This window comes from Lutra lutra, chromosome 2 (genome assembly GCF_902655055.1).
Source record: "Lutra lutra chromosome 2, mLutLut1.2, whole genome shotgun sequence".
Lineage (NCBI taxonomy): Eukaryota > Metazoa > Chordata > Mammalia > Carnivora > Mustelidae > Lutra > Lutra lutra.
The window spans coordinates 198,953,072-199,025,160 of NC_062279.1; the positions used below are offsets into that span (position 1 = coordinate 198,953,072).

The window sequence follows — 72,089 nt, forward strand, 5'->3', positions numbered from 1 at the left end:
TGTTATGTCTAACAAACTCCCATCTCTACTAACACCTGAAAGGATCATTCATATGCCTCAAGTCTTAACGAAGGATTTTGTTCCAATAAGTAATAACTCCTCAACTGACCCCTCAAAGTCAGTATCAGTAGCATCTGAGACAGGGATTGAATACCTTGACTTCATTCATGGAAATGATATTTCAGAAAATCAGGATATTAAAATTCAAAAAGATCTTCAGCCCCACCTCTTAGGCTCAAATATTCCTTCTACCAATTCAGTAGCTCTTACCAGGAATTCCACAGAGGATGAGGCTGAATCCATACCCACTGCAGAGAGAGACACTGTTAACATTTCTGAAATCAACACAGATGCTCAACCTCCGGGTACAATGATGAAAGTGCTCTTGCCCATAGAAATAAGCCCCTTCCCTTCTGAAATTAAAAAAATGGCTGAACTCTCTGCTGAAGAACACAAAGCTGCTAAATTTGATCTAAATCACATTACAAATGCAACAGTTCTCATTCCAGTTTTGGAAAACACACTTCCCTCAATCCCTGAGCCCAATGCTCTCTCCAAGACCAGTAACAAGGAGGAGAAACACAATATTTCCAAAGCAGGCAATTTTGTTTCAGGAGATTCAAGGATGCTGAAAGATAATCCTTTCTTTGGTAAATTTAATATTTCTGCTAGACCTCAAGCTCCTCCCAATTTAAAAAGAATCCTTTCAGCTGATTCCACTGTGTCTCTGGAAAAGACTTCAAAGCCTAAATATAAAAACTCTGCCCCTCCTGAAGAAGATGCAGGCACAGAAGGTTTGCTTTCTAATGCTCCCACTGGATCTGACATGCTACTACAGAAATCAGTTCTTTCTCCTCACTTCACAATGCCTGTGAGTTCATCTAACTATTCTAAACTTGACCCAGTTGTCAAAATGAAGAAAGATACCACAACGAACACTTTTAATAATAGTCCATTTGAAGAAAGAAATACTCCATCACACAAAACCATCATTTCACCTAGTACCAATACTTCAACAAAAGGCATGGTGAACACTATTTTTAATAAAAGATTTGCACACAGACATTCTCTTAGGAAAGATATAATCACTGAATATGAAATAGTTCCAATTACAGAAAACATTTCAGACATTACATTAGATGGTGAAAATATTTCAAATATTGAGGATGTAATAAGCACTGTGCCTGACAACAGAGCTCTTGAGTATGCTACAAATGAGTATGTCCTAGAACCACAAGAAGAAAAACACAATACTATTATTAACAAAACTACTCTCATTTATGACCCCAAAATAGTTGGGTCTCATCGATTCTACTCCAGTGCTGATACCTCTGAACATTTATCTCGAGGAAGCCCAACTGAGATTAAAACTGAAGAAATACTGCAAAATTTGGTACCTAGAAAGGAGCATGCCAATTCTGACCTTGATGCTACTATTCTCAGAAGTTCCACTGACAACTCAAACTCTCAAGCTCCCAGACCTGTGACTCATCCCCTAACTCACAGAAGTGAGAGTATTCACAAGTTCCTAGGGAAAGCAACCTTGAAAGGGGATAATTTACAAGGAGATGACACCATCAATATTTTCCCTGAAGACAAAATTATGGAATACACCCTTGTTCCAGACCCAGAAATAACAGTACCCACAGCAGATGGAAGGATTTTCCCAGAAGAACCCACACATCCCATTGTTACCACCTCCCCATTAAAAAATAAGAATCAATTCTTCAAAAAAGTCATTTCATCTGCCATATATAACACTGATGCCCAAGGTAAAGCAGAAAATATCTTATTATCCCAAGCAGATAATATTAAAGGTGAAACTAATGTCACAGAGACACAACACTCATGGGAAAGCATTAATCCTTTGGCTGAGTTCACTGTCATCCCTACGGACAAACTTTCTTTCATCAATGAAGATACTGAAATTTTAAACGAAAGGGCTTCAATCTCTTCCTTACCTATGAATTCAGTCGACCCTCAGGATGAAACTACCACTCCCTCCACTGAGAGTAGTTATGAAAGAGATGATTCTATGCTTCCAGAAGACAGTATTAGGTCCAAGGGATTTCTACTTCTACAAATCCCAAAAAAGGCCATTTTTATTCCTAATGTCTCAGCTGAAAATCTTGAAATCTCTGACCCAGTGACAAATAGCTCCTTGGCTAATTCTTCAACTGCTTTGTCAAACACGTTTAAGACAATGATTGAATATCCTAATTCTGTTAATGACAGTGATAGTCCCATTAAAAATAAAACGGACCTCAAGCCTTACTCCTCAACAAAACTTCCCATTGTTTCTACTACTTTTTCAGACAATCCCACAAATAATGAGTTTGAGTCACTGTCCTCAGCAAATAGAGAAACTACTGATGGCTCTAAAACAGGTAAAATATATTCCAAACATCAGAGAAAAATTATGAAAGTCTTTTTTCCTATAAAGGTCTCTCAACAGAGGGTCCCTGAAGAAAGAAAAATAGCTAACTTTTCTGATCAAGAAGATCCAGCTGCTAAATCTGATTTAAGTCACACTACAAATGCAACCATTCTCAGAAATGCACACATTCTCAATCCAGCTACGGAGAAAATCCTTCCCTCAATAACTGAGCTTAATACTCTGTACAAGACTGACAACAATGTGGAAGGGAAAGTACACATTTCTAAAGCAGACCATTTTTTTCTAAAAGATGCAAGCGCATTGAAAGATAATACTTTCACTGTTAAATCCGATGTTGCTTCTACTAAACCTCAAGTGCTCCCCAATTTAAAAGGAGTCTTCTCAGTTGGTTCCGCATTAACACTTCCAGAAGCATCTAGGTCTAATGATCAAAGCTCTTCTGTTGTTGCTGCTGGAGAAAGGAATATCACAAACACTCCCACTGGGACATATGGCCTGCCACCATGGAATTCCACTCTTCCCCCTTCTGAGTCCACAACATTCATGAGTTCATCCAAGTATTCTGAACTTGATCCTGGTATCAAAAAGAAAAAAGACACCACAACAAAGACTAATAATAATAATCTACCTGGAGAAAGGAATACTCCATCTGACAATACCATTATTTCACCTACTATCATTCTTTCAAAAAAAGGCATGAAAAACCCTATTAATACTACTAATAATAATACATTTGGAGATGAAACTTTTATAGGAAAAGATATATCCACTGAAATAGTTCCTTTTACAGATGACATTTCAGAAGAGGCCCATGACACCATTTTGGCAGGGGAAAATATTCCAAGCGATGAGAATATAGTAACTATTATACCTGATAACAGTGCCCTTGACTATGTTGCAGATAACTATGTTTTTGAACTAGTGAGGGAAAGAAATGGTGCCCTGAGGAGAAAGACCACACTCAGTAATGACTCTAATGTATTTAAGTCTCATTCACTCCATTCCAGCGCTGCAGTCTCTGAAAATGCATCCCAAGGATCTCCAACTGATATCAAAATGACCAAAAAACACCAGAGCTTTTTTCCCAAAGACAAAAATCTTGATTCTGATGATGATGATACTGTTCTCAAAAGTTCTTCTGTCAATTTTAATACTAAGGTTCCCAGATCCATGGTTTATTCTCTAACTGATTCAAGTTGGATTTATTTACCTGAATTTCTAGATGAAACAACTGTAGAAAATAGCTCTCCAGTTGGTGATAAGACCATCATTATACTCCCTGAAGGCAAAAGAATGGAGTCGCCGTTTGTTCCAGACCCAGAACTAATGATGAGAATGGGAGAGAGCAAGATATTCACAACTGAGTCCACTGATTCTGCTGTGACCACATACCCTATAGAATATAAAGACCAATTCAACAGGAAGGGTGTCTCATTTGCTTTATATAATCATGATGCCCCAAATGAATCAAAAACTACCATCTCAGCCAAATTCAATCCAAATAAACATAAACCAAACTTGGCAGATATGCCCCATTCACAGAACAACATTATTCCTTCGGCTGAGTTCAATGTCGTTCCTGATGATGATCTTCCCTTCATTGGTAAAAATACTGGGAAAGCAAAGAGAGTTCCAATCTTTTCTTCATCTATGAATAAGGCAGCCAGCACTGTGGCTGATTCCATTGTTCTTTCCACGGACGGTAGTTATGAAGGAGGTGATTCAATGTTACCTGGAGAAGATAATAAATCTAGGAGATTCTCATCTCTATTAACATCTGCCACACTTATTCCTAATTCCTTGCCTGAAAATCCTGAAACCTCTGACCTAATAAAAGATAAATCCTTACCTGAATCTGTAAAAAGTAAATCAGAAATGTTAGAAAGAACAACTGAATATGCTGATGCCAGTAATGGAGGTGATGTTTCAGAGAGACAGGTCATAATAAGTCAAGCTGACATTACTTCCTATCCATTGGTCCCAAATATTTCTCCAACTGGATTGATCCCTTTTCCAGATCGTACCACAGATAGTGAAGTTGACTCATTTTTCTCTCTGAATAGAGATACTCCTAAGAATTATAAAACTAAGACTGACAAAATATATTTCAATTCTCAAAGAGCAATGATGAAAGACTTATCCCTTAGAGAAGACTCTCAAGAGAGTGTCTATGAAAGAAGGAAAATAGCTAATCTTTTTGATCAAGAAGATCCAGCTGCTAAATTGGAATTACATAATTTTACAAATACAACAGTTTTCATCCCAGCTATAAGGAAAATCCTTCCATCAGGAACTGAGCCCAATCCCTTCTCTAAGGGAGGCAGCAATATGGAAAATTCTTTCACTGTTAACTTTAATGCTACTTCTTACAAACCTCAAATACCTCCCAATTTAAAAGGACTCTTTTTAGCTGATTCCGCATTAACTCTTGCAGAAGATGTTAGGCCTACCTCTCATGATAAAGTCACTACTAACACAGGAGGATCCATCCCAAATACTCCAACTAGACTACACAGTCTACAATGGAGGTCAACTTTTTCTCCTTCTGATTTCACAACATCCACGGGGACTTCCAAATATTCTGAACTTGTTCCAGTTACTAGCATGGGAAAAGATACGACCAAAGAGATTGATTATAACATTCTACATGAGAAAACAATTATTCCATCTGATAAAGCTATCATTTCACCTATTACTACCTCGGAAAAAGATATGGCCAGTACTTTACAAGGGAAAGGTCTTACGAAGAGCGGGACAGCAGGTGAATATAGAATCACTAATTTTATAGAAGACATTTCAGGAAGGGTGGATGACATTTCTTCTGCAGGCAAAATCACTCCAGCATATTTGGACCATACAACCATGACCTCTGATGACAGTGGTTCTGAATATGTCTCAGATATGCATGCCTTTGAATTAGAAGATAGAGCAAATAATTCCGTGATAAAAATTGGTACACTCATATATGCCCCTAAGACACATGTGTCTCATGCACCATATACCACAGTTGCTGCTTCTGACAGTCTATCTAAAACAGTATCTCCAGTGTTCAAAGCTAAAGAAAATTACCATCCTATGATTCCTAGACAGGAAAACAGCACTAACATTGAAGTGACTGCTCTCAATAATTCCAATCCCAATGTGAATACCAAAGCTCACAGACCAATAATTGTTCTAATTAATGCAAGTAAAAATTTTCCTTCTAGTTTTTCTGACAAAACATCTGCAGGAAAAAGCACCATAAATGGTGATGATGACACCATAATTCCTTCTGGCTTTGACTTAGAAAATAAAGTAACTGAGTATTCCCTTTCTCCAGACATAAAACCTGTAGTTGACAGCAAGACATTCACAACTGATACTACTAGTCATGCTTTTAAAAATAGTGATAATTTTCTCAGGAGAAACACTTCACCTACCACGTATAAGACATTTGCACTCAGGAGACCAGATGCTACCACATCCAGTATATCTGATTTTACTGAAGATCAAACAGGTATAGCTACAGTATCTGATTCAAGGTTTAGTAATTTTCCTTTAGCTCAGCTTTCCAGTGAAGACATCTCCAATGTGAAAGAAAACACAGGAGATGCAATGAACACACATCTTACTTTCTTTCATACTTTGAAAAAGATGTCTACCAACATGCCATATGCTCCTGCTATTACTACTAACAACAAAAATAACATTGGTCATTACAGTCTTCCATCATCAGATAGTGTCAGGTCTCTAAGACTTGCATCTGTGGAACTACCTGAAATTCTCATCCTAACCTCTAAATATCCTACTAAAGAAACTGCAGCCCCCAAACTTATAAAAGGCACAAACATACATTACCCAATAGTTTTAGTATCAGCAGCATCAGAACCTGTGTCTATACACTCATCTTACTTTAATAAAGGCATTGCCTCAGAAGGACAAAACACTAGAAGTCAAAGAGTCCCAAAGGCTTTCCCTTTGGTTTATACTGCTCTCCAAGCCGATTCCACAGGTTCTTCAGACAATATGGCTGATATCAATGTGAACCCAACCACTACTACTGTCACCAAGAGCAAAATTTTTGATATTGATGTCTTTGATGATCAAAATTCAGAACCCAAGAAAACCACCACCAAGTTTTCTACTCTTTTTCCTAATGAATACAGTACACCAAATTTCTATTACACAAGGGAAATAACTAAAGCTTCTGCAGTGAAAGACACAGCTGAAGCGAATCACCTCACAGATGTAAATAGAGTAACAGGAAATGATGCAGTTATTCAGGTGGAAATGAACTCTCTAAAAGATGCTGACCTAAAGCCTTATCTTATGAATAAAAATGTCATTGCTGATAATAAATCGGGGAATAAGGATGATGACATTGTCCCCATAGCAGCTTACTCAAGCTTTCACAAGCCAAAGAACTCCCTCCCAGATGGGTATGCTCCTCAGGAAACTTACTTCACTACCAGGAACTCAAACTTGCTCACAGAAGTTATCGACATTATTCCTACTGATGAAAAATCTTTATCTAACACCGAGATCATTTCCATGGTAGTGGAAAATTCTTAGTTGGAATTTAATTAGCCAATTTCAGAGCAACAAATACTGCAATTCAAACTTCAGAAAGCACAAATGATACACAAGAATCCACTGTCAAGATAAAAAATATATATATTATCTAGGTCTCGAGAAATTTTCTATTGTGCCACAAGCTAACAGGAAACACTTTCTGTTGTGTCACAAACTTAACAGGAAACACTTTCCTTAGGGTTGATATTCTTCAGTCACATATAGAAACAATTATTCTAAAGGATATCCCTGAGAAGCCTACAAACAACAAAGCAAATATGAGTGTCATAACTGAGCCTGCTATATGCCATCTTCCTTGGAAACAAAAAAGTAGTGACACTACAGGCCAATGTATCTTTCAATTACAATTTCCTTACCGTAGACCCAACATTCCAATCACTGGTGGGGAAGAGGACAAAAATTTGGATGTTGCTATAATCAGATCTCAAGATGTAACTGCTCTCTCACCTCCCTCCCTATTTCTGAAGCTGGGAATTCTCTCATGAATGAAGATATTGAACCTGAAACTTCCTCAGCGAATATATTCCAATAGTGATTATAATCACTGCATCTAGGATTAATAACTCTATTTTCTCTAATAAATAAATAAATATAATTTGAAGATATATAGAGTCTAAAGGAAGAATTCTAGTGTCCATAGGAGGCACCACTTATCTTAACTGATTCTTTTAAAATTGCACATGACATTTCATCTGATAAATTTCAAGATACTCTCCAAACAAAGACAGTCTTAAGGGTGGGCATCACTACAACATCAGCATTTTTAAAGTCTGTATCTGAGGATCTTCTAGTCAAGTATCCCTGAAAATAATAAGTCATCAAATAACCTTCTGAGGCCTTACTGAGAAGTCTCCGTTTGTAACAGCTTCCCCTTTTTAACTTAAAAAAAAAAAAAAAAAATTTTTTTTCATCGTGGATCTGAAGAAATTGCTACTTAAACGTAAACTTGATGCCTGAGAAAAGACAGTTTCCATTAGTGTAACAGACACTACAACAATAAAATAAAGAACTATTTACATAAAATGAAACTCGCCTATAGAAGCTGATCCTCTGTCCTTAAGTCAGCTAATATCTCAGGTGGTAGTGATCTGTTGGTCAAGTAAGACTCTCCTGTGTTCTCTGCAGCAAACAACTCATTTCATCCTCAAAATTCCAGCAGTCCCACTAGGATTTTCACCATATTTTTCCTGTTCTTTGATGGATAATATACACTCTCAAGGTGAGGTGTCCTTTTTAAGGTCAATGGTTTTAAGAAGAAAAAAAAAGATAATGGTAATATTATCCTCTATAGGAAAGAAAAGACTTAACTATGCTATAATCAATGTGATCCTACCTCAAAGTTATATTAGCAGAAACAGAGTTTGGTGCAAGCCCAACAGTAATCCTTGAAATTAAAGACTATTTGACAAATTATTATCTATGAAGACGGTATTGTATCATGTAACATTTCTTTTTTTTTTATTCAGTATTTTTTATTTATTCATTTGAGAGAAACAGAGAGGGGAGCATGAGCTGGACAGGGACAGAGGAAGAGGGAGAAGCAGGCTCCCCACTGAGCAGGGAGCCCAAGGTGGGCTTCGATCCCAGGGTCCTGGGATCACGACCTGGGCCAAAGGCAGACAGTTAACTGACTGAGCTACCCAGGCACCCCTCACCTGACATTTCTAATCAGGAATTAAATGTACATAAAAATGAATATTTTGCTCCTTATTCTAATTCGATTCAATATAACATACACCAAGTACTCCAAGCTGACTTCTAGCAATTAATACAGCTAACACTTCCAACTTTTTTTCCCTTTTTGTACACAAAAAGAATCCCTCCCACCAAATGACACCAAGTCTTCTGTTTATACCATGCCTTACCCTGAATTTAAGGCTCACAAACTCTAGGTAATGAGAAAAAAAACAAAGAGGTTAAAAAACCTCCCATTGAGTGCTCGCTTCAGCAGCACATATACTAAAAAAAACCTCCCATTGAGTTAGGGAACCCAGAGAATGGCTTGACCTTGTGATTTCCTTTACTGCCCCTGGAAATGAATTAGAAATAAAGAACCTGGGCTTGTCACTAATTTAAGGTTTTCCTCCTTGTCCCTGATACTGACACCATTTTCATGTCAATAATGACTTTGGGACCCTCATAATGACATCTCCTTGAAGCAAAAACATTTCTGGAGAAGCTGTCTGTATCTTTAAAATGAAAAATGCCCATCTTAAACCTATCATAATTCTACAGAGAATGGTGATTTAGCTATACCAGGTCAATCAATCAAGAAACGACACTAAACTTGGAGGTGGAGTCCATATCTAATGAAGAAAAGCATTTGCCCTTGGGATGGAAACTACTGCTCTGGCTGATTCTTCTGCCCATTTTCAGATATAGTTGTGTCTGAGTATGAAAATTCTCTTCCTTCTATTGACACTGGCAAACATTAACACCAGGTTATAATCTCCTTTCATCTAAGTAGCTAAACATTAAGAATGATAACAAAATTATGATGGCTGGTATAACTAATATCATTACAGAAAACACTCCCCCTTAAATTGAGGATATAATTCTTATGGCTAATACAGTTATTCCATACTTCAATTTTGTTTCTGGGTGAATTCTGACATACAATGCCAACTCCCTGGCATTAGGTTGAACTAACATTCTCTACAAAAAAATATTCCTAAAGAAATTAAATCTACAAAACCTGACACTCTCATTGTTAAGCATGTTAACTCAAGAAAAAGTAAGAATTGCAATGAAGAGGAAAACTACAAAAACCCTAAATGGCCAGTGACTTATTTATTATCCTTACTGAAAAAGTGAGAATTCACTCTCCGACGAAGGGAACTGAAATCCCTGCTACCTAATTACCTTCTGCAGCTACCTTCACTGCCCAAGCTGCCATTGTTTTTTAGCCATTTAAATACCATAAATCTCAAGAGAAGACCCTTCACCTCAAAAAGACATTGTTAACTTGAAAGACAGACAGGTTGAAGCTAATGCTGATAATGCTGGAGTTTTCCCCACTGACCCTAAACCCACGAAGTACCTGGCTGACTCTGCTATATCTACTTCAAATGACACAAGCCCCATAAGGGAAGGTAGCTCTGTTATAAAGAAAAACATGATAAATCCAGCTGTGAATATTGATTTCATAATCAGAGAGGATTCTATTCTCTTTTCATCTAATATCAGTACTCTTGAAACTAGATGCCCAATCAGAGCACAGAAACAACCTCCAAGGAGAGCCACTGCCATTGGCCCTATGGTTGATGCAACAATCACCATGATGACCAATGCTTCAATCACTATAATGAACATCACTCTCCTGCCTAGGGATACCACTGGGCCCAGGGAAAGACCTGTGAGCGTGCATGGTGCCATTTTGCCCCATGGCTGAAGATGGTTTGCCAAAAATTTATTCTCATCCTCCAACAGAAAGCAGTAAAACAACAACTGAAGCAACCATTTTCTTTGGGGCTGACAACACTATTCCTAAATCAGAAACAACCATTACTTCAGAAGGAGACCACATCACTTCAGTAAACGACTATACACTAGGAAGTGATCTTTCAACAACAGACAACAAGCTTACATCTCCAAAGGAAAAAGTAAAATCAGAAGATGATGTTGAGTCCCAGATTATTAAGTCATCAGCCGATCTGGAGAAAGGAGTTACTACTATGACAGGCACGACAAACTCCACAGCCAATGACTCTATAACTGAAAATTTAATCCTAGTGAAAACTGGTAATCTTTCACCACCAGCTGCTACTGTTTCTTTAATAGATTTCTCCACCAACACAGCAAAAGAAGATATTCTCTTGGATACCACCGACCCAGGGAATGAAGATGTCTCAATAACTTCTGAAGTCTCTGGCACGTTAAAGGACGGTACCACCAGCATCGCAGACACTTCCACCCTTCTAGTTAAGAAAGATGAACCTGATGTTAACAATTATAATTCCTCGGTTAAATACAATGTCACTGCTGATGAGGCCATCCAGATCACCAACTCATCTACCCCTGAGGTTGAACTCTCTCCTGTTACTGAAAAAAACTTCACTATTCCAGACATAATTGCCCTTACAGAAGAGAAAATAACTGAAATTGACTTAAGTCTTCCGGTGGATGACCCCAGTGCTGTGCCCAAACTAACAGACTCCGATGAGGAAAAGTTCATCACTGTGTTTGAACTCACTACCACTGTGGAAAGAGACAAAGATAACCCAGAAGATATTCTGCTGACCGATGAAGAGTCTATGGATGAAGTCAATGTTTGGATGGAGAAAGGTAGCACAAATGAAGCAGAGAACCATCCCGTTTTGCTCACTGCTGTTGAATCCAGATATGACTTTGTAGTCCCGACATCAGTAGCTACACACCTCACAGAAAACCCATCTACTATGCCAAAAGATCTGTCTGAAAATAATACAGTGGAATCTGTAACTAAGGACAGTGAGCCACTTTCAGAAACTACCCCTGATCCAGATACCCTAAACAATGAGGAAGATGCTTTTACAAATGAAATGGGTGTCTTTAAGCTACTGAAAGAAGAACCAGATGAGTTCCTGATTTGAAAGCAGCAAAACAGATGCCACATAGAATTGAGCAACAGCCTAGAAAGCTAGTCTTAACATCTAAGAAGTTTGTCCGGCAAGCAAAAATCTTAATAAAGTAAAGAATATGAGCATTTAAGGCAAGTATTAGACTCAGAAAAATACAGAAGCTTAACAACAGAGGTCATGCAGTAGAATGTATTTACAGAAACTTGAAAACTCAGCATACAAGAGTTCCTCTAGTATCAAAAGTGTAATTCAATTATAATCCAATTATTTACCTTAATATAAAATCTTTAATCCCAGCTTTCAGGGATATGTAGAGAGAGAGAGCAATAAAGAAATCTCACTTCCTGCTACATTTAATGATTATGTCATTTTAATTAACCCTCGATAGTATATTTTAGTGTGGTTGAAGAGAATTAAATTAACATATCTCAAAAAAGAACTGTAGTATTAAAAGTTCTAAAATCCTAATTCTAAACAGATTTTTTCAGGCAACCAATAGTTCTCTTCTATTAAAAACTATATTTGTAATCCTCTTTCTATTTGCAATAGAATTAAGGCTATTCAGTTCAGTAATTGTTTAGCACCCACATGTAAAAAAATGTAAGAAATATTATAGACTTCCTGGCTCATGTTGGAGGCAAACTAAGGCAAAGTGATATTTTATCTGTAAATCTGTCAAAAACAATATTGTGTACAAACATATGAATCAATTTTTTTTTCTGTAAAATGTCTTTCCTGAATTTTTGTCAATTTTTTTTCAGGTCTTAAGCACTGGTATCGCACTCTTCTTATGCTTTTGGTTAGCAATTCAAGACATGTATCTTCAATCTTTTCTGACACAGACTTTAAAATGGGTCTGTTTTCATTTTGCTGATTTTTCTTCAATAAATCTTTTGACAGCAACTGATTTACTGTGTGTAAATGTGTTTGATATTCTAGTATAGAATTCTTAAATTAGATGAAATATAAGTACAGTTGACCCTTGAGCAACATAGGGATAAGAAGCAATGATCCCCTACCAGTCAAAAATCCACCTGTAACTTTTGAGTCCCCCAAAACTAAGCCATTAATAACCTACTATTGACTGGAATCCTTATCAATAATATAGTCAATTAACACATACTTTATAAATTTGTTATATGCTATAGTCATATAATAAAGAGAAAAGAAAATGTTATTTAAAAAATCGTATGTAAAAGAAAATACATTTACAGTACTGTACCATAAAAAATCCACATATAAGTGGACCTGTGCAATTCAAACTTGTCAACTGTAAAATTAAAATCCATTGTTTAATAAATAACTTAGCCTTGGACATCAAGAACAGAATTATTCTGCAGAGACTTATAATTTTATCACATTAAAAAGAAAAAAACAAAGCCAAAACATTGGGTAAAATACTAAATGGTACATTTGGGGTGAGTGGAGGGGAGGGATGTACACCGTTAGATAGACTATAGACTAAATAATTACAGTAGCATGTTAAAACACAGAAACATTTTATCATACAGATTTAGTATATGGTAAAGTGAACTTCAAAACCATGAGATATGATGGGTATTTGAGGAAAAATTAAGCTACAGTATTAAGACCAAACTCTAAAATAAATTCTACATGGATCAGAGACTTAAATATAAAACCAAACAAAAGCACAGAAGGAAACACATTGTATATTTATCCAAGTGCAGTTGAGAAATCTAAGCACATAAGAAATGACAAAAAGGAGATTCACAGATATGACACCATGAATAGGTAAAATTCTGTACAAAAGAAAATTAACATAAAATTAAAAAGCAAACCATAACTTGAGAAAAATAATTGCAGTATATGTGGCAGTGAAAGGATTACTATCTCAGTCTATGAAGAGCTCCTAGAGCGAAACTTTTTTTTAAGAGAAAGCATTTTAAATGGGTAGAAGAAATAAACAGATAATTCATAAAATACAAATTGCCAATAAACACATAAAAAGTCAATGATAATAATATTCAAAGAAAATGAAATTATTAGATTTTTCTTTTTTAGCCATTTGACAATTAAAATGATCATTTTAAATATTCACTGTTAGCTAATGCAAATATCTCTACCTTTTCTTGGAGGCAATGTGGAAAAACACGCAATAAGCATTAAAAATATTTGAAGTTTTCAGCCTATTTTGCAACCAAGAATTTTCTAAAGAATTAGAGATCATGAAAGTAGCTAACAATTAGTACAGGTCTTCTTGTGTTCACATTTAGAATAACATTTGTTTTTCATGAACAATGAAAGTCCTATAAGGAAGTCCTATAAGGAAGAATAATATTATACCCTTTTACAGATTAAAAAACCAAGTCAGGAAATCTACATTAACATGCCCAAACCTCATAGTTACTATGTAGTAAAGACAGCTTCAAACCAGGCAGTCTTCCTGCAGAGCTCATGCTCTCCTAATCACTATACTTTACTGGCTCTCACAGTTTTACAGAAGGAAAAAAAGGTATTACCAAAGGCATTCATGTGGTTTTTTTATGTTTATAAAAGAGCAACACTAGGGACACCTGGGTGGCTCAGTTGGTTGGGCCGCTGCCTTCGGCTCAGGTCATGATCCCAGCGTCCTGGGATCGAGTCCCACATTGGGCTTCTTGCTCAGCGGGAGCCTGCTTCTCTGTCTGCCTCTGCCTGCCACTCTGTCTGCTCATGCTCACTCTGACAAATAAATAAATAAATAAAATCTTTAAAAAAAAAAAGAGCAACACTAAAAGTAATCTATAATTCTAATGACATCGAATTGGTTATATTTCTGTATATCCATACAAAGTAACAGTATGCATTTTTTAAAATGGTCTATAAAAGAGAATTCATTCATCCATTCATCCATTCATCCATTCATGTCCACACTCAATGTAGGACTTGAACTCACCACCCTGAAATCAAGAGTCACGTGCTCTACATGAGCCAGCCGGGTTCCCCAAAGAAAATTTAATCACATAGGGGAAAATAGGGAAAATCACACTAAACTTCTAAGTGAAATTTACACAGTGATATTGTAAGGGCCTATTTAGCAGAGCAGCTCCCTCCTGACCCTGACCCTCCCCCTTCAGGGAACTTACTTAAAAACAAGTCCGGGGAAACCAGTCCCAGGTAACAAAACCCAAATACTAGGGTGGGTCAGGTCAGATAGAGATAACCGAGCTGGGATGCAGGGATGAGTCGGGCCAGGTGAAGACATCCAATCAGTAAAGCGCTCATACTGTCTCCCTAGCTACCAAGGAGTGTGGGCCCCGCCTTTTGGGTGCCAATTCTGACCAAGGTGATAGGCTAGTTCCAATAGCTACTATGGGGTGAATTGTAGTTCAGTTGGCCACCTGTGTGGGGCCTAGCATGACTGCAGCTTTCTCTGTGTGTTACAATCTCATTGGCCACCTTTGTGTGGCCAGGCCCAACCACATGGCCTTTGCTCTATAAAAGTTAGTCTGTAAGGCAGGGAGGAGTCATCGCCCTCTCTGTAAGGCGCGTCCCCGACCAGTTGGTTTGATGGTTGGTTTGATTCTTGATGCTTGGCGCAAAATAAAGCTTTGCTTGACCTTCACTTTGTATCAGTCTCGCTCCTTTGATCATGGACCCATTGTTGGGGGACCCAACAATATGTATGACATACACATAAATAGGTAGATACATATAACAATACCTTAGCAGTGATTATCTCTAAGAAGGAAATGCAGGTGATATTCATTCTCTCTGTTTTCATTTATCTGTAAATGCATAAAATCCAGGATATAAAGTGTAAACCAAGGGGCTAAAAGATTATCAACATTAACAAGGAGAAAATTGGAGAGCCAACCTATATCTTCCTACATCTAATAAAAATATTAGCTAGTATTTATTATTTCCTTTATGTCAGACACTAAGTATTTTATTCAGTTTTCAGTTATAAAATATTTATTATGTACCTATCACATTCCAAGCACCTCAGAAGCCTCGTGAGGACACTATAGTGAGAACCAAATGATGCAGCCTCTGCCATCACGGAAATTAATCCACTGGGAAAGATAAATATTAAACAAATTCAAATAATCACACACAAAACAATGCCAACTACAGATTGTGATGTATCTTACAAACAAAAATAATAAGAGATTATAGCTGCAGTTTTCACACAAATTTAAATCCAGGGAAGTTGTCTCTGAGAAAGTGAGATTTAAGCTAAAGATCTAAAAATGTGAAGAGATTAGGACACAATATGCCCTAAGCCCTGAGACTAGAAATGGCCCAAGTTTCTCAAGGAAATGAACAGACTATTGTTGTGCCTGAGTTTTCATGACCGAGAGACCACAAAGGAGCCAAGCACCGATGCAATCACACGAGGGTTTATTTGACAAGCTTAAGCTTGGGCCCAAGTATACCCAATGCAGCGGAGTAGGGACTTGGACCCCGAGCTTTGTTAAGGCAGGGGTATTTATGGGTTCCTGTTACTAAAGCAGGGTGGGGATTCCTGGAAACAAAGCAGGATGGGGGTTACTAAAGCAGGGTGGGGGAAAGTTCGGCCCTTGGGCACAGGGGTCTGAGATGGCCGCCGGAGCTAAGATGGCTGTACTTATGCTAAAGCTAAGCCTGAGGTGGGATGGCCTTGATTTTCTCAGCCTCCACATTTCCCCCTGAACAATTTTGACCCTTAAATCTTTAAGGTTGTTGGAGGTGGAAGGTCTCACCTTCTGTAACTTCTTCCTGCTGAGTAGGGGCGTAGAGTTGTCCCTACCTACTCAGGTCAACATTGATCAGTTGGGGAATGTATAGGCGAGTTATGAAAGACAGAGGCAGCTGAGTCCAGGGGTTTAAATCAATCATTAAAGGAGAGAGGGACTGTTTAAAGTGCTAACCTGAGTAGGTCAGAACCCAAGAAATATTTTGTGATAATCTGGAACATCAAAATGGCTGCACTTATGTCAGGGCTAGACTCGAGATGGGTCCAGCCTTGTTTTTCTTGGCCTCCACACTATGTGATGGAGCATGTCATCAGTTGAAAAATAACTCAGGTTGAAACTAAAAAAGTAGGTAAGAAAAAAAATCATGTGGTGCTTGTTGAAAGCTTTTAAAAGGTTTTAAAAATTTTGCCCTCAAAACAACCTTAGTACTGAGATAGGTAGCAGGCTGAATAGCATTATCATTTTATAAGCTGCAACCATAGTTTCTTTCAGGGACTTTGTTTAGAAAATAGTGTGATCTTCCCCTTTGACTGAGAGATACAAGGCCCTGAGACGTGAACTAGACTAAAACAATGAAAGCAATTAAAAAGATAATGTGCTTGGGGCCCCTGGGTGGCTCAGTCCATTAAGCACCGCCTTTGGCTCATGTCAGGATGGGAGGGGGTGGTGCTGGAATAGAGCACACATCCAGCTCCCTGTTCAGTGGGGAGTCTGCTTCTCCCTCTCCCTCTACCTCTCCCCCTCTTGTGCTCTCTCTCTTGCTTGCTTTCTCTCTCTCAAGTAAATAAAATTAAAAAAAAAAAAAAATATATATATATATATATATATGTATGTATCTATTAACATAAGATAATGGGTAATTTACAGATAAGTCTAGACAATGATAGGAGAAACACAACTCGTTGACAACTGGCTCGAGTCCAGAAAGAAGAGTCCCCAGTATTGTATGTTAACTATACTTCAATTAAAAAACAAAATAAAATATAATAAAAACATGACTAGTGAGATTATTGGTGGCCAGTGGACATCAGACTTTTCAAAGAATGGATGCCTAATAATCAATTTTAAATTGTGCAACTTCATAATAAAGTTTCTCCTTTATTTCATTAAACTCTGAAATTTCATTAAACATATAAAAGAAACAAGGTCTTTAATATGCGATTCCTGAGGAAAGAAATTGGTGGACCTGAGGAGAAACAGCTAAGACACTGGATTAAGGAATGCATGTGAAACAGTCTAATCCCAAATATACGAAATAGCGTTGACCCTAGAAAGGAGTGTGGGGCATACAGTTGGGGAACATTTGGGCTAGTCTTATTTTACTGATGACCAAAGTAAAAACTGAGAAAAGCCACTGGACCAAGATAACCAAGCCAGTAAGTGGCAAAGCTTAGCTCTCTAGATCTGCATGACTCTAAATCCCAAGTTCAGAGTCACACAGCTTTGTGTGAATTGTTCAACAATGAATCATTCTCAATTTATCACCCTCCTCCTTTCTCTATTTCCACTCACGCTCCCTTCTTTAAGTCTGCCTGCAATCCTATAACATGCAATCCACCTCTGTCCTTCTTTCATAAAGGGCTAATTATGCAGAAATGTCCTCATCTTTCTTCTCCAGCCCTTTACTGGCTCCTTAATGTCTTTAAGATAAAGTCCAAACTCTTCTGCAAGGCATACAAGCGTCTCCGTGCTTTTTCCTCTGCCCACCTTTTTCCTCAACCCACCTTCACTTCTGCCCTCCCTTCACACACTACACTCTATCTACACAAGGTACTAAATGGATACTCCCTGAGAGCCGGGATCCAGGACTGACTACTGAATTAAAAGAGTACCTAGTAGATAGGGAAAACTCAGTAAACGTTTATAAATGAAGAAATGAGAGGAATTAAAGTTTCATTAATGTGAGTGACATCTGTTTTTGACCTAGCTTCTAAGCCCTGCCTGTCATAAAATTTTCTTTGTAATACACGCTGATTTTCTTTGTTTTGCAACTCTTTCCCTTTCACACATGTTGGAGATAGACCACACCCCCAACTCCAGGAACAAGCTAATTATTCCGTGTCCAATACAGCTTGCCACAGTCATTCAAGGATAAGCACATAAACCAAACAGAGCAAAGAGGACATTTTGTGGAAAATCAGCTTTCAGAAGAAACATGGGTCTGGAAACATTTAGTGCAAGGAGCTTCTGGAGCCATCTAGGGATCGCAAGGAGGCACACTGCTAAAAATAAAACCAACACCGAAGAAATACAAGGCAAGAAATATAAAGAACGGAGTTCTAGTCACATGATATATCAAGCCTTCACAGAACAAGCCTGGTCTGCTTATGTACCTGAGATAATACATTTTCCATTCTCGTTAAATGAGTTTGGGTTGAGATTTCTGTTGGTTAAAACTGAAGTATCCTCATAACTAAGAACCCAAACAGTCTCAAGCCCCTGCATCTTTTTTCATCATACTCTCTGTCCCTAGAATTCTCTGCAGTATCACATGCACTTCTTAACCATCCTTCAAGACTCACCTCAACTGTTACCTTCTCTAACCACCCCTTCTCTAACTCACCATACATAATCTTTAGTAATATCACTTATAATACTTCACTATATTTGATAAAAGATACTCCTGAGCCACAAGATAATCCTATCCATAGTTTCCTCTGACACAAGCTACTTCTGTCCAAAGTTCCTCTCCGCCTTAGTGTAACACCTGTTCATAATCCATACTGTAACTCTTAACCACAGCTATCCCTACCCTGTGACATAAACCTCTCTTCCATGTTTTAAGGAATCCTTGATCCAGTTTGAGAGTGAAAGAACCAATTATAAAATGAAAGGACCCCTGACCACAAAGAAAGACCATCTTCCTAAAGAGATGCTGTACATAAGGATGCATTAAAGAACATGTGTAACTTCAAGGTACCAAGAAGACTAGGGAATTGGGCCAGTATGTGTGTAATATGTGTGCTTGCCCAATTCTTCCTGTTGCAGACTAGAAACAAATAAATGATACGTGAATTAAATCTTGAGTCTGCAGTCTATTTCCACAACACTATTGGTATGTTCTTTTGCATTCTTCACATACACTTCAAAGATAACAGAAATCTAAAAGTGGCATTCCCCTTCCCTCAAGTTTCTCTTCTAATATTCTCTATCTTAAGCAAAAGACACCATCTGCACATCTGTCCAAGTCAGAAACGGGGACTCTTCTTTCTCGTCCCTCTCTCTCATTCCCCACGTGCAACAGAAACAGAGTTTTCACCTCTGGGCCCTCAGGAATTCACTTGCCTCCATTCTTACAAGTCTACCTTATCCCACGTTTTATCAAGCAAAACTAACATGTAATAGCACAAATTGATTATGCCACTTCCATACCTAAAATGCTCCATACACAAAATGCTCCAGTGACTTCCCACCAACAAGAGTCCAAAATAGTCTAAAATCACTTTGCTATTTATCAGGTTCTCCACAACCAGGACATTGTTAATCTATGCAGCCTTATGATACGCTACTTTCAACTTCTGCTCTTAAATCTTGGTTTCTTTAGAGCATCAAACTAAATCTTGTCACAGGATCACTGAAAACACTATACTCTTCCTGAGACATTCTCAAAATCCCCTAAATGTTATTTCCTCCAAGCATGTAAGTTTCTATATTCTCCCATCATGTTGCCTCATGGTACAAAATACCTTGCTTTACGTAACACACATAATTTTTCAAGTTGCTTGTTGAGTTCCTAGGAAGGCTGTAACATATCACCACACACGAGATGGCTTAAAAAAAATTTATTCTCCCACAGTTCTGAAGGTTAGAAGTCTGAAATTAAGGTGTCAGAAAGGCCATTGCTCTCTGACAGCTCAAGGAGAGGATCTTTTCTTCCTTCTTTCAGCTTCTGGTGGTTGCTAGCAATCCCTGACTCTCTTTGGCTTCAGACACATCACTACAATTTCTACCTCCCTTATCACACGATATTCTCTTGTGTGTCTCCATGTTCAAATGTCTCCCCACTTATAAGGATACCCTTATGATCCCAGTCATAGGATTAAGAACCTTAATCCAAATATGACTGTCTCTTAACTTGGTTACATTTGCAAAGACTCCATGTCTAAATAAGGTCATGTTCTTAGGTGCTGGGAGTTAGGAGCCCAACATATTTGGGGGCAGGGAAAAGACACAATTCAACATACAGTGCCTGCTTAAAGTTTCTCTTCCTTATTGTATGTTTGATAAATAAGAAGATCACATAATTTATCATCAAAACCAAAATACTTTTGAGCAAAAAGAACGCAGTATTAATAATGACCCCACAACAGACATAAACTAGAGTGTCTTGAGTAAACAGAGCTCATCATCCCATCCTAATTAAATGAAAGAGTGAAAGGTGATTTCACTTATTAGGCTATGAACACTCTCAGATGAAAGATAGTATGACTTGGATACTTAGAGATAAATATGAGTTTACCAGGACAAGAGGGATCACTGGCTTTCAAACTGAGGGAAGGAAGGGCAAGGGCAAAAATCCAGAAGCATAAAAATAGAGTTGACCCTTGAACAACACAGCTTTTAACTGCATAGGTTCACTTACATGTGTATTTTTTTTTTGTAAATACAGCACAGTACTGTAAATGTATTTTCTCTTCCTTATGATTTCCTTAACATTTTCTTTGCTCTAGCTTACTTTAAGAATATGCTATATAGGGGCACCTAGGTGGCACAGTGGGTTAAAGCCTCTGCCTTCGGCTCGGGTCATGATCCCAGGGTCCTGGGATCGAGCCCCGAATCGGGCTCTCTGCTCAGCAGGGAGCCTGCTTCCTCCTCTCTCTCTCTCTCTGCCTGCCTCTCTGCTTACTTGTGATCTCTGCCTGTCAAATAAATAATAAAATCTTTAAAAAAAAAAAGAATATGCTATATAATACATATAACATAAAAAATAAGTGTTAATTGACTGTTTATCAGTAAGACTTCACCAGCAGGCTATTAGCAGTTAAGTTTTGGGGGAATAAAAAGTTCTACATGGATTTTTGTGTGGGGTGCGGGCATCCCAACCCCCACATTGTTCAAGGGTCAACTGTACTTGATGTGCCCAATAATACTGAAATAAGTTTACGGCAAAGAGAATCTGAGAGAGAATGGTTAATAGATACACCAAGTTGTGACTGATATTACAGCCTCACAAAAGCAAAAATAATCAAAATGTGTCAGACTATTATGTATCAGTCAGGATTCCCCAGAGAAACAGAACCAACGATGGATGGATGGATGGATGGATGGATGGATGGAGATAGATAACATTTTAAGAAATTGGCTCATTAATTGTGTATACTAGCAAGTTCAGAACCCAAAGCACCAATTAGTAGGTTAGAAATTCAGGTTAAGAGCTGATGTTGCAATCCTGAGTTCAAAATCCACAAGGCAAGACTTCAGGCTGGAAACTCAGACAGTGTTCTCTGTTTCCGTCTCTAGGGAGAATTCTTTCTTTTTTAGGAAACTTCAGTCTTCGCTCCTTAGTTAATTAAATGAAGCTCAACCACATTATGGAAGGTAATCTGCTTAAAGTCAACTGCTCATAAATGTTAATCACATCTATAAAATACCTTTACAGCAACATCTGGACTAGCATTTGACATAGAACTAGGCATCAGAACCAAGGCAAGTTAACATAAAATTAACCATCACATCATGTGTTAGCAACTTCGAGTTAAAATTTCACGTAACAGTGCACCTGGGTAGCTCAGTCAGTTGTTTCTGACTCTTAGTTTCAGCTCAGGTCATGATCTCCAGGTCATGGAAGATTGAACCACTTGGGACTCTACTCAGTGTGAAGTCTGCTTCAGATTCTTTCTCCCTCTCCCTCTGCCCCTTCTCCACTCATGCTCACACACATACTCACTCTCTCCTAAATTAATAAAATCTTTAAAAAAAAATTCACATTATAGCTCATATTTCCTAAGCTAATTTCACAAGAATTCGTGGCCTTTAAACATTTTTTATTTATATGAGAAAGAGAGAGAGAGAGAGTGAAAGAACAAGAGTGAGAGCACAAGCAGGGGGAACAGCAGCGGGAGAGGGAGAAACAGACTCCATGCTGAGTAGGGAGCCTAATGCAGAGCTCGATCCCAGGACCCTGAAATCATGACCTGAGCCAAAGGCAGATGCTCTACTGACTGAGTCACCCAGGCCCGAATTCATGGGTTTTTTTTTTTTTTTTTTTTTTTTTTTTTTTTTTTTTTTTTTTTTTTGCAGGAGATGAGCTAAAAAAAGGGTTTCAGGGTAAAATGTATTGTGGAAATGTTGGAGTTACTATGAGAATATATATATGAAGTGTTCATGGAGCTCCAGTAAACATCTCTAGGAACTAGTGCTCTATGTAACACAGTTTGGGGAATGCTGTTGTATAAAATGGGAGGCATCAAAAGTTTTACATTAATTGTGCTTTAGAATGATTATTTTGGTGGAAAAGTAAAGGTTGGACTGGGGATGTAAAGGAAGCAAGAAGCAGAGAGACAAGAAAGTAGAGTAGAAATCAGTAAGAATAATTGTCAATATCAATTATCAATATGAGTGTATTCCATTTGTATGGAGTGTATTAACCAGAATGATAATCAAATGAGTACAGATTTACCAGTTGATCAAGACATAAAAATGCCTAAGATAGTTCTCTGTCTACAGCCTAATCACTCTAATAATTAATCAAAAATTTTCCCAACAGAAGTCAAACATACTTAAAAATATTTAGTACAAACATACTTGAAAATTTTAACAAATAAAAGAATAAAGGCTGTGAAGATAAACAAATCTGGGTTAAAATACTGGTTCTTCAAACTATAAGCTAGCTATTTGCTCAAGTCTCAGTCTCTTCATGTACAAAATTATAATATATGTAAAAGCACACAGATCTAGGTGTTCATCTTGATTTGGATTTTAGGTTGCCCTCACTGTAATGAGTTATCCTAGAAACCAAAACAATATGTGAACAAACTGAAAAACCAATAATCGAGAGACACTGTGTCCAGTGGCCTCAAATTCACCTTTAAGAGAAAAAGTCTAGAGGTTCTCATTTGATCTTCAATTCATCACTGGGTCAATTAACGCCAAGAAGACATATCATTGTTAACTGCTAACTTAAAAGAAAAGCATTACAAATCCCATTATCCACCAGTAGACCTTCCTTGTGTAAGTACATGATGTTTACCTATCCTTCTGGTGATGGAAGGACATTTTCAGGGAAGTAAAACGTACATCAAAGTAAATGACAAATTACTACAACACTCACATTTTGTATTATGCAGTGATCGGTATGTTTCTTCTGAACAAGATAATTGCTGTGGTACCTAATATATCTTACTTGACAATTTAATTACAGAATTATTAGTCTTGATGTTGGCACATTAAGTGGTGTCAAAATGGTCCACTAGCTACCTTTTTCTCATTTTTATATCCAGAAAGACAAGAAAAGAATATAATGCTTGCAGCTGCCCTCCAACGACTAATGTTTAAAGTTGAGTTCATTTTTAATTAATTTTAATTTTAATTTTAATGTTTAAAGTTGAGTTCATTTATAATTTCTAAAAACTAACTTTTAGGAATGAAGTATTTTATCTTAAAAAGCTAAAGATGGACACAAAAGAAGCTTCTATCTTCAAATACCTTCTGCCAACTCAGAATCCACAAAACTATCTAACAGCAGTAAGGTAAATAAATATAAACAGCACTCTTAATTATGAAAGCGTTCACAGACCTAGGGCTTATAGTCAAGTTTCAATAATTACTGCTTTGATACTAAAATGTCAAGTTACGTAAGAAAACATCCGAAATAAAGGAAAGAAACTGGCTCAGAGTATTATCTTTAAATTATAAAGAATAAGCATTCAGTTCTTCTGGTGCACAGTTAATTAGCCATGATGTTTCTGAGAGAAATGAAAAGGAAAAATGTCAACTTCTGAAGATTAGAACACTCCATTTTTTGCTTCAGGAAACAGTTTGGATTAGCTCAGAAGCAAATGCTAAAATAATAATAATGATAATATTTTGCTTAGCAATAGGAACAAAATAGAAAGGATAAAGACAAGGGGGAAAAAATTCCTTTATAAGGCACGAATCACCTGCACTTTCTCCAAGCTTCCAGACTTCAGAACCTGAGGTAAGGCTGACATTGCTGGACAAGCAGAAAGAGGATCCCTTGTTATTGTATCTTTTCTAAATTTTTGAAGACTTAAATTAATTTTCCTTAGACTTTGATTATATCTAGTAATTTCTAACTACTATAATCACCATAGGATCTTCAGTTTCTAATTAGTGTAATTATCATGAGATCTCAAACTGTTTTCCACACAATTCCAACAGACAATGCCTTTGAAAGAATATATCATAATAGAAAATAAATGGAAATGCTTTAATAAACTCATTAATCTTTAAGTTCTATCCACTTATATATTACTAAAATGTTAGCAATTTCAGTAAATATAGTAATAATAAAAATAGCTTGTCCTCTGGAATCCCGGTTTTAAAGTGGTCCCCTTTTAGATATGAACCCATATTTTAGTTTTGTACATATAAAAATTAAAGTGTTTTCAGCGGGAAGAACATATATTTAAATAAGTTGTGTAAGAACTGATTTTTTAAAAATCTTTATTACTTGAAATGTTTCCATTCCATTTATCTCTTCTATTACAAAGGGAAGGGCATATAAATATCTAAATGTGCTTTATATTTTGCTTGAGATTGCAACCATTTCACATATGAGGAAACATTTATTAATCTGGTTTTCTATTCCTCTTCTAGGGAGTATTGGGATGTGACAGTTTTGTCAAATAAATTAATCGTTCCATTTTAAAGGCAGAACCTGGGCCTCAGATAGGCTAAATTATGTGACCAGGGTTTGGCAACTGAAGCTCAACTCCAGTGACTATTAATCCAGTGTTCTTTCCTTTCAAATCAAAAGAAGATGCCCTAATAAATAAAATCATTGTAAAAAGACAGTAATTCTCCATGAGTTATGTTATAGCTATCGTGTTTTTAAAGATTAAAAAAACAGTCACGTTTGAACCTGAGATTTTGTAAGTAGAAATAATCAGCCATTAATTCCTCTACTTAGCTACTTTTCTTCTTTGGGAGAGGAATCAGATAAATGGATAGTAACTAAACAATAATTCATTACTGAAGTATGACATATGAATGCAAACTTATGAAGAAAGGATAATGTTATAACAGCCTTCAAAGAACTGCAATTGGAGAGGTTTGGGTTTGGGTTGTTTATTTTACATTTCCTTTAAATACGAGATCATACCAAAATAAAAAGTTTAACAGAAATTTCAAATTTCTAACAGTTACTCAGATAATAAAAGTAAGACTAATGACAAGATTAATAAAAAATATCTGAAATTTCTACCTATCGCATTTTTAAGTTAACATCTAAAATGTTTTGTCTGAAGTCTTAAGTGGGTAAGGGCAAAATCAGAGCCAGAAGACTATTGTAATGGCAATTTCTCAGTGTCTTTTCTGTGTTTAAATTATAAACTCAACAAAAAACCATAAAATTTTATTAACAGAAAATCCACATGTAAATTAAACCATCATATCACACTATTTTATCTTTCACTTACATTTTCCTGTCTTGTCTATTTGGGTAATTTACATACAGTATAGTATTTAAACTTTTCACTTGTGTTATCTGGATAATTAACATTATAGTATGGTAGTTAAACTTTTCACTTATCATTATAACAAGTATTTTTTTTATTTCTATCAAGTCTTCATGATTATCAGTATCTGTATTTTTTTAACTTATAACACTAAAATGGTTTAAAATTTTTTTTCTCCTAATTAATTTATCAAAGATAATTCTCAAGACAGGTTCTTTGCATTAAAGGTATAAACATTTTCATCTTTTGCATGTTGTCAGACTGTTTTTCAAAAAAATTATTTCAATTAACAGAACCAATGGTTGTATGCAAGGATATCAACCTCGCCATCTTGATCATAATTTGGTTACATCTTCTCAAATAACTCTTCAGTAATTGTAAAATAGCAGCTCAAAAAAGAAGTTCTTTATGTTTTCTTAACCATTAATGGGACAAGGACTAACTTTTGCCCACATCTTTGCCTACTACATGTATTACCACTGGAGTTCATTATTTATAATGTTTGCACATTTAGGTTGGACTATTCTTTTAAGTTTGAAAATTTTTTTATATCATAGATATAATATATGCCATAGATGTGCCTTAACATGCATGAATGCTTTTCCTTTGGTTAAAATTTAGCAAAAACAAAATATTTCTTTTATTCTCCCACCAACAACAAGGCATCATCTTTTGCTGTCTACTTCCAGAAGACATTAAGGTATTAAAATGAAGGCTCTCGTTTTGATTGCTGTCATCTTGACTTTCACTGCTTACTTCTTGGTAAATATCAAATATCTTTACCTATGTCTATTTTCTTACTTAGTTCTTTTTTTTTTTAAGATTTTATTTATTTATTTGTTAGAGAGAGAGAGAGAGAGAGAGCATGAGCACAGGCAGACAGAGTGGTAGGCAGAGGCAGAGGGAGAAGCAGGCTCCCCGCTGAGCAAGGAGCCCGATGTGGGACTTGATCCCAGGACGCTGGAATCATGACCTGAGCCGAAGGCAGCCGCTTAACCAACTGAGCCACCCAGGCTCTTACTTAGTTCTTAATCATAAAATTTATTGTCTTAGGTCAACACAGCTTTATACCACACAACCTTTGTTTAATTTTATTTTTGCCTAAGACCTTAACTTTCTTTATGATCTTTTGTTGACCCTAGGATACACTCAACATTTTTTTCCACGTTTGTAGTCTTTAGAATTCCCACATGTGAAAGTAAGATATTATAGTGTTATGAGTTTAAATTGTGTATTCTGATTCCACCTCTGCAATAACATTCTTGAACAGCATTTAGTCGTTGGTAAGCTCCCTGAAAAGAAAGATGTGTGAAGAAAACTGAATATAGGAAACACTATAAAAAAGATTTTTAACCATATACGGGATTTTACATGGATCAAAAAAATCAAGAAATTCTAGACATGATATATAACTTTTCAAGCAAGAGCATGTGCTTACTAACCTCTTAAGATTTTTAGATTTGTTCACCTAAAGCTCACACCTTAGTTACATTATCTAAAGGGTAGGTTACATTATCTAACACCTATTGCTCTAAATTTAATCCAGTATTATTTCATGAACAACCAATGTGTTATGAACACTGCTAACACAAGTGCCTCTTCCTTGTTCTTCCATGCTAAAACGTAGCAAGGGGGAATTTCCATCCAGTGAAAAACCCTATGCCAGAGCTCTGTGAATTACCCATTTTTCTCTCCCCAAATCACAGGCTGGTTTTTCCTCATATCAAGTCATAAAGACACTGGTTCCTCAGTGGTCCCCTGGGTTGGCACCTGAGTAAATGATAGTTACTATGATAAAAGGAGCCACGTCTTCTACTACCTATAAACTGGTTAGCAACATACTCATGAGAATGTAGAGGGACAGGAACACTTTTGTCTAATGACCTCCAGAAAAACCAATTATCTTTATTTTATGAACTGTGTGCTTAAAATGTTATAAGGTCCCTCACATTTAACAATGACACTCAAAATTCTATAACTGTATTCCATTCTATCACCTAACCTGACCAGATATATTACCCTCAAACAACTTACAATCAGTATTCTCAAATGCCATATATGTTCTGGGTCTAATTTTTTAAAATATACTTCTATTCTCCATTTCCATTTTAGGCAGCTGATGCACATAAGCAAAAAAGCTCCAGGGTAAGTTTTTATATTTCTAGTTATCTTTTTATATTTTCATTCACAATGACAAAAGTTAGTTGTGTCTAAAGAATTGATAAGGTACAGTTTCTTTTATTCCTAACCTAAGAAAATGTTGAGAGTCCCTCAGTGGGAATAGTTCTGTGAACACCAAAACCTTGCCTCAACTGCCAACCTCTTTGATACATATGAATCTTCAATGGAAATAAGGCAACTTGGCATATAAAAGCAATTTTACCTAGCCTTCAGTACCAAAAACTATCTACACTATCTACATTTGCTTGTTCAGTATAAATATCTTTCTCTTTATAAATATTAATGGCCCTTTAATAAGGAACATTTCTTATGATCCTACAAAATTCAAAAAAGTAGTTTCTTTTCTCAAAATCAATGGTTTTCAATGGAAAAAAAAAGAAAATTCAGAATCATCTGGAAAGACTTTTCAAAATCACAAATCCCTGTTTCCACTCTCTGCCATTTTTAATTCTCATAATCCTCACTCCATGTCATAATGGAGGTGGGTGGCACAGCAGGGGGTGATAACTAAAATACTGTCACATCATCCCATTACATCTCCTACTCTCTCTTTTTCCCATACCAAGTACTCTCAATGAATCCTTAAAAACAAAACATTCTCCTGCTTCTAAAGCTGGGTAGACAGTGGAATAAACAATGTCTAGGTCTAGTGACCCAAATTGTGCTGATATTTAGAAGGAAAAAAAATTCTAAACCTACCTTGAAAGTTCATGGCAATTTTAGCAACTTATTTGTTCTTCATCATAAACTCAGGTATATGACTATTTCTTAGAATTGATTCACTCTGAAAACAAATATTTCACGAAGAGGCAGAAGGAATGTCATATTTAGAATCCTAAGAATTAGTTTCTGCCAGTGAAGACAAAATGAGAAGCAAGGCCCTAAATGGAAATCCTAAGGGAATGTCATGTTAAAAGTCCATATAACCAGAGACAATTAAAATAGTCCATGGCTTTGTTGTAATGAGGCTTTCACTGAGTACGTATGCACTGACCAATCTAAGGTTCTTCTAGCCTTTAATGTCTATGAGTTGGTACAAATGAGTCAACCATGTAGGTTCACAAAATATTCAATCAATCTCATATTCTGGGTCTACAAAAACAGCAATGCAAAGCTTCTGTAGTTTCCTTTTACTCTCTATTTAGAATAGTAAAATTCTGAAATATTAGTAAAATAGCATTATGCTCTTTTCCAGGATAAAAATTAGAACAGCATGCCCCAACAGGCTCTCCATGAAACACTAGTATAAATAAATGCTATCCACACACATACTCACATGCACTCTTTCATGGTGAAGTAAGTTTGGGAAATATTGCATACCCCCTGGATTTGCTAAATATTCATAGCATATTATATCAATAACTCTAATAAATCCTATAGTAAAAAAACATTTACTTCACTTAAATGTTTTCCACAGTTATTACTTAGGGAATGAAGTAAGAATATTTACACAAATATAACTGATAAAATATTTTTAAAGCCTGAGTTCAGGCTAGTTTATGCATCCCACCTGTATAAAACAACTGTGTTTTGCATTCTCTCTTAAGTCTGGTGAAAGTTCCGAAGAGCATTTTAAAGCATTTAAACAATTAAAGTCTAAGCTGTTGAGAGGATTTGCTGCAAAATTTGGACTAGGTCCTGGAAGACCAGGTGCTCACTTCGGTCATCATGAAGTCCCCGGAGGCCACCAACTCCATCCCCACCCCCATCATCCCCAATCCCCACATGGACCATCACCCAGACCTACATCACCACCTGAGAACATCGTCCATCCTACTTCTCAAGCATTATCAGCTCCTTCTAGTGCTCCTCCAACCGTAATTTACACCACTGCCGCTAATGCTGCCACCACCGCTGCTAATGCCGCAGCCACCACGGCCCCTGATGCCGCAGCCACCACCGCCGCTGCTGCCGCAGCCACCACCGCCCCTGATGCCGCAGCCACCACAGCCGCTGCTGCCGCAGCCACCACAGCCGCCGCTGCTGCCACCACCATGGCTTCCCCTGCCTTGGCCCAAAACACTGCAGGTGCTGTACCCAGCACTACGGCTTCCAGTGCCCAACAACCTGAAAACATCACCAGCGCCCCTGCGGCTGGCACCACCCCTGCCCCAACAGCCGACACCACTGCTGTCAACCTTCAGCAAGAGCAACAGTAAATTCCACAACTGTCCAAAATTACAGATGTACCAAACCGCAAGAAGACAGAGGCAGACCAAGGTAAACAATACTTTCCAAAATATTTTCTAACTAAATGAGTAACTGTAAGACATGTAGAAATAAGAACAGGGTGTTTTGTTTTATTTTTCCCATCCAAAAAAAAAGTTTCTGACTCTGCCATATGAGTTAGAAACTCTTAATCCTTTTTTATTTCAAAACTAAATTTGGGGGGTGCCTGGGTGGCTCAGTTGGTTAAGGGACCAACTCTTTCTTTTAAAAGATTTTATTTACTTATTTGACAGAGAGTCAGGGAAAGCCGGCGAGCACAAGCAGGGGACAGGCAGAACAGCAGAGGCAGGAGGAGAAGCAGGCTCCCCGCTAAGCAAAGAGCCTGACGCTGGGCTTGATCCCAGGACTTGATCCCAGGGCACTGGGACCACGACCTTAGCCAAAGGCAGATGCTTAGCCAACTAAGACACTCAGGCACCCCACGACCATCTCCTGATGCTGGCTCAGGTCATGATCTCAGGATCCTGACACCCACATGGGGCTCAGTGCTCGGCATGGGGCCTGCTTAAGTTTCTCTCTCTCCCTCTCCCTCTGCCTCCCCCCTCACCCCACCTTTCTCTCTCTCTCTCTCCTTTCTAAAAAACAAAAACAAAAAACAAACAAAAAAACTAAAAGCTAAATTTGGTCTTCTTGAGTTGATAGGTTGTATCTATAAACCTACTGCTAGCAGATTCCTACCAAAGAGAGAAACTGTTTTTTAAAAGTGTTTAAAAAGTTTAAACAGTTAAAAAGTGAAACAGTTCACTAATGTGGAGCGCCTGGGTGCCTCAGTCATTAAGTGTCGGTGGCCTTTGGCTCAGGTAATGATCCCGGAGTCCTGCCCTTGGGCTCCCTGCTCAGCAGGGAGCCTGCTTCTCCCTCTCCCACTCCCTCTGCTTGTGTTCCCTCTCTCACTGTCTCTCTGTCAAATAAATAAATAAAATCTTCAAAAAAAAAAAAAAAAGTCCACTAATGTGTATGTATTTGGCCTTCTGCTCCCAATGCTAAAATGGTTATTTCCCTGAAATAATCACTTACAATTAGCGCCTTAGTAAATAAAAGTTAATTTATACTTCGGTAAATTCCACAAAGTGTGCATTTGACATAGAGGAATGCTCTCCCCTCCTTCTTTCAGGACCTACCAACTTTAATAAGGCGAAAAAGGATAAAACATGTAACTAAAACATGTAATTAATGTAACTAATGAATCACTGAACACTATATCAAAAACTAATGATGTACTATATGTTGGCTAACTGAACATAATAAAAAAACATTTTAGCAAATACTACTAAGAATTGAAAATAAAAATCTAAACTAAATCACAACCCATAGAACTCTCTTCCATACTAACTGAAGCATACACATCATTATATAACATGATCCCTAAAAAACATCGAAAAAATTGGAGAATACCACATATTGCTCCTATTCCTAATATAGGTACTCCTAACTACAAAGATAAATGAGAATTATCCCAATTATAGAACATAAAAAGATACCAACTGCAGAACACTTAGAATAGTTCCAGTGCTGTTACTGCACTGAATAGTCCTTGTACTGACTCCCATTTAATACTCATAGCATCCTTGTAAAGCTGATTATCACTGGCTCCCTTTTAAAGAGGAGGAAACTGAAGCTGTGAGAATTTACAAGACTTTCCGAAGACAACAAAGTATAAATGGCAGACTAGTCTTCAAACTCAGATGCATCTAACTCGAAGTCCCAGCTTCTCATGTTTTTCCCAGCATTCAAACATTTTAAAACTGGATAGAGCTAGAGAGTATTATGCTAACTGAAATAAGTCAGTCAGAGATAGACAAATACCATATGATTTCACTCATATGTAGACAAAAGAAGGGGGAAAAAAGGAAAGAGAGAGGCAAACCAAGAAACAGACTCTTCACTATAGAGAACAAACTGATGGCTACCCCAGGCAGTGGTGGTGGAGGGATGGTTAAACAGGTGATGAGGGGTAAGGAGTGGACTTGTGATAAGCACTGGGTGTTTTGTGGAAGTGCTGAACTACCAAACTGTAGGCCTAAAACTAATATTACACTGTGCATTAGCTAACTGGAATTTAAATAAAAATTTTTTAAAAATTGAAGAAGAAAGAGCTTATATACTTTTAATGAATGGCTCATGGTATTTTGTTTTGTTTTTACAGATCCTGAAAAACTGAATATTGATATATTATGATCACCTTCTCTCACCGTTTCAATTTTAACAAAAATACAGGAGAAGATACAAAAATAAAGGGATGTGGGTTCTTAGTGCTTCTTCTTCAGTTTTGTTATACTGTACAAACTTCCAAAGATAACCTGATTTATGCATTTGATCACATGTGTGTTGGTTTCCTCTTCATTTCTTGGTTGAGTGGCAGGAATATTACTGGCACCTTCATTCTTTTAGATGGTTCTATAACACACAAAGTATGTGTCCAGAGAAAAAATGTAAATATTTCACAGGCCAAAAAAAAAAATTGTTTGAAGTCCCTCTATATAACATCATGTTAAAATATTACAAAGTTTAGAAATGGCTTTTCTTTCTGACATAAAATACCAGTGCATTTAGACATAACAAAGTAATTACATGTAAATAATTTGTAAAAACTATAATTTATAAATATAAACTATGATAAAAGTTATAAAGAAATGATACAAAAGTAATCCTATTTTCAAAGAGATCATAGTCTAGTAGGACATATTTTCCAGAAGCATAGAAAGAATAAGCTAAATTTCTATAAAACCTATAGAGATCTACAGATATTCTTTTTCTGAATATTTCAAACAGTATTCCTTCATCTAAAGAGGTTATTTTCTCTAGAGATTGTCCAACTGACATTTTGTACCATTCCATGAATCACTTCACCCAAAATATATTAAATAATTTCTAGTTGATAAATTAATTCATCCAAGTGATTTAGTAAAATTTACCTAGATCTAGGTCAGGGAACAGAAGAATATAAATATAAACTCAATCACTTAGTCCTCAAAGGTTCAAGTGGCAAAGATAGAAAAAAGGCAAATAACTAAATTGCATAAGGAATCTATAGTAAATACTATATCCAAAGGCACAAACAATAATGAGCAAACAGGAGAGGAGATATTTATTCCCCTTTGGGAAGAGCGAACATTTATAGAAAACCTATTGTGGATAAGCTATTATAGGAGACAGATAATCACAAAGTCTTGGTATGAAGGTTAATTCGAAGTGACTTGAGTGACCTGAAGTGATTTTAGTAGCTAAGGACACACAACCCAGTCCTGAAGAAGTAGGAAGCAAAGGTTAAGATGGTAATTAACTGTGATGAAGTCCATACAGAAATGATCCCCAAAAACGTTGTACTGAATCTCACTGAGGAGACTTTTTTTTTTAAGATTTCATGGAAGACATGAAAATCATGAAGGAATGATTTCAACAGGCAGGAAAAAAGAAGAAGCCTCAAGGCTAGATAAAAACACGGCAAATGCATGAAGGCAAGAGAGCAAATAGCATTCACATCCAAACGCCCAAACATTTACTAAGTGAACATAATACGCCAGGCTTACGGTTCTGGGAATTCAAAAATGGATAAAATACATAACACACTGTCAGGATGTTCCTAGTCCCACTAATCAGACATTGGCCGTGAATACAGGACACATCTAGAAACACAGATATCAGAATGGTAAATTATCATATTATCAAGGAGCAAGATTAGGAGTTTGGATTAATTCTAAAGAAAAGAGAGAAATAGGGGTGCCTGGCAGCTCCCCAGGTTAAGTGCCCTACCCGTGGCTGCTTGGTTTTGGTTCAGGTCATGATCTCAGGTCCCTCTCTCTCTCTTTCTCTAATAAATATAATTAAATCTTTTTTAAAAATAAAGAGAATTAATAAAGGTTTCGACACAAAATACTACTATAGAAAATATCTTATAAATAATAAAAAACATTTGATTTCTTACATGTGCCAAACTCTGTTCTAAAAGCTAACATAAAATACCATAACCCTATAAAATAATAATATTGACACACCAGAGATAGGGAAACTGAGGCACATAGAGGTTAATCAACTACCCAAAGACACAGAGTAGGTAAATGAAGAGCAGGCATTCAAACTTAACTAGCCTAGCCCACTCTCTGAACTTCTCCTGCCAAAAATGTCTAGGACATCGAAAATGAAGAAACAAATTAGGAATCTATTGTAATGAGCCAGTCAGCTTTGTGTTCTGTTTATCCTGGAGTCGTATAAGGAAAAGTTTCATTCAACTAGGATTGCACAAACTCCACATTAATGTCATTCATAGTGTCTTTATCATCAGCAATAGCTTAGAGCACATTTTTTTAATTCATTTTTTTAATTTTTTAATAAACATATAATGTATTTTTATCCCCAGGGGTACAGGTATGTAAATCGCCAGGTTTACTTCACAGCACTCACCATAGCACATACCCTCTCCAATGTCCATAACCCCACTCCCATCTCCGGGCCCCCCTCCCCCCAGCAACCCTCAGTTTGTTTTGTGAGATTAAGAGTCGCTTAAGCACATTTCTTTTTTTTTAATATTTTGTTTATTTATTTGATAGAGAAATCACAAGCAGGCAGAGCAGTAGGCAGAGAGAGGGGGAAGCAGGCTCCCTGCTTAGCAGAGAGCCCGATTCGGGGCTCGATCCCAGGACTCTGGGATCATGACCTGAGCTGAAAGCAGAGGCTTAACGCACTGAGCCACCCAGGCGCCCCAGCACATTTCTTTTTAATCACAATTTCCCCTATATTTTTATTATTGTACAATGAAAACAAGAGAGAAAGGAGGAGGAGAAGTGAGAGGGAGCAGAACTGGAGGGAGAAAAGCAGAAGAAAGAGGAGGAGCACTAAAGGTAGAATCATAAGAGAAACCCATACTTAAATCAGAAGAAAGCAAGCAAGAACAGTAGATAGAAAAGGAGCAATTAGAGGTGAGAGAACTAAAAGACTTTTCATAAAAGCCAAAAGTAGAAAAACATTTCAGAATGCTTAAACACTTCTTTAAAAAGAAGAAGAAAAAATGAGAAGTACAAGAAGCTCATGAACAAGATGTTTAGAAACGAGTCTCAATATTGTCCAAATTATAAAAAAGTTAAAAGGTGAAAAGTGGGTGGAGTTATTCTTAGAAAAAAATGTATCATAAACCTTAAGTGGTGACTGTGGAAGCAGCTGAAACTTCAGAAGTGTTCCTGTTCTCTGGGCTGTTGAACGCAAAGGCCCAGTAGGAACAGGATCCCATCACCCGGGGAGGATGGGGTGGGGGGGCAGGGTGTAGATTATGAGCAATGAAAGAAAGTAACCCTCAACTCCCCTTCCTGCCTCAGGGGATTATTAGCACAAACATCCTGCTCTTTCCTTATCCCCTGCCTCTTGCTGGAGTAGGGGAGGGTGCAGGCCTGCTTTCTGGCATCAAGATAATTGCCATCTCTTTGTATTCCTTCCTCATGCTCTGATACATCTGTCCTTGCTTTTCTGGTTAAAAATGATAATAATAATAAATAAATTAAAAAAATAAAAGCTATGTGCAGAATTCAGCTGCTGCTACTTTCCCTTGTAGAGGCAGCCCTGCAGGGCCACTCAGATTGGTGTCTGAGAGCTTTATTTCTGCATCTAACTACAAAGTGAGTAAGCAACAAAAGAGGCTTTGCATTAAAGAGACCAAAAGAGAGAGGCAGATGGCTCGAAAAAGTAACCCAGTCAAAAGCATAATTCTGTGTTACAAAAGATGAATTGGGAATTATATCCAGTTGAAAATGAGAAATTGAATGTTTAATTTTTAAAAGGTGATAATAAAATATCCCAGAGAAAGCAGAAGGAATCAGGCTTTCTAAGAAAACTGCTTCTTTACAAGAAACAAATGGGTCTCTCCTAAGTGGAAGCTAGTGATCTTTCCTCCACCCTCAATCACAAGGAAATAAGGTGGATTTATCATTCTCTTGGCTGCGACTTCCCAACTGTGGCAGGTGGTACTAATGTCCCTAATAATTTATTTCCACTTTCCTTACAAAAAGAGGATTTTACATTTCCATTCATTGCCATAAGGGTTGCAAGGCAGTCCCTCCCCGCCCCCCCCCCCACCCCTTGCAGAATATACCTCCCTATCTCATTGCCAGGCTTGGCACTATGACCTGCGCTGGCTGCTGAAATGTGAACTCAAGTCATGGTAGGCAGATTAAAGGCAGGAATTCTATCACACCTGCTCTTGTGCTGTTTTCCTTTCTACTATAAGAGCTGTGTGTCCTAAATAGAGACTGCTTCTTCAACCTGGTCCTGGAATGAGAAGATACACATAGTGGAGTGGCAGACAGATCCTGCCAACAGTTGCCAACATGTGACATGAAGGAAGTATTTGTTTTTGTTAGACATTATGATTTGATGGTTGTTGTTATTGCAGTAAAGTCAACTTGCACAAAGACCATTACTCTCAATCTTCTAAAAACTATTCCCAATTAAATGAAGCCTGTGCCATTTAACTGGTCCTCCTCCTTCCTTCTTCATTGTTGTATCAATCAAGCTCTCAGTCAACATTCTCACTCTCTGCAGAAATTAGGATTCACAATGTTTACCCCCAGCGCCACCACAGTTCTGGGAAATGTCACAGTCCACAATGAGCATCCATTAAAATCCAGATTACTCCATTCTTTAATCTCATTTCTTTTTTTTTAACTCTTCATCTTGAATGATCTTTATTTCTCTTCAGTTACACAAGTAATCTGGACCTTCCTGTCATCACACAGATACACCCACCCATAAAGTTATATATCAAGACATACTTGATCAAAATATCTTTGATCAAAACTTCCCATTCTCCCAAATATTGCACTTAGTTATTCTCACTATAACAACTGTTTAAACTCTTTTAATTCTCCAGTTTCTGGACCATTTACCATCTCCCTAGAATCCCCTCTTCAACCTTGTTTCATATCCAACATAGATTTTTATAGCCTATCAATTCAAACACTAGCTTACAAATATCTTCAACTTTTTAAAAGCTTTTTTCTAATAGTTCATAAATCTGATAAAAATCCCAATCTCTGATTAACAGAAATAATTACTTTCTCTGCATATAAACAAAATCTACCTAATGCTGTTGAGGAAAAATATGCAACTTTAGATAGAGACAATACTAAAATTTGAGGTCTCTAAATTCAAAGTGGCCCTCACATCTGCCTGGTAATCCTACTATGTTTCCCTAGTTTTCCTCTTCAATTCCCATTTTATCTATTGCAAATATCCTCCATATAACAAACCTATAGACTCAAACCCATCTCACTTGCAGTTGAAATATTTCTGACATTTCTTACTCATTTCTTTCATGGCAGAAGTTCCATCCACTGTTACCTCTTCAGAGTTCCCTAGAAGCCCTGTTTTTCCTATTTGCCCATTCTACTATTATATCCTCTAACCTGGGTGCAGTATTAACTACATACAAACCATTCTCCTTTTCATTGTCTTGACTCACACGTCTCTAATGTCCTGAAATAACCTTCCAATTATCTGCACATGTCTTAGTCAAGTTTAACCTCTTGGCTAAATTGCCAACTTCCACCTATAATTTTACCTAATTCATGGGCATTATCCTTCACACTATTCTCTCCTTCACTCTAATACCAGTCCATCAAAAGGACCTGTTGATTTTATCCTGTCAAAATCTCTTGATTCTGTCCATTTCTCTAAAGTCTCACTGTGACATCCTTAGGCCATCCGGACTATAGCAGCTTTCTAGAAAGTCCTTCTTCCTCCAGTTTCACATCCCACTTTCCACTCTCCATATAGTTCTAATGCCTAGAATAGGCAAAATCAGAATTACCTGTTAAAGAACTAAACCTGCTGAAATCAGGAGTTACTCCTCATCTAGAATAATGGTTCTCTACTGCGAGTGATTTTGGGCCCCAAGAGGACATCCAGCATTGTCTAGAACATTTTTAGTCATTACAGCTGGGAGAACACCATAGGCATCCACAGAGTAGAATCCAGGGATGGACAATACAGTCCCCCTCAAGAAAGAATTATCTGGCCCAAAATGTCAAGTGTCTATATTGAGAAACTCTATTGTAGACTACACCCAATTTTAGATTCTTTAAAATTAGAAATTGAAGAAGAAAGTTGGGGACATCAAGAGTGTTTATTGAATTAACAGCTCCAATTTTTCACAATTCTCTTTATACAAGGACAATGGTTGTACCCTCTTGCACTGTCTCCAGGCTCCACCATTAGCATATTTTGGGCATTAGGATAACATTGCTATCAGTCAAATCTGAAAACACATTTACACATTTCTGTTTTTTCTTCTGAATTCCTCACATCACTATGAGAACATATGCAGATTACCTGAGGGATAAGAAAGACAGGCAAAATATAGCTGAGCTGTCCTAGATAGAGCCATCCTAGACCCATCAGCCCTAACCAACTTACCAGCTGAACACAGACACATAAGCAAGCCCAGACAAGATCAATAAAACTTAGCTAGACCAGGGAAACTTCCAAGAAAACATGTAGACTTATAAGCAATATTAAATAGCTGCTGTGTTAACCCAACAAGTTTCAAAGTGGTTTGTTACACAGATATAGTTTACTGATATACCAAGAGCCCTAAAAATCAATCTCTATCTGTGGGTCCCATTCTCCCCTAACCAAGAACCTAAACTAGATACTGCCTAGGTTGAGAGTTCAATCTTCTCTGTCATTCTAATAATTGAGTCCTGAGAGAGGTCCTCAAATATTTCTGCCTTTCCACCTGGAGGAGAGTGAAGTATCTTTACTCAGTGGGAGGGGGGCCTTCAGGCCTTTATATCTAATTATTAAAAGCCTTTCCTTATCTTTTTCAAAGTATCAGCTGCTCCCAATAACAGCCTCCAGTTAAAATGGAATTGTCTACTTCCAGCCTTTAGTTGGGATTCTATTGGAGTAATGTTGCTCACAGTTTACTTTATGAAACATCTGTGCTGGAATTATCTATGGTTATCTACTAACACGGCAGTTTCCTGGGATCCACCCCAAACCTAATGTATCAGAACCTCACCCACTGGGTCCCTTTATGTTACTGGGGGTGTCACTGTATTTTTAGTTATCACCACCTTCCAGACGCTTATTATGCACATCAAGATTGAGAACAAATTTGTGAGACCCTGAAGATATCCAGAAGGAGATTAATGGGAAAGCTACTGAAACTGGCCCTCAAAGAGCTAACACAATGTCTTCAAAGGTCATGTTTTTATCAAATTTGCAAGAGCAAGACACTTAAATTATCATTGGTTAACACTGCCTTCTCTTACTATTCCAAACTGTCCTTGGGCACACCTACCTCATAACAGGTGGACTTTAAATGGCTCATTAGCATGAAATTTTATATCCACATTTCCTCCTATAAGCTGATCCTGGAGTGGCAGCAGGTGTTTTATAATTGTAATTTTGTATTATTTTTCTTACAGTCAGTTTTTAAAATTATATAAGTTATAAGCCCCTTAAGACCTACATCTGCCTATAGTGTAAACAATTAAATTTTATTATTTTACAAAGGAAAAAAATAAACCCCTGAACTTTTCCAAGGTTCATTGATGGCAAAATTAATTCTGGAACTGAGGTCTTTTGAATTTTTCATCTCAGAAAACAAGACATCATTTTCCCCCAAAATAGGAAGTTGTTATTTAAGGGATTTGTACTAGTTTTTATACTATGACATGTATAATCTTCACCATGTTTTAAAGACTTTTATTTTTAGAGTCCTTAATTATTTTGTAAGTAACAAACTCTTACCAGTAGACTATGAATAATTATTTTTTTGGAATAAATCTTATTAAACAAGCCTGATATGGCCTTGATACTAACTCTGCTCCTTTCTGAGATTCTTTCTCCATTTGAAAACCAGGATGTTGGGGTGCATGGGTTGCTGAGTCCGTTGAACATCTGACTCTTGATTTTGGCTCACGTCATCATCTCAGGCTCATGAGACTGAGCCCCATGTCAGGTTCCACACTGGGTATGGAGCCTGCTTGAGATGCTCTCCCTCACCCCACTCCCTCCCCACTTGCTCACTCTAATTCCAAATAAAAATAAATAAATCTTTTAAAAATTCAGGATGTTGGGGCACCTGGGTGGCTTAGTTGTTAAGCAGCTGCCTTTAGCTCAGGTCATGATCCAAACATCCTAGGTTTGAGCCCCGCATTGGGTTCTCAGCTCAGAGGGAAGCCTGCTTCTCCCTCTCCACTACCCCTGCTCGTACTCTCTCTCTCTCTCTCTTTCTCTCTATCAAATAAGTAAAATCTTAAAAAAAAAAAAAAATTCAGGGTGTTAATTTTTTCCTATGTCTTAAACTTATTTTGCATATAAAGTGAGAAAATAAATATAACATGATTTATTAACTAATGAATGTATTATAGTTTAAAATTTGTAAAGTATTAGTTCTAATTTACAAAGAAAACTTATATATAACCACACTTAAAAAAAAAAAGAAAATATGAAAAAGGAAATATTTCTTGAAAATTAGTATGAAGCCAGGAGAGATCTTGTAGGGGAACAAAAGTTGTCTGATTACATGATTACAGTAAACACCTTAGCAAAATTCCAATTAAAGGGCAATTGTATATTTACAGTCATACACTGAAAAAATTCTAGTTAAACTGTGAAAATCACTTTCACATTTTCTATAGAATAATATGCTTCCTTCTTGAAAATGAATGAGAAATTTTCTCATGGCATGAGTAGGAAGAAAAGGTACTTCTCTTAAGCAATTATTGTGATTTTAGTTCATAACATTGGGAATGTTTTATCTGATTGAATTTTTTTTAACTCTGGCTGCTTGAAAGCTCAGAGAAAAATCTGTAACCAGCTTCCAGAAAGGTGTGTAACTCTCTGGGTCTGATGCAGCATCTAAGCTGTACAAGTCAGTTACAGCTTTTCCTCAATCTGCAAGTCCTATTATTAATCCCACATCATTGTGCTAGACTTCTTCAATTTAATAGAATGAGTTCTCTCAGGGCCCAATGGCATCATTAACTAATCCTACACAACAAATACCTCCACACAAATTCTTTAAACAATCTGTAAGTTCAAAAGTATGATTCATATTTAAAGTATTGTTAACTCAATAGCCAAATCATCTACTTCTAACTAATCTAAAAGAAATGTTCATATGCTTCCCACGAGTGCATAGAAAGAGTTATTACTAGGACTTCAAAACAGGACAGCAAACTTCAAATATGTTGCTGTATAACTGAGTTTAGTTCTGCTAAATCTAATTACATCAGGAAAATATTTTCCACCTGTCACGTAAGTCTCTGCACTACCAACAGTGTAACTCCACTGTCACCAGAAACTCTGGCTTTTTTAGGTACCATTCTAGAAAGTATTCATTCAGGGGCATTTAAAGCCATGAACTAAAGATTAACTTGAGTGACTGTTTCTATTTTTTCACTCAGATTGTCTTTCAATTTTGCCAATGTTTATACTAAGTCCTACAGAGCCAATGATCTGTTACAATGCACGTCACACCTGGATTCAAAAGATTTGGCTGTTAAATATGTTGGCATCCAAACAAGAAAGAAGAGATACCCACCTTTTCACTAACTGAATTATTGTCAGACAAGAAAGTAGTTTATTGAGCTTTCCATGTTAATTTAGAGAAAAATCATCTTCACTATTTGGGCATATAATTGTTCAGCAACTAATCAGGGCCTAAGATTAGCAAACCAGTAATACATTTTATAACACATGATGTCATTAGAATTTTTGAAACAATGAAATTGCCACAAAGCCAATGAAATTAAGTCCAGGAATTTAAAATGAAGATCAACTCTTAAAGTGGGGCATCTTTGTTCCTACACCACCTATGACTCCCAAAAGATTTTTAAAACACTAAACATTTAAATATGCTGTGACTTTAACAACTAGCATTATGTCTGACACCCACTACATAGTCAATAAATGCTGAATGACTAAATGAATTAACTGAACTCTGTGATAAGAAAATTAAAATATTCACATTTTACAATCGAAGGAACTAAGGCACAGTGAGGTGAAATAACTTGTCTAAAATTATCCGGCAAATAAATGTAGGTCTTGGGCTTCGAAGTAAATGAATGACCTGACTATAAATTCACTTGATTAATCTCTGCAGCATGCCATAACATATAATGTTAGTTAAGTTAATGAAGGTTATTTCTATTTGGGAGGCAACATGGAATACTGGTTAACCCGGTATTCAGACCTTGAAGTGAGCAGAGGTAGGTGTAATAGCATCCATGTGTAAAACAAAGATGATAATATAACTCATTCATTCGGGGCCACCTGGGTGGCTCAGTTGGTTAAGCCTCTGCCTTTGGCTCAGGTCATGATCCCAGAACCCTGAGATCCAGCCCCAGTTGGACTCTCTCCTCAGTGGGAAGTCTGCTTCTCCCTCTGCCTCTGCCTCTGCTCCCCCTTGTGCTGTCTCTCTCTCTCTCAAAATAAATAAATAAAATCTTTAAAAAAAGAACTCATTTTATCCTGCCACATGCTATATGTTAAAGGTTTAATAAATAATAGTTATATTATTAAACAATTTGTAAAAGCAGAAATTATATTATCTAGAAAACAAATTTTTTTCTTCAAAGCCTGGATTTATGAAAAATATAAAGGCTTTCACTTTGGAAAACAGTGTGGAGATTCCTTAAGAAATTAAAAATAGAGCTACCCTATGACCTGCAATTGTACTACTGGGTATTTACCCCAAAGATACAGATGCAGTGAAAAGAAGGGCCATCTGTACCCCAATGTTTATAGCAGTAATGGCGACAGTCACCAAACCGTGGAAAGAACCAAGATGCCCTTCAACGGATCAATGGATAAAGAAGATATAGTCCATGTATACAATGGAGTATTATGCCTCCATCAGAAAGGATGAATACCCAATTTTTCTATCAACATGGACAGGACTGGAGGAGATTATGCTCAGTGAAATAAGTCTAAAGCAGAAAGAGTCAGCTATCATATGGTTTCATTTACTTGTGGAGCATAAGGAATAACACAGAGGACATTGGGTGAAGGAGAGAAGTGAGTTGGGGGAAATCATAGAGGGAGAGGAACCATGAGAGACTGTGGACTCTGAGAAACAAACTGAGGTGTTTGGAGGGGAGGGGTGTGGGATGTTGGGAGGACCTGGTACTGGGTATTAAGGAGGGCACATATTGCATGGAGGACTGAATGTGGTACATAAACAATGAATCTTGGAACACTGAAAAAAATTAAATTTAATTTAAAAAATATATAAATATATAAAGGCTTCATATGGATAACCATCTCAGAGTAAAACTATCTCTGTATAATTTTCCCATAATCAAAAACTTTATGTATAACCATGTTTTTAATTAATTTCTCAAGTTCATAACAAGCACTAATGTGACTTTTTTTTTTTTAAGATTTTATTTATTTATTTGACAGAGAGAGAGAGAGATCACAAGTAGGCAGGGAGGCAGGCAGAGAGAGAGGGGGAAGCAGGCTCCCGGCTGAACAGAGAGCCCAATGCGGGGCCTGATCCCAGGACCCTGAGACCATGACCTGAGCAGAGGCTTAACCCACTGAGCCACCCAGGCACCCCTAATGTGACTTTTTAAAACACAATCACAGACTAATATTTTAGTTCTTCATTAGTAAAAGGAAACACCCTAAAAAAATGTCCATTTAAGGATCTCTCAAAAAAATATCTTGACATAATTACAGACACAGAGAATTAGAATATAGTTAAGGTTGAAAAACTGCATGAATCTTGACTATTGTCCTTCCACCACTACTTTTCTTGCTATTTTCAAATCTCAGATCAAATCTTAACCCAAAAATTCATTTTTCTCATCTTTCAAAAACATTTATTAAACCAAGCCAATGGTATATAAATGGAAGAAAGAATATATAGGACCAGATATGTAGAAGTGCCCAAGTATAAAACAATAATGCAATTTCATTATTTCAGTTGAAAGAAAAATAGAAACATGAAACCCATGTTAGCACAGTGGTCCAAATAGTCAAGCAATGTATTTGACATACACTATACATAACTGGCCACAGTACTAAGTATGTGGTAATTGGAAACATCTATTTAGTAATGACTTCTTAATTTAATTCTAAGTTTTTTACTTGCAATGACGTGGATGGAGCTAGAGTGTATTATGCTAAGCTAAACAAGTCAGTCAGAGAAAGACAAATACCACATGATTCCACTCATATCTAGAACTTAAGAAACAAAACAGATGAACGCAGGGGAAGGAAAAGAAAAAAAAGAGAGGGAGGCAAACCATATGAGACTCTTAACTATAGAGAACAAACTGAGGTTGCTGGAGGGGAGGTTGGTGGGGGATGGGCTAGATGGGTGACGGGTATTAAGGAGGGCACTTAATGTGATGAGCACTAGGTGTTGTATATGAATGCTGAATCACTGAATTCTACACCTGAAACTAATATTATACTATGTTAAGTAACCAGAATTTAGATTAAAAACTTGAAACAAAAATAAATACATAAATATAAAAGCATAAAAAAATCATTGAATTGTACACTCTAAGTAGAGTAATTGTATGGTGTATTAATTACATCTTCAAAAAGATTTTCAAAGTATGAAAGGATATTATGAACAACCTTACACCAAAAAAATTGTCTACTTAGGTGAAATGTTCTTTCAAAAATTTATTAAATAAATACAAAAAGAAATAGAAAAAATAATAATTCCCGGTTTCTCCTCCAAAATGTCTCCAGACTGTTAAGAGTTCGATTTTAAAACAATGTGATGTTTTTATTTTATCACATAATATAGTCAGCTCTTAGATATAATGGGAAGTATGGTGATAGCAACACATTACCAAAGATGACCCATTAAAACTACTTGAAGGGTGCCTGAGTGGCTCATTTGGTTAAGTGTCTGCCTCCTGTTCAGGTCATGACCCCAGGATCCTGGGATAGAGCCCCGCATGGTTATCAGCAGGGAGCCTTCTTTTCTCATTGCCTGCTGCTCCACTGCTTATGCTCTCTGACAAGTAAGTAAAATCTCTAAAATAAATAAATAAACAATAAAATAAAATGAAATCATTTGAAATAGAACAGCTTGTGCTTCCTCTTTAAAATAGAGGCAATGGTACACACAAGCTCCAGATTATTTTGTTAAGACAAAAAGACAATATGACTTGTGTGATGCTTCCTCAGGAAACACCAAATATTGAATGGGTCAAAGCTCCTCAGAAATGAAAAAAAAACATGTAGAAAAAGACTGCAAAATTGGCAACAACAACTTTCCCATCTTTTGTTTAAAGAACATCAACCACAAGTTATTTTATCTTCCAACTAGTCTTTCTTTATTGTCACCAAAAATCCACTGCAATATATATAAAAGCTGAAATTTCTTGTTCCTTCTCACCTGCACTTGTCACTAATAGGCAGGAGTCATTTTGGCCCGCAGCATAATCAACCCCAAGAAGAATCCCCACACAACGGTAGGTACATGGAAACATGAACTGAAGAACTGTTACTCTGAATGCCAAATTTTTCTCAGACTTTCAAAGATACTATTTTCATGGGCTTTTTATAGAACATTCATTTTCACTAAAGGAATAGTATATACCTTACATGAAATTTGGTAAGCCATAAAATGCCTGAATTTTAAGAAATTATGTATGTCAGAGTAAAGCATTCAAGCTGGGTACTTGGGATGACAAATCCACCCAATAACAATCAATCAACTTTTCCCCAGGATGAACCTTAATGCTTTTGAACTTCATAATGACTGAAAAATTTTTCAGATGTAACTGTTCTATAGTATATTTTTATTAATGGTTTTGCCCTTTTTTTTGAACTTTTTTTAAAAAATGTGTCATAGGAAAAGAGATGCTTGAAATAACCATATGCATATACAATTAAATATGCACTGAAATTTTGTCCCTAGGATTCTTTCAGGATCATCCAGCCAACACAATTAACCAATGGTCAGAACAGACTGCCAGAAAACCAGTCTGTACAAAGGTGCATAGAGTTACCTTCCCAGAACGCAGGCTAGCTTGTGTTTGAAATATATTATAAATTTAGGACCTACTGAGAGTAAAATACCTGGACACCTCTCTTTTCTCTGCCCTGATCTTTGATGTACCATCTCCAGATTTTCAGAATTAGTTAGAGACAGCTCATCATAGACTAAAATAACTTAGATTACTGTTAAAATGAGGATATATATTATACGATAATTTTTCTTTAAATTATGTCTAGGAGGGTGTTTCTTTTCCTTTCCTTATTTTTGAGATGTCCCAAGAAATTCAATTTAAAACAAATGATCGCGTTACATTAGTATCGCAAAAACATGTCTGCAGAAATCTATAAAGTAATGCAACCATTATTTAGTAATACCAAGATGTTCAAATCCAAAAAAAGTGCTATTTCAAAGTAGATATTTCTGAAAGCAAAAACCTTAGTCATAAAAGCTTCTATTGAGTAAAACACTTTAAGAGCCACTCTTTGCAATTACCTCCAATTTTATTTTTATTTATTTACAAGTTATTTTACTTATTTACAAGTCAAAAATGAAAATAAGTTCCACTATTTTATACCTAAATATTATAAGCTTACCAATATTGCTCCACAATAACATTAGGCAAATTTCTTAAAATGCTACAGTACTATTCCTGCACTATGTCATAAACAAAGTGCTACAATACAAACAGTATTTTTCTTTTCAAAGGAATACTGATCAGCTATTACTGTGTTTATTTTCAGGGGTAATCATAAGGATGAAGCCACTGTGCCTGATCATGGGCCTTTTGGCTCTTGAAGCATGCTTCTTGGTAAGTTTCATTAATCATGTTTTTATATTTTTCTCAGAACTATTAATTCAGATTTCTTTTCACATTAATAATGCTACCCTTCCTTATGTATCAGTAGCTATCAATCATTGATGAAATACTGTTTTGAGTGCTTTAATTTAAATTTAAATTTAAAATCTAATTTAAATAGCCACACGTGGCTTAAGGCTACCATACTGGATGATATTTTTTAAAGATTTTATTTATTTATTTAGAGACAAAGAGAGAGGGAGAGAGAGCATGAGTGGGGATAGGGGCAGAGAAAGAGAGAGAGAGAATCTCAAGCAGACTCCACACTGAGTACAAAGCCTAACATGGGGCTCAACCTCATGACCCTGATATCATGATGTGAGCCGAAATCAAGAGTCAGAGACACTTAACTGACTGAGCCACTGGACAATTTAGATCCATAATATCAGACTGCATTATACAGACATGTATAAATGTGGGTCCCCATATATTAACAATTTCATGAATAGGTAAAGCAAACTTATTGCAAATTTTTAATCCAATATACTTAAAGACACTATCTGAATATCCTTGAACATGTTATTTATTTTCATTGGGACTCTGTTTCCTTATCTATAAAATGAGATGCTTAAAATAGGGTGCCTGGGTAGCTCAGTTGGTTAAGTGACTGCCTTCAGCTCAGCTCATGATCCCAGAGTCCTGGATCAAGTCCTGCACTGGGCTCCCTGTTCAACAGGAAGTCTGCTTCTCCCTCTGACCTTCACCCTCCCATGCTCATTCTCTCAAATAAATAAATAAATAAAACCTTTAAAAATATATTTATATAGCAGTTTTTCTCAACCTAGGGCTCATGCATCACCTACATCAAAGTAATCCAACTCACCTATTCAAATACAGTATTCCACGCCTCATCCCAGAATGAATAAGGGTGTCTGAGAGTAGGACCTGGGAAAATGCATTTTGCATTGAACTCAGAAGTTACAGACATTTCTATTAACACCCACCATGTGTGAAGGACTGGGTTAAGCAACACAGACACTACTGAATATTCAAAGTTGTAAGAGACTTTAAAAAGACACTGGTTTGGGTTTTTTTTTAAGTATTAAAATTATAATTTCAAAATAGGGATAGATTAATTCCAGTTTAGGAAGAGATTAATTCCATAGTAATTTCTACCAAAGAACTATAAAATCTATTATATCAAATGGAAGGAAAAAAACTTTCTTTTCAGAAGACTACAACTTCTATAAAGCAGGCAATATAAAAGTATATCACTCTGAAGCAGTGCTTCTGTTCATCTACTCTCGGAAACTTGAATAAAAGCTGGTGATTTTAAGTCACTCGGGTAGCCTGACCTTACAGATGTGATAATTTTTGATAAACCAGTAAAATACACTGACATATTTAAAAGGTTATATTGTGTCTTACTGGCCCGACCTTAAAGCTGATTTTCAGTATTTTCTGTCTCAGAACATGAGAAACGCAGTTTATTTTAAAGGATCAGGCTTTGATTATCTAAACAATGGTTTTTTCTTTTTTCAACATAAACTTGAGAGCTCCAATAATATAAGCAGTTTAGCACAAGCATTTATTTTTATTTTATAAAAATTGTTTAATAGAATTTACTCATTCGTTATGTTAAAAACTCTCTTTGCAAACAGGATTGAAGGAAATTTCCTTAATCAGATAAAGGTTATCCTCAAAAGGACGGGGTAGTCCTTAGCACCCAGCTCTGGGATCACTCTGTTCTCTCCTGATCTAACAGACCTGTTGAACCTTCTCCTTGCCCCTTCTGAAAGCGGGAAAAAGTGAGCTACACAGGTCATCAAGATGTCTCTCTCCTCAATGAAATAGGCCTTTCATTGAAATAGGTCTTTCACCAACTTAACTGTATGAGATTCATGATGATTAATAATTACTGAAATATATAAATGTAAAGGGTAGAATACCCTTTCTATATGGGCAGGGTGGGTAGTAATATTGAGTCTTCATTCTGTATAGGTAATTTTTCCAAATGCTTTATAAACATTCACTCACTTAATCCTCAAAGCTAACCTAACAAAGGGACTACTATTAATCTCATTAGAATATAAATAAATTTAGACTCAAAGTATCCATGTCTTACCTGGATTGTTCCTAAACCAAGTAATACAGGAAATTAGCTGCAAAAACATAGCTTTACTATAAAGGAAATAGGTGAAAAGAAAGTAATAGCAACAAGGGAATTCAAGGCTGAAAGTGGACTCTGTTTAGAAAAGTAAATTGAACATTAATAATATTTGTTTTCTAAGGAAAACAAGACATTTAAGAGACAAACATTGAAGATGAAGGGTGGGAAAGGGGAAATTGACAGAGCTCTGAGAAAATACTTTTTTTTTATAAATAATTTTTTTTTAATTTTATTTTTTATAAACATATAATATATTTTTATCCCCAGGGGTACAGGTCTGTGAATCACCAGGTTTACACACTTCAAGGAAAAGGAAATATGTAGATTTTAATGACTTTGGTTGTGTGACCAGTAACTTGGTGAAGTCTGTTTGTAATTGCTTGCATTATTTTGGAGTAGGAGGAATGTCATCCTGACGGGATGCCTGAGAGCTCAGGAAGACGCAGAGAACTTTTTTTTTTCTTTTTAGAGGTAGAGAACTTTAATAAAATTGGCATAAACAGAAGATTGTAGGCCACTGCAGAATAAGGCTCAGTTAACCTAAGACACTTGAAAAGATTGCAGTGTAGTGCTAAGGGACCGTAAGTTTGTGATGGTACATTTGCCACTACTGTTCAAAAACCTGGAATCAGGAATCGGGGAGACAGATGATTGAGAAGACATAATCATAAAGTCTAGAATTTGCAAGGGCAAAGTGCCAAATGAACAAATACACGAAGGACCAGGGGCAGCAAGAAGGAAATGCAGACACGTGTTCTGTAGAAGCCCTCGGCAGAGTAGGAATTGTGCGGTCTTATCCCAGAGCACTGGCTTAGTTTCCCTCTCTTTGGCATGCCCTCTCCCTGCTCGACATTATTTCAGCTTCCTTGGAAAGCCTGCCTTCTCAGTGAGATGATCCTTAGTCTTTCCTCTATCCAAAACTAATCACTATAAATTTCTAATGTATTTGTTTCCTACACTATTTTTCAACTATTTTTATTTCCAAAAATTGAAGTTCCAAAAATTACAACCACTATACTAGGTGTTTACATAACAAATGGTAGCACATAAAATTTACTGAGCACGGTATCTGAGCCAACCAGTGCCCTAAGCAATTTACAAGTAATATTTCACAACAAATCTAACTCGAATCTGAGTCAACTCACCTACCTCCAATCTCAGACAACCTCAAAGTTATCTCAAACTCTAATGGAGGGGGCTGCATCTCTGGAATATCCTGCACTTTTTCCTAGGAAAAAAATTCTCATTATAAATTAGGAAAATATTTCAAACTTTACAAAGTTATAAAAACAAAGTTAAAATGACACTTAACCTCAATACCCAGAAATAAACATGACTACTGTTGGAAAAAAAAAAAAAGGAGGTGGGGGGGAGGAGATAAAAGGTAGATACTTTTATGAACATCATTTCCAGATAAGGAAAGAGAGTCTCAAAAAGGATTCCACATCACGCAATCTCTGAACAGTAGAGGCAGAATTCAAACCCTGGCATTAAACTCCAGGGTCTATCGTTCTGCTTCTGTTTGGACCATTTTGTACTGCCCTGTACTGTCACTACTTGGTCTGTAGACTCACAAAAGGCATGTCTGCATGCCCACAGCACCTACTTAAGTGTACTGAACAAAACAGGTGGTTCAATAATATGCTTATTTGTGTTCAAGGCTTGAAACAATCCTGAACTCTTGAATGAGATATAAAGAGACATTTTACCCTTTTGGAATTGATTCCAAGGATAGGCTCCACCAAAAGCACAGGATATGATTTCACCTACAATCTTTTTCCCCATCAATACTACAACAGCTTTCTTCTAAGAGCCCAGGCATTCAGAGGGTGAAAGAGAAATTTTCACTTTTTTCTGATACAAACTTACAGACTGTGTAACTCGGATACATATATAATAGTTTTCTATTGCTACATAACAAATTACCACAAATTAGTAGCTTAGTAAAAAGTCCATTTATTATCTCACAGTTTCTTTGGTCAGTCTCTCGCCTTGGCTTGGCTGGATTCTCTGCTCAGGGTTTCAGAGGGCTGAAAAGGTATTGTAAAGACTGTATTCCTTCCTGGACCTCAGAGTTCTCTTTTCAAATTTGCACGGTTGTTGGGAGAATTCAGTCCCTTGTTTACAGGACTGTGGTCTTTCCTGTCCAAAGGCAAGCTATAAGCCGTAGGGCCACTCCCAGTTTCAACTGAAAAACTACCATTTACTTCCATGTGGTCCTCTCCACAGCATGCTTCTTTGCTTTAAAGCCAACAGAAGAGCACTTCCTGCAGCTCCAAATCTCTCTGACTTCTGTGTCTGACCCATAGAACCTATTTAAAAGGACTCACCCAATGCCAGTATATGACAGCAGGGGGCAGGAATCTTGGGAGCCATCTTAGAATTCTGCCTGCCACAGACAGTATACATTCTTATGCTTGACTTTGAAATACCTAACCAAAAATTGTTCACTTCTGTTTTCCCACAGCCCAGTGAAAGTCAAAGAGGTCCCAGGAGACAATATCCACCTTGGCTTCCTCCTCCTTCTCCTCCTCCTCCAAATTTTCCTTTTGGTCCAGGATTTGTCCCACCCCCTCCTCCACCTTTTGGCCCAGGGAGAATTCCACCACCCTCTCCTCTACCTTTTGGCCCAGGGAGAATTCTACCACCCCGTCCACAACCTTATGACCCAGGGAGAATTCCACCACCCCATCCTCTACCTTTTGGCCCAGGGAGAATTCCACTACTCCCTCCACAACCTTATGGCCCAGGGAGAATTCTACCACCCCGTCCACAACTTTATGGCCCAGGGAGAATTCCACCACCCCATCCTCTACCTTTTGGCCCAGGGAGAATTCCACTACTCCCTCCACAACCTTATGGCCCAGGGAGAATTCTACCACCCCGTCCACAACTTTATGGCCCAGGGAGAATTCCACCACCCCATCCTCTACCTTTTGGCCCAGGGAGAATTCCACCACCCCTTCCACCACCTTATGGCCCAGGGAGAATTCCACCACCTCTGCCTGGAATCCATTATGGCCCAGGTTATCCATATCCACCTTTCCAACCAAGACCTTATCCAACTGGATCTCCAACTGGATACCCTTCAACTTATCCTCCCTTTACTCCTGAACCCCAAACACAAACTACTACAACAGACTCCACTACAACCACAACAGGCACCACTACCACCCAAACAAAGCCCACCACCCCCACAACTACCACTTCGACTCCCCAAAAGACAACTACCGCTTCGACTCCCAAAGAGACCACTACCGCTTCGACTCCCGAAGAGACCACTACCGCTTCGACTCCCGAAGAGACCACTACCGCTTCGACTCCCGAAGAGACCACTACCGCTTCGACTCCCCAAAACACAAGTCAGAAGAAGTTTCTAGATAAATTCCTTTCAATTTTTGGATGAGAATGAGATATTCATAAGCTCTGAACTTTGGGAATGAATAATCTTAGAAACTACCAAACAATCCACACAAACATTATGACAACAAAGTGAAAAATAAACAGTCTAGCAAAAATATGAAACCGCCAGTGTTGTCATGAATGCCACCAGTTTGTCACCACCACTGCCCCCACCCCCGGCATCCCAATGAAGATTAGTGCTGCCAGAAGCCTGACTTTGTAACATGAAGTCTAGGAGGTAATTAGGGGAAAATACAGTGAAATATCTGGACTTAAACTTAGGGTGATGGAGTGAGAAAATTAAGCGACAGGATGCCCTCCTGAGTACCACAACCCAGCACACAACTATGACACATAAAATAACAGGTTAATAGATATTTAAATTAATTAAATTAATTTAAATAATTAAATTAATAGATATTTAAATTAAATAATCTCAGCTCTCCCCAAAAAAGTCCCCCTGAAACATTCCTGAGTACCACCTGATCATTAATTATAGATAAATTTTCATATTATCTGCTCAATTCCAGAATGGAAATGCTTTTCTAGGAAATCAAAGTATTTAAATGAAAAATGAAGCAAAAGTCTTGGAATATGATATGAAAAAAACATTTTCCAAGCTAAGGAAGAAATACATGATGGTTTCAGACATCAATAATAAAAGGCAGATGGCTACGACACCACAAAGTTTTCCTTGCTTTCAACTATTAGTTAAGGTTTTAATCAAAAGTATTTCAGAAATGGCCTCACTATATCCTGAGAGCTGTATCTTTCATACAATTTTGACTGTTAAAGTACAAAACCCCATTTTCCTTTCAGGATACAACCACTCACACTGTCACCAAACACATGAATCAAAATTTCTCAAAGATATCTAATGTAAGCATAGTTTTGTTTACATGTGCTTAATGTTATCTTTAACCCTACAGATAGTTGTTGAGAATCTACTATGATACAGAATCTGTTCCCGTAGCTGAGCAATTAACAATACGGAAGCCAGTCAAAGTCACTACCTTCACGGAGCTTCCATTGTAGTATGACAAAAAAAAAAAAAAAAAAAGTAAATACACGTATATATAAGAGGTGAGAAGTGCTTTGAAAAAATAGGAAAGGTAAAAAGATATAAAGTAGCGTTTTATTGAGATAATCAGAAAGAACCTATCTGATAAAGTAGTATTTAAGCAAAGGCTTGAAGAATGTTAAGAAGTCAAGTATTCAGGATTTTTCCATTTTTTTGAGTGAGGCTTGGATGGCTATGTATTTCCCCCTTCGGACTGCCTTTGCTGTATACTATAGGTTTTGGACCAATAGATCTTCATTCTCATTGGTTTCCATGAATTGCTTAAGTTCTTCTTTGATTTCCTGGTTGATCCAAACATTATTAAGCAGAGTGGTCTTTAGCTTCCAAGTGTTTGAATTCCTTCCAAACTTTTTCTTGTGGTTGAGTTCCAGTTTCAAAGCACTGTGGTCTGAGAATACGCAGGGAATAATCTCAGTCTTTTGGTATCGGTTGAGCCCTGATTTGTGACTCAGTATGCGGTCTATTCTGGAGAAAGTTCTGTGTGCACTTGAAAAGAATGAGTATTCTGTTGTTTCAGGGTGGAATGTTCTGTATATCTCTGAGGTCCATTTGGTCCAATGTGTTATTCAAACCTCTTGTTTCTTTACTGATTTCCGGCTTGGATGATCTGTCTATTCCTGAGAGTGGTGTGTTTAGATCCCCTACTATTAATGCATTCATAGCAATATGACTTTTTATTTTGATTAACAGTTGTCTTAGGTAGTTGGCTGCTCCCATGCTGGGGGCATAAATATTTACAATTGTTAGATCTTCTTGGTGGATAGGCCCTATCTATCATAGATAGAATGATGTAGTGTCCTTCTTTATCTCTGACTACAGTCTTTAGTTTAAAATCTAATTTATCTGATATGAGAATAGCTACCCCAGCTTTCTTTTGAGGCCCGTTGGCATGAAAGATGCTTCTCCATCAGCCACAGCAACTTCTTTCAAGACATGTCTTGAAAGGCAAAGGAAACAAAAGCAAAAATGAACTTTTGGGACTTCATCAAGATCAAAATCTTCTGCACAGCAAAGGAAACGGCCAACAAAACAAAGAGGCAACCCATGGAATGGAAGAAGATACTCACAAATAACACTACAGACAAAGGGCTGATATCCAAGATCTATAAAGAACTCCTCAAACTCAACACACACAAAACAGATAATCACATCAAAAAATGAGCAGAAGACATGGACACCTCTCCAAAGAAGACATACAAATGCCTAACAGACACATGAAAAAAGGTTCATCATCATTAGCCATCAGGAAGATTCAAATCAAAACCACACTGAGATACCACCTTACACCAGTTAGAATGGCCAAAATTAACAAGACAGTAAGCAACAAGTGTTGGAGAGAATGTGGAGGAAGGGGAACCCTCTTACACTGTTGGTGGGAATGCAAGTTGGTGCAGCCACTTTGGAAAACAGTGCGGAGATTCCTTAAGAAATTAAAAATAGAGCTACCCTATGACCCTGCAATTGTACTACTGGGTATTTACCCCAAAAATACAGATGCAGTGAAAAGAAGGGCCATCAGTATCACAATGTTCATAGTAGCAGTGGTCACAGTTGCCAAACTGTGGAAAGAACCAAGATGCCCTTCAACGGATGAATGGATAAAGAAGATCTGGTCCATATATACAATGGAGTATTATGCCTCCATCAGAAAGGATGAATACCCAACTTTTGTATCAACATGGACAGGACTGGAGGAGATTATGCTCAGTGAAATAAGTCTCAAGCAGATAGAGTCAATTATCATATGGTTTCACTTACTTGTGGAGCATAAGGAATAAAACAGAGGACACTGGGAGATGAAGAGAAGTGAGTTGGGGGAAATCATAGAGGGAGATGAACCATAAGAGACTGTGGACTCTGAGAAACAAACTGAGGGTTTTGGAGGGGAGGGGGGTGGAGTGTTGGGAAGGCCTGGTACTGGGTATTAAGGGGGGCACGTATTGCATGGAGCACTGGGTGTGGTGCATAAACAATGAATCCTGGAACACGGGAAAACTAAAATTTTAAAAAATAAATAAAACATTACCAAAAAAAAAAAAAAAGAAGAAGAAAAAGAAGAAGTAGTAGTAGTATTCAGAGATCTAAAGAAAGAGTACTGAAGCCAGAAGGGATACAACATAGAAAAGTCTGAAGTAGCAAGGAATGTTTTGTGCAAAAATACCAGGAGAATGGTAATGTGACTCATACTCAGTGAGAAAGGAGGGGAGTTGAAAGTAAATAGTACCAAGAATGCAGAGACAGCCCATACCATAAAGAACCTGGGGTTTGAATTTCACTCTAAATGTCTCAGAGGTCACTGGAGCTTTAAACAAAGGAATAACATTATCTAATAAACATTTTCAAACTTCAGCCCTCTGGCTGCTCTGAGTACCACACTATAAGGAGAACAAGAGTAGAGGCTATTTCAAGAATCCTGATGTGAAATATAGGGGCTTAGACTAGAATGGGATCTATGAAGAAGGGGGGAGGTGGTCAGACATAGAAACAGCTAAAAAAATATTCGAAACTATTTGAGGAAGTGCCGGACCTTGGTTTTAAAGGAAAAGAAATAATCTAGAAAAAACTATGATATTTTGGGTCCAAGAAAACATATGAATAATGGCGTCATTTAATGAGGGACAGAAGCCTGGAGAAGACTCACAGTATAAGATTTGAAATATCACAGTCCTGCACTGGTTATGTTAAGTTTCATATCTTGAACTTTGGTACTATTTTTTATTACTAGAATAATATGACTACTACAAATTTAGCATCTTAATACAAATGGATTTTGCACAGTTCTATGGACCACAAGTCCACAAAATAGCAGGATTCAACTACTTTCTCTTCTTGGAGTCTCACAAGGCTGAAGTCAAGTTTATAGGCAGAGCTGCATTCTTTTTTGAGACTCTAGAGGAGAATGTTCCAAGGTTCATTCATCTCTCCTACCCATGTCTTCTGTCTCACTCTTCTCTACATCTCTGTGACTCCACCCAGAGAAATGTATCTATTTTTATGCACTCACATGATTAGATTGAGCCTATCAAAATGATCCAGGATAAGCTCTCTATAAAGCTCTACATCTTAATAACATCTAAAAAGTCCTTCAGCAGCAGTACCTAGATTACTATTTAGTTAAATAACCAGAGGATGGAAATCTTGAGGGGCACATCCTTAGATATCTACCTGTAACAACTTCCAAGTAGAGATACTGAGCAGACAGGATACATACAAGAGAAGAATAAATGGGAGGACCAAGTTCAACCAGGATCCCCATTTCTGCCAGGGATTAATGGCAGAAAGATAGATTGGGAAGAGGAGGCATTCAAGGAATTTGGATATATATGAGCTAAGTTATACCACAAATGCTGCTGCAAGTTTACACACTGGATATATGACAACTCAGACTTAGCTAGGTATACTTCCACTTTGTATTATTATCAAATATGTGAACAGGCAAAGAACACAATATGCAGAGATGAGGAAAATGTGGTATCAGTGGCTTCCTGCACTTCCCTTCTTCCTTATATAAGCATACCCAAATTTCTTTATCCAATCATCAGAAAATCATCCTCTCAGATACTGATATCCCATAAAGTTCCTTCATTTCAAATCTGGGACTCTAGAACCTCCTTTCTGGCCTTCCTCTCCCTCTATTAAATATCCTCCTCAATATCACTAGGCTCTTTAAGTCCTTCTGATTTTTCAGTATTGGATTATCATTTAGAATTTACTTATTTCCATTCTCTGCCTGGATCCTAATGCTGAAAAACGTATAGAGTTATCAGTGAATATTTTTGAGTTACTAATAAATTAACTATAACATTCAACACCAACTACCAAGTATTATAAACGTATTATATGTTTGAAACTGACTGCAAAATATAGATACTAAAAGACAGATAAAAATACACACACACACACACACACGTGAACACACACACAGTTGACACTTGAGTAACATGGGGGTTAAGGGCACTAATCGCCATGCAGTCTAAAATCTACATATAACTTCTGATGCCCCAAAAACTTAACTACTAATAGCAGTTGACTAGAAGCCTTACCAATAACACAAACACCATACCAAAACATAAAACCAATAACATAAACAGTCAATTAATACATGTTACATGTATTACATACTGTATTGTTATAATAAAATAAAGAAAATGTTATTTTGGAAATCATAAGGAAAATACATTTACAAGTCCTGTACTATAAATAATCTATGAAGAGTGGATCTGCTCAGTTCAAACCCATGTTTTTCAAGAGTCAATTCTGTGTGTGTGTGCATGTGTATGTGTGTGTATGTACTGCTCAACAATATATGTGTTATATTTTCCTTCTTGAGATTAGGCTCAGATAGCTATAATAACTTGGCATCTCATTAGTGGCAGAGCCAGGGATCCAACTCAAGTAGATCCATATTCTTTACAAAATGCTCACAATTTCTAACATTACCATTTTATGTTATCACTAACTCCCACTGTCTACTTTCTCTGCTCCCACTCCTAAGTCAATGAACACTGCTGAAGGAGCTCACAAATCTATACTCTCTGAACACACTATATAATCCTGCCATTTACTACAATAAGTTCATTTTATGTACACTCTCTCCTCTATATTGTGAGCAGCCTAAGAGCAAAAGTGTAAATCATCCAACTTTACAAACATACAAATTAAAATCTCAACAATTTTGTAAATGAAAATAGAAACCTTGAGCCAAAATGAAATAATAATATAAAGAAGACACCAGGTATATAACCATTCCTGTTATCTTGAGTGACCTTGAGGACCTTACTAAGTCCATTCACAAGGATAAAAAATAATCTCACTTTGGTTCCTGTTAAGTACTCCTTATTTCATTTACTGACAATAATGCTGGATAATGTTTACTTCAAAATGGCACCTTCTGAAGGAGTCTCCTCACATGGGTTATGTTCTACTGTGATGTCATTCAGCACTGCCAATTACAAACAATATGGATGTAGCAACACAAAATGGTCAAGTCTTCAGAATATCTCCCATGAGTCCAGTTATCCCAAGTTGCTACTGAAGAATCATATCATTAAACAGTGGGCTTAAGAAATTCACAGATAACCAAGAAAATCCTACACAAATATTGGTCAAAGGGACTTTTATGGAAATATTTATGCAAAAGAGACATTTTGAAGGAATGTCAAATCTCTTAGAGAATGCTTAAAGTGAGCAGAGGAGTTTAAGTGTCAAGGAAATTCAGATTATAGCAGAAACTCTAGGGTGTCATAGGAAAATCCACTTCCCTTTTCTTTCTGGACATACAGCTAGAGTACATCTCCCAATCTTTCTTACAATGAGGTGTGGCCATGTGCCTGAACTTCAGGCAATGGGACGGGAACAGAAAGTGATGTGTCACTTCTTTTTTTTTTTTCTTTCCAGTTAGTTTCTTTTATTATTTTTTCAGATTTATTTATTTATTTGACAGAGAGAGATCACAAGTAGGCAGAGAGGCAGGCAGAGAGAGAGGGGGAAGCAGGCTCCTCACTGAGCAGAGAGCCCAATGTAGGACTCAATCCCAGGACCCCGAGATCATGACCTGAGCTAAAGGCAGAGGCTTAACCCACTGAGCCACCCAGGTGCCCCTGATGTGTTACTTCTAAATCCAGCCATACATCTTTTCTGTGTGTTTCTTCAGGATCTTTGCATTTGCACTTGAATTTCATATCCTGAGATCCCTCCTGTAAGCTTCTAAGTTTTTATAATTCCAAACATTACCTTTCTTCCCTTAGCCTTAGGAATATTAGCTTCTATCTCCATGACACCTTGGTGTTGTCACTTTACATTTTTAATTAGCCAGTTAACAATTTGTAATGCCTAGTTAATGATACTTGATATTAAATTCTCTTTATTAAAAATAACCGGTGTTATCTGTGTCTCCTGATGGGATCATGAATGATATAGTAACTAAGGAGCTGCAACATCTATTGGGCTCTACTACAAACAGCAGTAGTCTCGGGTTCAGGCCACGATGTTCAAAGTCACACAACAAAATGTTCTTCACCAAGTACAAGAGTACTTAGCATTCACCTAGAAAGCATTCAAAATGTTAACAACACAATATACTTGGTAATAGCTTGGGAGAGATTTGGTGAATTTTAGGCTTCTTATGTCCCACTTTGAACCTGAGATGTACATGGTTGTGAGAAAAAAAAGTCTGAATATGAGTGGAAAACTTAAGTTCAGAGAAGCCTTAATTCCTTACTGACTGCAGGGGAATTTGATACAGTTAATAGGACATGGCTATGTGTTCTGAAGGCTCAGGCTAGAGGGATATTTTTATGGGTTTACCATGGCCAACCTAAACTATGGTAACATCTCACCTGTAAATGTGATGTCTTGGATATCTTTCTTTGCAACATCCTGATGGATATGCCTCCTCAGGCAAGAGAAAGAAAAGCAGAAAGAAACTTGGGGACTATACCGAATTAAAAAGAAAAGCAAAGGAAACAACAAAATAAAAAGCAGCTACTGAATGGGAGAAGATATTTGCAAAATATATCTGATAAAGGATTAGTATTCAAAATATATAAAGAACTTACACAACTCAACACCAAAAAATATAAAAAATAAAAAAAAATAACAATCCAATTAAAAATGGGTGGAAGATATGAATAGACATTTCTCCAAAGAAGACATACAGATAGCCAAAAAACTATCATCTGAAAAGATGCTCAACATCACCACCATCAGAGAAATGCAAATCAAAACTACAACAAGGTATCACCTCACACCAGTAATAATGGCTAGAATAAAAAAGACAAGAAATAACAACTGTTGGCAAGGATGTGGAGAAAAAGAACTCTCATGCACTGTTAGTGGGAATGTAAATGCAACCATTATGGAGAACAGTACTGAGGTTCCTCAAAAGATTAAAAATAGAAGTATCATATTATCCAGCAATCTCACTACCATTTACCCCCAAAAAAAAAAAAAAAACAAGAAAGAAAACACTTATTTGAAAAGATATATGCATTCCTATGTTTATTGCAGCATTATCTACAACAGTCAAGATATGGAAGCAACTTAAGTATCCACTGATAGACAAATGGATAAGGAAGACATGGGGTGTGTGTGAGTGTGTGTTTGTGTGTGTGTGTAATTGAATTTACTCAGCCATAAAAAAAAAAAAAAATGAGATCTTGCCACTTGTGACAACATGGATGGACCTTAAGGATATTATACTAAATGAGATAAATCAAAGACAGACAAATACCATGACTTCACTTATATATGAAATCTAAAAAAGCAAAACAAACAAAAAATAGACTTTTTTTTTTTTTTTTTTTATTTAACAGAGAGAGATCACAAGTAGGCAGAGAGACAGGCAGAGAGAGAGAGAGAGAAAGGAGGAGAGTGAAAGCAGGCTCCCCACTGAGCAGAGAGCCTAACATGGGGCTCGATCCCAGGACCCCGAGATCATGACCTGAGCCGAAGGCAGAGGCTTAAACCACTGAGCCACCCAGGTGCCCCCAAAAAATAGACTCTTAAATACAGATAACAAACTAGTGGTTTTCAGAGGGGAGGTAGGAGAAGGGAGGAATGGATGAAATAGGTGAAGGTAATGAAGAGGTATAAACTTTCAGTTATAAAATAAATAAAAGTACACCATAGGCAATACAGTCAATAATATTCTAAAAATCAGGGCACCTGGGTATACAGTCGGTTAAGCATCTGACTCTTGCTTTCAGCTCAGATCATGATCTCAGGGTCAAGAAATCAAGCCCCACAAAGAGAAAGTGAGCCCTGGGTAGGACTTCACACTCAGAGGGGAGTCTGCCTGAGACTGAAATTCTTTCTCTCTCCCTCTGCTCCTATGTGGGCATGCACACGCACACTGTCTCTCTCTCTAAAATAAATAAAGCTTTAAAAGGGGCACCCGGGTGGCTCAGTCATAAGGGAACAACTCTTGATTTCAGCTCAGGTCATCACCTCAGGGTCATGAGATCAAGCCCAACTCAGGCTCCATGCTCGGCGAGGAGTCTGCTTGTCCCTCTCTGTCTCCCTCTGCTCCTCCCCTTACTTTCTCTCCCTCCCCCTAAAATAATAAGTAAGTAAATAAATAAAATCTTTAAAATAGTAATACTACAAAAATATATGGTGGTAGATGGATGAATACACCTATCTTGGTGAAGAGAATTACTGATTCACTATGTTATACACCTGAAATTAATGTTAACACTGTACATCAACTATACTTCAATAAAAAAAAAAATGTCTAGCACAGAACTCGACAATTAAATATGCCAATAATGTTGTATAACAAACTGCCTCAAAATACAGTGGCTTAAAACAAACAAAATTATTTATCACCTACAAGAGTAACATAAAGATACTAAATAACTGGGAGGGGATGGAAAAAGTATATCACACAAAAATACATCCAAATGGAAGCTGGCGTACCTCTACCAAAAGCAACTGAAATAGATTTAAAGACGAAGGGTATTATTAGAGATAAGACGACTCATTTCCTAATACAAAAGGACCAAATTCAACAGTAAGTTAACAATTTTAAATTTGTTTTAAAACAGCCCTGGTTTATCACGCAAGAACTGACAGAACTCAAAGAGGAGCGTCTGTTACAACAGAAGAGCAAACGTAAGTCACGGACTTTAATTGTGCTAAATTCGGAATGTTTTAGAAAAAAATTTAATCTGTTAAATAATTTTACTAACAACATTAAGTCTCTATCCACAACCTGAATTTTCTGTGATAAAAGACAATTACTACTTTAGGTATGATTTTAGAAAGTATCTAATCAAGATCTTTAAAGTCAGGTTTTGAAGTTTCACTTGAGCAACAGTGCAACAGTTTTTGTTTTTAAAAGAAGTTTGTTTCTGTCTGCTTCAGACATTCTAATCTTTGTTGACTATGACCCATGCAAAATTTGTTTCAGTTCTGACAATGCTCATCCTAAATCCTTCAGCCAAGGTTCTGTTACAACTAGAAATCATAACTTTAAAAAAAAAAACTTGGCTGACAAGATGAAACCAGAGAGGGAGACAAACCATGAGACTCTCATCTCAGGAAACAAACTGAGAGTTGCTGGAGGGGAGGGGGGTGGGTCTGAGGGATGGGGTGGCTGGGTGATGGACACTGGGGAGGGTATATGCTATGGTGAGTGCCGTGAATTGTGTAAGACTGATGAATCACAGACCTATACCCCTGAAACAAATAATACATTGTATGTTAATTTTAAAAAAGAAGAAGAAGAACCCAAACCACAATTCTACTTTCTTAACTGATTTTTTTAGTAGGAGTTTTGGAAAACAGTTATTTTTCATTAAAAATGTTATTTGTGCAGATTAAAAAAAAAAACTTGGCTGAAAAAGTATCTTGGCATCAAAAGAATTTACAGCACCAAGGAGAAAGAAAAGTTAACCTTTAACAATGTTAAGAATGTTGCTAGAAAAGATAATATTTTGTGAAGTAGTCAGCATTAACTTAGAAGATTTATTGGGTCATATAAATGCAGAGCATAAGACTTGTGTTAAAAATAATTAGCAAACTATTAAATTGTGCATGAGTTCTGGCTATCAACTACATGAGATCAGTAGCAAAGATATGACAAGGCAAAGAAAACTTGGTAGTTTAAGATCAATTTCAACTCAATTCCTCCATCATTACCAAAAGCCTTAAATAACCTCCAAAGTATAAATACACCTTACCCTTCAATTACTAGAGACTCATCATACCAAAATATGTTAAAAACTGAATAAAGTAGGAAAGAAATTCCTATTGAAAGACAAACATTTACTGATTATATGGGTCAGATTTTATATGTTTAATTTCATTTAATCCAAACTTCAATCCTTATTTCATGATTTGGTTTGTTGTTTGTTTACCTTATGCTATATCTGATGATTGATTTCTTTCTACGACTCACCAAGCAAGCTAAAGGAAATCTAAACTATGGCACAAACCTATCCAACAAATGTGCTGATGCCGAGAGACCAAGGAGTATAGCTAAGTCATCATTACTTAATATTCATTCAAGAAAAAAGAATTTCAGTCTTACTTTAAGTAGTAATTAGAGCTTAACACATCATCCATTGGTTTTATTTCACTGGGAAAGCCCTATAGAGTAAGAGGACTCAATGTGCGTAGAAACCATACATATAATCTCTGATACATACATCTTACAACTGTGCTTGCTACTTACATGAATGACTAGAGGGAAAATATGGGAATGTAATAAAGTAATAATGTAATAAAGTTACCATATTAAATGCCAGGCCACAATTACTCTCACCTTCCAAACATTGTTTTGAATAAAAAAGAATGCAGATACCAGATAGACAACTAACCTTGATTTAAGAGTTTAGATTTAAATCTCATCAATATTGTTCAAGATTGTCAATAAACCATAAAAAAAAAACCTCTGAAAATAAAGTACTGGCCCTTCTACCAGTCGAACATAACTCTCACCAGGGTTCGTGGCTTGTTAAGCTGGGGACAGTAGATTTCAGCTCTCACCTCTATTTCTGGGCACCTCTGATCAGTGAACTTACACAACCATATCTGGCAGCCTTGATATTCTCAATATAATACCCAGATGACTGTGGCCATCTCAATTCTGTCATTATTGTTAATTTTTGATATTACATACTAAAACTGATGGAGAGAAATAATATACCTGGGCTCTCTTTTTGTCTCTGAGTGCTCTGAGGAACAGCAAATATACTCCCTTGGACCCATGCTGATGTAATCACCTGATCTGCAGCTGAGAACACTGCTATAGGTACTCTTCTCCACTGTCCCAAGCTCCAGTCTTGGACTCTCAAAGGTCTAGAGAAAAGGAACTAATTCTATCACTCAACCAACATAGACAATTCCTAAAAGGAAATGCAGTGAAAGATGAAGCAGTCAGGTCCTTCTCTAAAATATGTAGTGATTGACCCAAAGTCTAGAAAAACACACTAACTACTCCAAAAGAATAAATATGTTCAAGAGCCAAGAGGCAGAGGACAAATTGGAAGGCTTTCTGTCCCTCAGCTAGAAAATAAGTAAGACTCTGCCACAGCACACAACAAAGACCAGCTCTCATTCTAATGAGACACTTCTGGTAAAACAGAAAACAGCTTCAACTGAGCGACAAGATTTTATGAGCCTTAAACATCAGCGTGCAAAAGGCCTGCTGATCCAGAAACAAGAAAGAAACCATTATAATAATTTCAAACATCTGTCATGTCCCAAAGAATAAAGAATCCTAGAAAGAAAAAAAAAATTGCCCAATTCTTCCTTGAAACATGGCAGTTCAAGGGTTCCCACCATTCATGGACACAGGTGATATCAAGTGTCTGTGAGGTCAACTGAAAAGGAAGGGATTAAGATAATCAAAGGAGTCTTTTACTGCTAAGTACAAATTGTTTCTCTAACCTTCTTCGGATTGTACTCCTATGGACATTAACTTGGAAACAGAATTAACTTGATGGATTCTTTTTAAATCCCAGAAAACTCTATTGTTAACATAAAACTTCTCACCTCCCCACATCATCAAGCAAATTAGACTATAAAAATATTTTTTATTTATATGAATTTTAACAAATACATAATTTGTCTCAGTTAAGAAGTACAAAAGATAACACCAACTCAATATGCTAACACTGGAAGTTTCAATACACAGGTTTTGTCAAATTATAGAGTTCTTTTTGGAAGAAAAAAACAATTTCAGGTAGATACTCTTCCCTAGAATTGGAAACACATCTTAGACACATGATACCAGTGCAAAAATGAAATACAATAAAGAAAAATGGAAGTAAATACTGTTTAGCCTAAATAAACAGAGTATAAATTCAAGCAAAGGGAGACATACTAGGAGTAAGTATCTTGGAGATGGTGGCTTCCTAAGGGCATGAATCTGGGAAGCCTGAACTAGAAGGACAAGTAGACAAAAATTTTCTGAAATCAGTTGACAGGCAGAATGGAAACAAATACCCACAGGTAAACTGACAACTGTCCACGACAACAAAAATGATTTTAAGATTTTATTTGACAGAGAGAGAGAGATCATAAGTAGGCAGAGAGGCAGGCAGAGAGATGGCGGGAAGCAGGCTCCCCACCGAGCAGAGAACCTGATGTGGGGCTCAATCCCACGACCCCAAGATCGTGACTCGAGCCAAAGGCAGAGGCTTTAACCCACTGAGCCACCCAGGTGCCCCTAAAAATGATTTTTTTACATATTTTAGAATTCATGTATTAAGGACTTTTATACATTTTCAAAAGTAAGTTTAATTCATATAAGGCTTGGATGCTATTCCATCTGAAAGAAATATAAAAGTATATGTTATTTTGAAAGAAAAATAGAAGTCATTTATAGCAAAACTGTATTGAGGGCTTGCTCTTTACAAAACTCACACCCTGGTGGTGTGGAGGAGGGTTGCAAATAGGTGTACCCACTTCACAGTAGGAGTTGGAGCCATGTGATAGAACTGAGTAACAGCAGAGGGCTATGGGAGCACATGAGATGAGAGACTGATTTTGGGAATCACTCAGGTAATTATTTAAAATAGCAATTACAAAAGATCCACTATGAAGAGAATTAAAAGATAAACCTCTAATTCAATGAAATCCTGTTGCAAAAAAATGAGATTATTTAACCTGTGAAATCAATATACACTTGTAATTAGTGCTTAGTACACAAAAGATGCTAAATATTGTTGAATCAATAAAAGAAGATATAAAAGGGATTTCCAGTTCAAAATTCTTATAAATTTATAATGACTACCTCTTCCAGTCATGCCAGTGAGCAAGACTTTGTTAACATCATATCCTGAAGTAAATGTGTACCATTTTTTAAGTTTTTATTTAACTTCCAATTAGTTAACATACAGTGTAATACTAGTTTCAAGTGTACAATATAGTGATTCAGCACTTCCATACATCAACCCATGCTCATCACAAGTGCACTCCTTAATCCCCATCGCCTATTTCACCCAGGTCCCCACCCACCTCCCCTCTGGTACCATCAGTTTGTTCTCTATGGTTAGAGTTTGTTTCTTGGTTTGTCTATCTCTTTCCTCCTCTGCTCATTTGTTTTCTTTCTTAAATTCCACATGAGTGAAATCACATGGCATTTGTCTTTCTCTGAATAACTTATTTCACTCAACATAATACTCTCTAGCTCCACCCACGTCCTTGCAAATGGCAAGATTACGTTATTTTTATGGCTGACTAATATTCCATTTTATATATATACATGCCACTTCTTTATTCATTCATCAGTTGGCAGACACTGATTTCCATAGTTTGGCTATTGTAGATAATGCTCCTATAAACTTCAAGGTGCATGTATCCCTCTGAATTTGTGTTTTTGTATTCTTCAGGTAAATACCTAGTAATGCAATTGCTGGATTGGAGGGTAGCTCTATTTTCAACTTTGAAGAACCTCCATTCTGTTTTCCACAGTGGCTATACCAGTTGCATTCCTAACAACAGCATAAGAGGGTTCTCCTTTCTCCACAGCCTCATCAACACCTACTGTTTCATGTGTTGTTGATTTTAGCCATTCTGACAGGTGTGAGATGATATCTCATTGTAGTTGTGCTTTGCATTTCCCTGATGAAGAGCAATGTTTGGCATCTTTTTATGTGTCAGCCACCTGGATGTCTTCTTTGGAAAAAGGTCTGTTCATGTCTTCTGCCTATTTACTATCTTACTGAAACCTGTTGTCAAATATTATAATTATATAAAGGTAATAATTTTCTTCACAATGAAAGTATTTACAGACATTTAAGCAAATTATTACAGTTAAGATGACAATCTCAATATTCTTTTACATCTATTAGTTCTAAAATGCATAAATGGAGATACTGAGTATTTCACATCCTACATTAAAAATCTATGAATATGTATTATTAAATATTAATATACATGTATACATTATACATACATACACAAGATCCATTAGTAATGCGGATTTAATATTCAAAAGTAATTTTCATGTTGATTTTCCCAAAGTTACTGATACAGAATACCAGTTCCGGTTCTATAGTAGCCAATAGTTGTTAACATAAAAATAAGTGTCTCTGATCAGAAAAATTAAGGAACTGCTAAGTTAAACATAGTTTAATAGGTTCCTTTACTCAAAACATATTGTAACCTTCATATGCCATTATGTAAATTCCTATTTTTAAGAAATAGTACAGATGGACTCTGGAATGTCTCAAATTATTGCAAGAAGCATTATTTGTTGTTTCACTTTTGTCCTTATCATCTAGGATAATATGATACATAATGGACAACTAATACATAATTGCTGAAGGAAGGAAAGGAGGGAGAAGAGGACAGAAAAAGAAAAGCAGTGAGAGAAGTTCCATACACAATCCAATTCTTATTGGCTGTGACACAGCCCTAGTGTTTACTTAACAAAATTCCTGGACACACTGACTCAGAGGAATATCAACCATATAAAACCAGACAATGATATGTAAGTAAATCTAACTAATTTTTTTACCTCACAAATTCAATGATACTTAAGAAAGCTGCTAAGAACCTAGTGCATACAGAACACTTTATTAAACAAAGTGAAGAGAAATAAAGTAAGTAAATAATCATATTCCTCAGGACACTTACAGACAAGGTTCCTAATCTCTTCTATCTTACAACCTAATGAAGGAAACAAAAAATAAACAAACACATATACAAATAACTATGTGATTTAAACTACAACCTAAGATAATGAGAAGAGGGGCACCTGGGTTGCTCAGTCGTTAAGCATCTGCCTTCCGCTCAGGGCATGATCCCAGGGTTCTGAGATCAAGCCCCACATCAGGCTTCCTGCTCAGTGGGAAGCCTGCTTCTCCCTCTCTCACTCCCCCTGCTTGTGTTCCCTCTCTCGCTGTGTCTCTGCCAAATAAATAAATAAAATCTTAAAAAAAAAAAAAAGGGTAATAAGAATAAAATAGCTTCTTACAGCAATATGGGAGTTAATAGAATACTTTTAAAAGACTGGATTTGAAACCAAATAGAAAGGACCACAAATATTGATGTGTTTGATAAGGACCGAGAAAATCCCCACCAGCAGCAGGTTCTGGGTAAGGACCTCTGGGTCTGCGGTTGTCTTTATGTTGTCTTTTTGTTGTCTGTTGTGCTTGAAGGAATGGGGCAAGCAGAGAGTAAGGGGACTCTGACTTTCGTCTCTCCGTTCCTCATAATGGATGTGGGGCTTCTCCCTCACTCATTTCATTTGTTAAGGGCTATAACTGGAGCCAACTGGGGTTAGTCTAACTCGGGACAGAGACTTTAAGGAATATTCCCAAGCAGCTGCCAAAACTCCCTTTGTTTCAGGGAATTCCTTGCCTTCTCTGGCCTGGCGTGGACTGCCTAGCCCCTCCCCCTTGCTGGAGAGAAAGCATGGCATCTGAAGTGGAATGGGCCCAGGTGGAACATGAAATCTGTTAGCAAAGAGATGACTGAACTGATGGTTAATTGTCTGTCTCAGGGTTTTAATGGGTAATTATTAAAGTGGCTTTCAGAGTCTTTGGTAACCTGAAGCTTTGAAGTTTTGCTTGGATGACAAATGGGATGAAGTGCTAGGGGGCTGATTGCTGGAACTGGGTTTGTGCTTTTGAAATCTGTTTGTAAACATGTTTTGTGCTTAAATGCTGTTGCAACAGTTCACAATTGGTTAATATTTAGTCTTCACTAGAGACTGATATGTTTCTAAGAAAATGTAAACGGTTTTCTCTTTGCCCACCCAGAACTGTAAATGAAATCTCTTTGACTCATAAGGCTTTTCCCTGATATGCTAAGTTACTCAGAAGTACTGTTAAATCAATGATAAACCTTGGGTTACATTTGGGTAAATGCTGTAACTACTCCAGAGGTTCTTTACATTTCCTAAAGTTTTAATGTTTTGATAAGGATCATCATTTGACATTTAATCATATCTATTCTGATTTTTGTCATTTGTAATTGTTTTAATTCTCTTGTAAGATGAATTCTGCCTTAAAGGAAATTCATATGGGAGACTTTCAGAACAAATACAGGTCTTAATATGTTGAAATCCTGGAACTGAAATGGGTAAGAGTTTCCAGAAGTAAAAGCTGCACTCGGACAAAACCAGAATTAGTACGTTGACTCAAGGTAAGAATGAGTCTCCAGGAGCTTTCCTAGAAAGGCTTATTGAAGCCTATAAAATGCATAGCCCGATCGACCCTGAGACACCCGAAAATCAGAGGCCAGTGAACCTTGCTTTTGCCAGTCAGTCAGCCCCAGATATAGGGAGGAAACTTCAGAAAATTGAAGGATTTGAAGGGAAGAATCTGAGTTAGTGGGAACAGCAGAAAAGGTGTTTAACAACAGGGATGCACAGGAGGATGAAAAAACAGACAAAAGATGATTAAGGTTTTGGCATTACATGAGGCAGGTAGGGGATGATAAATGGAAGGAAAAGCCTAAGCACAGAGAAGGCAGGCGGGAGACTTAGATTCAGATCAGTGCACTTACTGTAAGGAAAAAGGACACTGGGTCAGGGAATGCCCCAAAAGCAAGATGGCAATGCTGGCCACCAGAGTAAAAATTGAAGTGGAGGGGAAATCAGTTGATTTTTTGGTGGACATGGGAGCCCAATTTTCATCATTACTTAAACCTACGGGAAAACTACTTGGAGAGGAAGTCTGGGTATAAGGAGCAAATGGCACAGAGAGACATAAATGGACAACAGAAAGGACTTTAAATTTGGCCTCGGGAATGGTTAAACATCGATTTTTGGTCCTCCCTAATGCCCCATATAACTTGATGGGAAGAGATCTCCTCCACAAGTTACGAGCTGGCATTCAGTTCTCGGAAGGAGACATGACTGTAACCTTGAGATAACCCACTGTGCAGGTGCTTATGGCCGCAGTAGATGAATACCTCCTTTACGAGCCAGTCTCAGAACCAGAGGAAACAAAGCAGGGGAGCCTTCTCTAAATCCTACAGGTCGAGTTTCCCAAGGTCTGAGCAGAAGGGAAGCCCCCTGGCTTGGCCAGGGGACAAACTCCAGTGGTGGTACAATTAAAGGCAACGGCTATGGCTGTTCACATTCGGCAGTACCCCCTTCCCCAGGAAGCAAAGGAAGGGATCAGAAAACACATTAACCACCTCCAAGGAGACGGGATCCTAGTTCCTTGCAAATCTCCATGGAACACACCTTTGCTGCCTGTCAAAAAGGCCAAGACTGGGGAGTACCGACCCGTTCAGGAATTGCGGGAAGTTAATAAACGGGTTGAAGATATCCACCCGATGGTGCCTAACCCCTAAACCCTACTATCCCTCTTGGGCCCCAAAAGAACTGTGTATACTGTCTTAGATCTCAAGGATGCATTTTTCTGCATATCTTTAGCAAGAGAATCCCAGCCCCTTTTTGCTTTTGAGTGGTCCGACCCACAGGAAGGGTTCCAAGGCCAGCTCACCTGGACAAGACTTCCCCAAGGATTCAAGAATTCACCCACCATTTTTGACGAGGCCCTACATGAGGATTTGCATGAGTACAGAACCTCCAACCCACGAGTCACTCTGTTACAGTACGTTGATGGCTTGCTAGTAGCCGCTGAGGACTATGAGTCATGTTTGTGAGGGACGAGAGCTCTCTTACGACTCTGCAGGAAAAAGGGTATCGGGTGTCAGCGAAGAAAGCACAGCTCTGTCAGAGCCACACCACTTATCTAGGCTTTGATCTCCACAAGGGAGTGCATTCACTGTCTGAGTCCAGGAAACAGGTGATCACCCGATACCCCCGCCCCACCACGTCCCGACAAGTGAGGGAGTTTCTTGGGACGGTGGGCTACTGTAGGCTGTGGATACCACGGTTTGAGGAGATTGCCTGACCTCTCTACAAACTGGCAAAAGGGGGGGCTCACTATGGTAGAGTGGACAGCTGAGGCAGAAGGAGCATTTCGGGAATTACAAACAGCCTTACTGAGTGCCCCAGCATTGGCCATCCCAGATGCTACCAAGCCCTTCCAATTGTATGTGGATGAAAAAGCAGGGGTAGCCAAAGGAGTTCTGACTCAGACTCTGGGGCCTTGGCAAAGGCCCGTAGCCTCTCTTAGCAAGAAACTAGATCCAGCAGTGGCTGGGTTTCCCTCTTGCCTCTGCATAATTGCTGCAATGGCCCTCCTAGTCAAGAATGCAAGTAAACTGACTTTGGGTCAAAATCTCATCTTGACCACCACCCATGCTATCAAGGGCCTTCTCCGGACTCCACCAGACAGATGGATGACGAACGCCTGAGTGACGGGGTATCAGGCCCTTCTCCTCAACGAACCAAGAGTGACCTTCTGGCCCCCGGTGGTGCTAAATCCAGCCACACTGCTGCCAGAGGAGCTGGTTGACCATCCACACGGCTGCGGGGAGGTCCTAACCCAAGTCGCAGGAATAAGGCCGAATCTCAGAGACATTCCCCTCCCGGATGCCAAG

The 72,089-nt window shown here is 37.3% G+C and overlaps 3 protein-coding genes across 3 annotated transcripts; all 3 read left to right on the forward strand.

Annotated features, from left to right (window-relative positions):
- The first annotated feature begins 10,290 nt into the window (after positions 1 to 10,290).
- CABS1 (calcium binding protein, spermatid associated 1) lies at positions 10,291 to 11,854 on the forward strand. Its single transcript, XM_047719977.1, has one exon. It carries the CDS (start codon positions 10,336 to 10,338, stop codon positions 11,539 to 11,541), a length of 1,206 nt encoding a protein of 401 aa, XP_047575933.1. The 5' UTR covers positions 10,291 to 10,335; the 3' UTR covers positions 11,542 to 11,854.
- Positions 11,855 to 24,296: 12,442 nt separating this feature from the next.
- LOC125094392 (integumentary mucin C.1-like) lies at positions 24,297 to 32,573 on the forward strand. Its single transcript, XM_047719978.1, has 4 exons — positions 24,297 to 24,345; positions 26,509 to 26,608; positions 29,575 to 30,247; positions 32,403 to 32,573. The coding sequence occupies exons 2-3, from the start codon at positions 26,555 to 26,557 to the stop codon at positions 30,184 to 30,186; spliced, it is 666 nt and encodes a 221-aa protein (XP_047575934.1). The 5' UTR covers positions 24,297 to 24,345; positions 26,509 to 26,554; the 3' UTR covers positions 30,187 to 30,247; positions 32,403 to 32,573.
- Positions 32,574 to 46,977: 14,404 nt separating this feature from the next.
- On the forward strand, positions 46,978 to 52,595 carry LOC125094194 (submaxillary gland androgen-regulated protein 3A-like). The gene is made up of 3 exons (XM_047719865.1): positions 46,978 to 47,031; positions 51,657 to 51,805; positions 52,121 to 52,595. Exons 1-3 carry the CDS (start codon positions 46,978 to 46,980, stop codon positions 52,593 to 52,595), a joined length of 678 nt encoding a protein of 225 aa, XP_047575821.1.
- The last annotated feature ends 19,494 nt before the right edge of the window (positions 52,596 to 72,089 follow it).

Excerpts from the sequence above, each read along its gene's own strand:
- LOC125094392 (XM_047719978.1), top strand. The coding sequence starts at position 26,555 with ATGAAGGCTCTCGTTTTGATTGCTGTCATCTTGACTTTCACTGCTTAC. Across the intron at positions 26,609-29,574 it reads CTTTCACTGCTTACTTCTTG|TCTGGTGAAAGTTCCGAAGA; the intron begins GTAAATATCAAA and ends TTCTCTCTTAAG.
- CABS1 (XM_047719977.1), top strand. The coding sequence starts at position 10,336 with ATGGTGCCATTTTGCCCCATGGCTGAAGATGGTTTGCCAAAAATTTAT.
- LOC125094194 (XM_047719865.1), top strand. The coding sequence starts at position 46,978 with ATGAAGCCACTGTGCCTGATCATGGGCCTTTTGGCTCTTGAAGCATGC. Across the intron at positions 47,032-51,656 it reads CTCTTGAAGCATGCTTCTTG|CCCAGTGAAAGTCAAAGAGG; the intron begins GTAAGTTTCATT and ends GTTTTCCCACAG. Across the intron at positions 51,806-52,120 it reads AGAATTCCACCACCCTCTCC|ACCTTTTGGCCCAGGGAGAA; the intron begins TCTACCTTTTGG and ends ACCCCATCCTCT.